The 72,089-nt window shown below is 41.7% G+C and overlaps 1 protein-coding gene and 1 pseudogene across 1 annotated transcript; one reads left to right on the top strand and one right to left on the bottom strand.

The window, feature by feature from the left end:
• Positions 1-29,046: 29,046 nt before the first annotated feature.
• Positions 29,047-30,590, bottom strand: LOC147900719 (uncharacterized). Its single transcript, XM_087375584.1, has 4 exons — positions 30,131-30,590; positions 29,861-29,921; positions 29,627-29,771; positions 29,047-29,504 (listed from the first exon to the last, which is right to left on the bottom strand). The coding sequence occupies exons 1-4, from the start codon at positions 30,411-30,413 to the stop codon at positions 29,253-29,255; spliced, it is 741 nt and encodes a 246-aa protein (XP_087231710.1). The 5' UTR covers positions 30,414-30,590; the 3' UTR covers positions 29,047-29,252.
• On the top strand, positions 30,484-67,396 carry LOC147900718 (uncharacterized; annotated as a pseudogene).
• The last annotated feature ends 4,693 nt before the right edge of the window (positions 67,397-72,089 follow it).

The following is a 72,089-nucleotide window of genomic DNA, read 5'->3' as shown; positions in this document are numbered from 1 at the left end:
GTGAGCCACACCACAAACTCACTTATGTTTTATTAGGATTAGGTTTACCCTATGACTGTCTTAAGACAGTCATAGGTATCCTATCTTTAATTCTTTTAATTAAGGGTAGGCAATGTGCCTTTACCCCAACACTGTCCTCCAGCCCAATCACTATCAGTGTATCAAGAAAGTGCAAAATATTGCTTCTCTTGTATTCAGTCCATGTATCAGTGTTCCCTTCACGTATCTAACAATCCTCTTAGAAGATATCTCCTTCCCCCCGGATAGAAGAAACTTCTATTAAGGGATGGTCTCCCAAACTCCGTCCTTTGAGAGAACTCAGGTCTCTGTCAAAGATGGAGGGACTGATTCCTGAGTGTCCGGGATTGTGACACATAGTCCATCTGTCCTGTAGGCCGGAGAGATCATCTCGATGGGGAAAGCATGATCAAACAGTACAAATAAGAAGTTTACCTGCACTCTTGCTGTGAAATACAATCTTCATCTGTCACCATTGAAGAACTGCACACTCTGCACAGGCCTGCTACAATGTCTTTCTGCAGGTCTTTCTCTATGTATTTGCAGGAAATCATGCAAGAGTGCCAGGAAACACCCTTCAGATCTGTTGTAGGTCTGTTCCTTGCTGTGGTTTTGATGTGTGCAGGAACTTCTTTAGAAGACCATGGAATTCCCTTAAAAGTTGCTCTGATGCAATCCCACTGGTGTTGTGTATTTGGTGATGCGGTGAGGTGATAGCCAAAAGTACTTGTCAACTCCAAGGAATATGCAAGCAAATGCTATGAAGCTATTTTTGTAAGTCTTTGCACTGTTGACTATAACTTTTGAAAGCTGTGAGGACTTTATGCTGATACATTGCGCAATTGACATTTTTGCTGCTATGATTGTTGAAGCTTCAATTATTGATAAATCCATTGGGATATGCCACTTGAAGAATCCTTTTATGATTTACGCAACTGCCAACCGTCGTTTAGGCTTTCCCCCTTGAATCGCAGGTCTGTGTGGGTATCTCATATGACACATTTGCAGATTGTTTGCAAATGTGTCCTGATATCTATTCAGATAATAATTCAAAGTTCTAGTTGTGTTGTGTTGGTTGCCATTTCATCAGCAGGTCATTGTAGTCAATGGATAGCAAATCTCCATGTGCTGCTGTCGTCGCAAAGACTTTAACTAAAAAACACCTTGCATTTTGCTATGTCAGTGCTTCTTTAATTGATATGCATCCTCTGGGATATTCACCGCTTTTATCCCCCACACCTTCATGCATTTAATACCTTCTTTTTGTCATCCTTTGTTTTCTTTTTGACACTCTTTGTTTTTTGTTGCCTCCATTCCGTAGGGGAGTCTGTTTGTATCTATCAGAGCTACTTTACTACAGCATGTCATGTATTAGCACAATGCTTCCCCTTCCAGAAGTATCATTCTTGTCTCCGCTAGCATGATGGGGTAGGGAGTTAGCACTATGATCCCCAACTCTCCTATTTAAATTCTTTTATTTATTGTTTCTATTCTTTTCTAGCAGCCAAAGAGAACCACCGTATGTACAAGCATTGTAAATAAAAACTTATCATTTCCCAATTTCATACATGTGATTCTTGCATTTGTTTTGGAAACTACATAAGGCTTTCTGTAACACCCTTCCCAGGTTAATTCCTAGACTCATGTAGTCACGGGCGTTGGCAACTCGTTTATCCACCCAGCCAAAACTCTCAAGATAGGATTCGTCTCATTACGTATATTTCTTCATGATTTTTTCTCATCCTTATCCTTGAGACCCCAATCTCCCTAGATAGTTCTTGGCCACATGTCACATTTTAGGCCCTTACTTAGATGCATCCTTTTTTTTCACCCCTCTCTTGGAGTTCCCTTTTAAAACAATTGCCCCTTGGCAATTTACACATTAGATGCACCTAGGCCCTAGCCCTATTAGAACTATCTAGTCAATACCATTACGCCCTCACCTAGGACCTTGGCAGTTACTTCTCTTGACCATTTAATTACGCACATTAATTATTACAAAAGTTGGTCATCTAAGAGAAAATGCCCACCGATCTATCCGAGGTCATGCTATCTCGGCTAGAGCATAACATTCCTTCCCTCTTCAAGCATCAGCGTCCTCAATGATGAAATCTGGGAATGCTCTCCGCAACTGGTACACGGATTCCCAGGTAGCTTCCGATAGAGGCTGACCATGCCATGCAACCAACACCGTGGGTATCTTCCGATTTCGTATTTGCATTGTTCCACGGTCCAGGATTCTGGTTGGTTTGCGCCTTGCAATATCCTCTATCTCCTGAAACAAAACCACACCTTCGATTAGTGAGTCACCTGTATGCAAAAATTTCTTTAAGCGCGAAACATGAAAAACCGGGTGCACCTTACACCCCTGTGGCAATTCTAATTTATAGGCTACACTGCCTATTCTCTTCAGAATTAACCACGGCCCACAGTATCGAGGTGATAACTTAGCACACTCTCCTGAAGTCAACGACTTCGAGTGCGAAGGAATTCTGAGAAAAACTTTTTCTCCTTCTTCAAATACTCTTATAGACCGATTTTCATCCGCATACACCTTGGCTCTATCCATAGCCTGGCGGATATTAGCTCTCGCAAGTGCTAGCATCTCCCGCATCTGAACTATAAAGTTCGCGGCACTAGGCACTTTCTGAGGTACTCCAACTATAGTCGGATTGGCTGGCCTATAACCATAGTTCAGTTCAAACGGACTGAACCCAGTAGATGAATGTTTCCTATCATTGTAGGCAAACTCCAACAATGGCAACCACTTGTCCCATGTATGTTGCCTCAATGACACATATGCCCTCAGCATATCCTCTAAAGTCTGGTTGACTCTCTCCGTCTGACCATCCGTCTCAGGATGATCCCCACTACTCATTCCCAACTCAGTCCTTAGTGTCTCAAATACCGCTGTCCAAAAATGACCGGTAAACCTGACATCTCTGTCTGACACTATGGATCTAGGCAATCCATGCAGACGAAATATATGTCTAATAAATAAATCCGCTACTTGCGGGGCACTAATAGACTCTCTAGTCGGAATGAAGTGAGCCATCTTGGTTAGACGATCAACCACCACAAGGATAGAATTATACCCTCCTTGTGTTGCAGGTAACCCTACAATGAAGTCCATGGAAATGCTCTCCCACTTACTTAGTGGTATTTCCAAGGGCTGTAAAAGTCCGGGTGGCTTCACCCGCTCGGCCTTACTTACTTGACACCAGAAACACCGTGTCACATATTCATGAATATGCTTTTTCATCTTTGGCCAAAAGAAATCTCGCTTCACGAGATCATAGGTCTTCTCGACTCCTGGATGTCCCGCACACGGGCTATCATGGCATTGTCGAATGACTCTCTGCCTGAGATCATTCTGACCAGGTACTACAACCTTGCCATTTCTAACTAGCATACCATCCCTTATGGTATATCTTGCATAAGTTTGGCCTTTTCTGGATGCCAGGTCATCCTTTTCATTTTCCCCGGGTTTTAACACATGAGCCTTAGGCCACAAGCTCTGGACAAACTCGTCCACCTTCTGAGTTTCTCTGATCTCGGTCATTAGAGCACTCTCTAATACCGTGAAACTCAGGTTGTGCATAATGCGAGACAACGCATCAGCAACCTTATTGTCTTTTCCTCTTCGGTACCGAATCGTTAGATTAAATTCCTGCATGAGCTCTGCCCACCTAGCTTGGCGGCCCCTCAAGTCAGGCTGTTTACAAAAATGTTTCAGAGTATCATGATCTACATCCACATAAAACTCTGAACCATACAGATAATGCCTCCATGTTTTCAAAGCATGGATAACAGCATACAACTCCAATTCATGAGTTGGCCAATTTCTTTGAGAGGGAGAAAGCTTCTTGCTTTCAAAGGCTACTGGCCTTCCCTCTTGAAGGAGGACTGCTCCTACCGCAATGCCACTCGCATCGGTTTCTAGGAACAACGGTTTCTGGGGATCAACTATTTTTAACACCGGTCCTGAGACCACAGCTTGTTTTATGGTGTTAAAACTTTCCTGTTGATTCTGTCCCCAAATAAAAGGTACTTTATCTGAGGTCAGATCAGTCAATGGCGATACTATTTCGGAATATCCTTTGATATGCCTTCTATAAAACTGGACAAATCCCAAAAATGATCGCAACGCGGTCAGACTCTGAGGGATTGGCCAAGTTAGTATCGCAGCCACTTTCTTCGGATCCATTTCTACCCCCTGTGGAGTAATTATGAACCCTAAATACTCAAGCCTAACCATACACAGTATAGTTTTCTTTTTATTCACGTAAAGACTGGCTTTCCTCAAAGTACTGAACACTATCCTTAAGTGTTCACAATGCTCAGTAACACTTTTACTGAATATCAAGATATCGTCAATAAAGTGTACTACGAACTTTCTGATATACGGACGTAGTAAATCATTCATAAGCATGACGAAGGTCGCTGGAGCATTGGTAAGTCCGAAGGGCATTACCAAGAACTCATAATGACCAAACCTGCTTCTAAAAGCGGTTTTATGCACATCCTCGGCTCTAATCCGGATCTGATGATAGCCGCACTTAAGATCTATCTTGCTGAAAATCACGGCTCCATGTAATGCATCTAGCAAATCATCAATAGAAGCCATCGGATACCTGTGCTTAACAGTGATATTATTCAATGCTCTGTAATCTATACAGAGGCGAAACGTATCATCCTTTTTCCTCTTTAATATCACTGGTGAAGCAAAAGGTGAGAAACTTGGTTGAATCTGCCCCAACTTGAGGTATTCTTCCAGTTGCCCACGCACCTCCGCTTCTTCAGCAAAACTCATCCTATAGGGAGGTCTATTTACAGGTTCTGCCCCCGGGATCAGTTCAATCTTATGCTGAACTTTCCGCTCTGGAGGTAACCCATAAGGTAGTTCATCCCTAAAGCATTCAGAGAACTCCTCTGTTATAAGATCAGCCAGCTTGGCCATCTCACCACTTTGCGTAACATCAGTGCTAGCCGAAGACTCATCCACCGGCTCTACCGATGCGGTGCAAAGGTACAAAAACTCTACTTGAGCCTTTCTGATTTCCATCACGGAAACCAACGGTCCCTGAGGTATATCTTTTTCACCTCGCAAGACATAAAGCACATCATTCATCTTGAATTGATATACGTGCTTTTTCCAATCAATGGCTGGATTCTTCCTAGAATGCCACGCCATTCCTAGGGCTATATCCGCATGAGCAAGCTTGGTCATTTCAAAATCAAGCTTCTCAGTATAGTCCTGAATCCGAAGCTCCAACTGGGTAACCCTTTGGTCCCATACTTCAGTTGAACTTCCGTCTGCCATCCTGACTGTGTACGCATAGTCAGATGGACTTGTCTTTAATTTCAGCCTCTTCACGAGCTTGGAGTTAATCACATTGTGAGTTGACGCTGAGTCAAACAACACAATGACATCATGATTGGCCACTTGCCCTTTCATTTTGATTAGCTCCGTATCATTGAAGGCTGCATACCCCGTTGCTGCGGGCTTAGATAGGATGTTATCAGGTGCACTCGTCACTAACTTAGCAACAGATACACATAACAAACAAGGTACTAACCTCTGAGAAGGTCCCGCCAGTTGCATCTGCATATGTTCCGCACTGGGACTCTCCTGCATTTCTACGTCGCATTCAGATATTATCATATTAGCCGTGCGACGATCTTTGTTCAGTGGACAATCCTTCCACTGATGTCGCTGAAGGCAGCCGAAGCACAATCCTTCTTTCCTAGCTTTCTCTTTTTGTTCAGGGGTCAATGAGGACTTTGACCAAGCCCGGGCTGCCATTGGAGTTATTTTCCTTTTCACCCCAACGGTGGTACTTGTTTTTACTGGTCCCTCAACCGGCTTCACCTGCTTGGTTTGGCCACTTGGCTGCGAGACACTTGTCTTTGAGACCCATTTCCTCTGAAATCCCCCTTTCCTCGGGTGCTCATACTGAGTCCCTGCCTGCACAAATCCACCAGATCTGCCTCTGGCATCCTCATAGTTCAGGGCTACTGCTATAGATTCATCTAGTGTAGTCACATATTTAGCCCGAACTTCCATTTTTATCTTGTCGTTCAGTCCATAAATATAGTCTTTTAACTGAACCGACATAGGGAGAGGGTCTGTTATTTTCATAACACATTCCCTGAATTTGTCAGTGTACTCTGCCACTGACAAGCTCCTCTGACGAAGATTTCTATAAGCATCCCAAGCTCGGGATTCTTCATCAGGTGGGAGAAAGTGTTTCTTGAATTCAGTTTTGAACCCTTCCCAGGTGGTTGGAGCAACTTGATCCTTCTGTTGCTTTATCCACCATCTATCCGCTGCCTCAATAAACAGGTGTGTGGCCTCGCGGATCTTCTTTAGATCGGATCTAATCTCACAAATGGCGAAGGCTTCTTCCCACTTGTGCAACCAAACCTCGATCACATCAGAGCTGCGCTCGGTCATCCGACCAGCGTACTTCTCCGGTCTATAATTAGCGATATTAGGCACTTTGACCCTTGCGCGCTCTAAGGAATGTACACTGGGCTCTGGCTCTGCTGGAGCTTTGCCCTTGTCAATCCTAGACGGTCTAGCCGACAAGGCTTGCACCATCTCCCTAATCTCATTTTGACCAGCATTCACCTGAAGCTGCTGGTTCATAATCTGCTGTAAAGCATCCTCTAATATTGAGATCCTATCAATCAATGTAGGTGCTGCGTGATGTGACATCTGTTGTGTAGATTGAGCTCTAGACTCACTAGGATTCACCCTTGAACTCTGCCCTTCTGCTTCCATTTTGTTGAAAGGAAAATTTTTTTTTTTTTTTAATTTTAAAGGAAAATATATACTGCCTCCTTTTTCTGGTTTTTTAAATTTTCACTCTGCGAAAAACAATAAACTGAAGCGAACGGAAAAGATGCTCCCTGGGCTTTTCGTCAAATGTAAACTGAAGCTGCGCCTGATTATTTCCCATCGCTCCAGCCTCAACGACTTCCTTTCCCGCACAGCCTTGGTCTAGATGAGGATGAGCCCGTCAGTTCTTTTCGTTGATCAATTTCTTGCTGCCCGTTTTTTCATCGATCAATTTCTTGCTGCCCGTCGACTCTCACTTACTGGCGTCAGTCACGGACCATCCTCGTCGAAGGTCTCCCCGTCCACAAATGGCTTCCCTCCGTAGTCCACGAGTAGCGCCAATCTCTACGTCGCAATCACGGCAGTGGCAACAACCATCCTACCGTCATATTTCGTAATCACCCCTATACTATTCGTCGAACACATCGCAGGTCAGCATAGATTCCGTCTGTCCGTCGAACCCTCTCTAAATTCCTGTGCTCTGATACCAAGTGTAACACCCTTCCCAGGTTAATTCCTAGACTCATGTAGTCACGGGCGTCGGCAACTCGTTTATCCACCCAGCCAAAACTCTCAAGATAGGATTCGTCTCATTACGTATATTTCTTCATGATTTTTTCTCATCCTTATCCTTGAGACCCCAATCTCCCTAGATAGTTCTTGTCTTTTGCATGATTTCTGTCATGCATTTATTTGTCTCTTACATTGAAAAAGTATGGCCCATTACATATTGGTAGTCGGAAACATCCACATAAGGTGAGCAATTGCTATCACATGTGTGATTTCTTGTCTCTTCTAACGACCCCTCTTCCATCCTTTCCTTTCCTCACTATCTTATTCCATTTCTTCCATCCACCAGGTCTGTCCCTTCCACCAATATGATTGTTTACCTTAATTCCATTCATGTGATAAAATCCCCGCTAGTATGAATGCATGTTCTTTAGAGTACATTCTTATGTCTTCTCCCACATGCATGAAGGGGTCATCTTTTCATACGTTATCGCTGTTTTGTGGACAGGGGATTGTGGGGTGCAAAGTAGCAGGCTGACATGTATATATTTTCTTCTTTGAAAGACCGAGGATCTATGAGACTGAAAAGACGAGATACGAGTTGAATGGGTAGAGCCTCTAAGTGGACATTTGCATCCAAGACAAATACAAACATAAACACTAGTACAAAGTGTCTATAGCCCATGGAGAGGATGGGAACTGCAGTTTGGCATCGCTGCAGTGGTCCACCAAGTGACTAAGAGGGTCTCGGCAGAGAGAGGCTTCGTGGTGGTCGGCACTGTGGGCGGCGGCATGAAAACCGTCATAGAGTGTTGATGTCGGTCAGTATGTGTGGTCCACTAAGGTCTCCTGGCTGCAACTCTGCACATCGGACGGAATCTAGCTGAGCATCCTGATCTATTCAAGTGTCCTGCCTCATGAATGAAGGTCGCCAAATGTCTCTGATCAGATTAAACCAAGAGGCTGGAGAGGGGTCCAAATCCATCTTTGAAAAGATGGTGGTGACAACCCTGGATCTCGTAGTACATAGGGTCATCTCAAAGCAAAGTGCTCCATTCACTCAATCCCGTCCACTCTCAATGCATAGTCAGTGTGAGAAAGCACAGAACTGCCCAATCGAAAATCTCAAAGAGTGGGGGCTTGTAGCCTAGTGGATCAGTGAAGCCCTTCTCTGATATTCGTAAGCATTGATCTCTGTACAATCTCTGTACAAGTTGACCTCCACAAGAAGCTCGCTAAGGGCTAACCAAGTCTTATATGTGTGTAGCTAATCTCGTGGCAACTGAGTGAAATAGAGACATGGTCCTGTGACAAGTCTAGTGCTTGAAGAGTGGGTATCGCCTTGCTACGCCCCGCCTTCCTCTCTGCTGCAGCATGCCCCCTCCATCCACCCCGCTCAACTGGCCATCTCTGCATTGCGGCCTTCCCCCTGCCTTTGCCCGCCTCTGCTCGTGCCATTTCCACCCCCCTTTCTGCTGTTTCTCCTTTGTTCCACCAGTTCGTGCTTCTTGGTGCCTCTGTTCTTGGCTGTTGTGGCGCTCTACAACAGTCTCTGTAGCTGCTTACTACTGGAACAGCTGCCTGTCGCTTGGCTCTGAGTAGCTTGGTTCAAAGGGCCCCTTTTCCCCTTGGCAAGAGCCTGGTTTCTGCATCTTTTCACTTCGGACTATGGGGGTTTCTTTCAGCTGCCGATCGACTTTCAGCTGGCCCTATTTGTGGACTTCAGCCTGCTTCAGCCCTCTCTTTCAGTGAGTTGCCTGGAAGGTTGGAGCTTCTCCTTCAAGTTTCCTGTCTTTTCCTTTTCCCCTCCCTTTGTCCCTCTTCCCTCCACTAGCCGCTCAGTGTTCTTCTTTCGTGATTTTGAAGATAGTTTTTATTGGTGGTGGCATTGGGTCTAGCAAGAAGAGCTCTCATGGCAGCTCTCTTGACTCCATCAGCTGTTAGGATCATACTTTCTCAGGAGGACAAACAACAGGTGCAGATTGTCACCCAGTCGCTTTGTTGGGTTTTTGGGCTCACGCCTACTAGGACTTAGAATCGGGATTGTAGTACAGGCAAGCCTGGTTCTCATGGTGACCACATTCGGGAGGTTACCATCTACGGGAGGGGAGTCGTTCCTCTCCTGTAGAGCTCCCCCGATACCACCCAGGCTCTAGTAGAGCAAAATCCCATCTTCCTCAGCCTGCACTTGGTGTACTTCATTCGTTGTTATCATGGATTCACGATCGACGACATGGAAACGACACACCACGTGCCTAGATTTCCAGTGACGCTCCACTTCCCAGGGCCCCCGCGAAGGAGTGATGGCCCATTTGGCCACCATTGGAGGATGTTTTGGCACACTGCTCAAGTCCCCGCCACTTACCACAGCAACCATGGTGTTGACAGATGATGGGATTCCCTACCCTAGGATGATCATTGAATCCCTTGAGACTTTGCCAGAAGAGGTCTTCCTCGAGAGACGAGATGAGGGAGGTCACTCTAGGAGAGGGTGGAGATTTGTTGCCTCCCGAATCAATGCATTCATTGTAGACAAAGGGGCCACTTGACACCAAGCAATGGCCAAGCTCCCTCCCAGCCTCACTACGGACAATAAAGAGAGTTTTGTGAGGACAAGGCTCAGCGTCTGACCAGGTAGCACAACAAGAGCCTCAGACCCCCTGTTAAGAGCCTTCTAAGGAACCTAGACTAGGCCCTGGGGTGGAAACTTGGCAAGAGGGCCACAAAGAACCGCAGGCGATTGGCTTAACTTCGCAGCACGCGATGTGCAAACCATGGAGTAGCTTCCCCATCCCAAAGCAAACATGTAGATTTCCCTCATATCAACCCCAAACACCTGAGGGAGAGATCTTTTGTGACTTCCCAACAGACCCTCCAGAGTCATAGATCTGGGGTTCTTAGGCATCGGCTTAGAGGCACGATGCAAGCAAGCCCGACTTGCCTACCCTCCCATCTGTACCCTCCGCCCCCCAGATCTCCCCCCCTCCTCGCCTCCCTCCACGTCGACCCCCTTGTCCGCTCTCCAGGCCACTATCATTCTCACCATCCACCTAGTCTCCTCTCCCTTCCCTCCCTGCCTTTCCCCCCCATTTCAAAGAGCCCCTCAACTTCCACTTCCTGACAACCCCCCCCAAAGTCCCAACCCCCCTTTGTGTCTAAGCCAATGGGCAAGGGCACAACTCCAGCCTCTTCCTCTCAGGCTGTGGCTTCTTCTTCTCAATCTCATCCTGGCTCTCTCCAGCTTAAGATGCAGCGCCCACTTAGCACATTGAGGTAGATGGCCTCTTTTCTCAGCTTCCAAGTCCGAGGCCTTGCCCAAGACAACCCCTTCCAAGTGAGGTTTGGAGGCTTGGAGATGATTACCTCGATGTCCTAGATGATTACCCCCTCACCATGTCTTGGGCAAGTCCGAGGCCTTGCCCAAGACAACCCCTTCCAAGTGAGGTTTGGAGGCTTGGAGATGATTACCTCGATGTCCTAGATGATTACCATGTGAGCTATCCCATGGTAATCAGTACTGCATGGGAGAGATGAATCTCTAGGTACCCTAATATTTGGATGAAGCCATCCTTGTTGAGGTGGAGAAAATGCCCTCTGTAGGTTTGGTCACATGTAGCTATAGTGGGGGAGGATACCATGTCTATGATGTATACCTACATAGGTCATCTCAAATAACTTCATGAATTTCATGTTGTTTTAGACGCAAGAAGGGAGCATCTAGTGAGTACTAATATGGTAGTTAATTTTGCGATCAGAAACATGTAAGACTAATGCATACCAACATTGCTTGCCTCCCTCAGCTACAAGCTTCATAGCTTGCCAATATGGTCTTACTAACCTATGGTGCTTTTGTAGGGTATTGGGGACTGGACGATGCACGGACGAGCCACAATATAGAGTGATGCAATGCGGGGCCATTAGCGCAATGTCCACTTTACACACTTGAGCCTATGTCTCTTTCCGGAATATGACCCAAGGTCCTAAGCTGCACATATACTACAAACAACAATGACATTGATATATCTGTAGATGACAAAAAGCCTTGGAACCATGCATAACTTGCACACCCCACACACCCTACCTATGACGTGGAGTAGTGGCAACAACAATGGCCAATATTAAACATAATATGAACAAAAAAGAGAGAAAAAGAAGAGTACATAACAATGCCATCATTGTTGTACTCCTAGATCAAGCGTGTGAGGACATGTTTCACTTACCAAAAAATGAAAGATGTGCTAAATACCTTTGTGAGGAAATCACGGAGCACAATTGTGTATTGCAAAGAGAATCAAGCAAGAAGGGTCCTCACAATGGCACGGTCTTTGTCGTGAGGGCCGTCAACGACATTACTTGGTCAGAGCCTCCATCAAGATGTACTTTGATCACAGCAAAACTTATGGTTCCCACAATAGTTGAGATGGTACCCCTCCAAAGAAAACATCTCCAATGCATGTAGCACAAACAAAGCGGTTGTCGTGTCAAGGATGAAATACGTGTTCCCCTCAGAAGGTTTGCTTTCAGGATGAGGGTGGTTGCGTCCACATGAAGCGAGAAGCTATGACAAGGTCAAGTGGCCTCTTTTGGAGGGCACCATAAGGAGGATGGCATCTAGGGAGCACTAGATTTAGGGAGTTGTGGACCTGTATGTAAGAAGGATGGCATTTAGGGAGCACTGGTGGATTTAGGGAGTTGTGGCCCTAATTGTAAGGAGTGCAAGTTAGATGCTTATTGGGGGCCACACAAGGGAGGCCATCAAGGCATGGGTGAGAGCCCTCTCTAAATTGAGGGGGACAAATATGAAGATGCTAGAGACAAACTCCACCATCCCTGAGTCTAAGAAGGATGGACTTCATAGACCTGCGGCTCCCCTGCGTTTGTATAGGCATTTCTGTAGGACAGTCCCTTGCGGATCCAATGTCTATATTGATCCCCTAAATCCTTTCGCTCTAGGATTGATAGAGGGGGAGCGGGATCCTTCAGCTAGTGTTATATGGAGAGCCAAAGATGGATGGGACCATAGACTTTCTTGAGTGGCGGAGGATCAAAGTAGTGAGCTGCTTGGGCAAGGATTGGACCATCAATCCAACCCCTGTCACTTTGCAACAAGATGGGTCCCGGTTGTGCCTCTGGCTGGAGGACGGGTCCTTATGTTAGGTACAATGGGATCTGAGTGAGTGGTTTTGGCTGTCTACAATAGGGCACTTGAGAGATGTGTGGTGTCGTCCTTCTTGTACACGACATGCACCGGTTGTAGCCTCCAGCTGGAGGCAGCCACTTGAACCCCTTCGAGAGGGCGACATTGGCTTAAGCAGCCCTAGGAGATCATCTCGACTTATTTGTTGTGCCCGTGGGCTAGCCACTAACCACAAAAGATTGCGCACTTCTTCTGGATTACATATCCTGTGAATATGGATTGTGCTTTTGAAAACATGTTCAATTACTCAGTTTTTTATTTCATCCACCCTAGACTTGTCCAGGTCTTATTACAACGTCCTGTAAGGCTGTTATTTCCATGATAATGCTTCTGTTGCCCTTGTTTCCCTTCCTCCTTTTGCCTCTAAAGGAAGTAGTCCGACTTGGATCGTTTTTGCTATCCACTCCGCAGTGTACTATCTTAAGGTCATCATGGCAATTTACCATACAAATAGGTTAGTTTAGGCCCAGAAAACATGTGGGTTTTCCTGGTGATATCCACAGGCTACTGCATGTAGAATCATATCAGAGCTCAAAACAACAGATGGAAGCTTTAAAATAACTTGTAAGAGCAATGTGTTTCCAGGGTGACTGTTGAATACCAGAAGGATGTTTTGGTAAAATTCATAGTAGAGTGGATTGAGTGGCTAGCAATGTGTGGTGGGACCAACCCACATTTTCATCCCAAAAAAAATGTGTGGTGTGACCTTGAGCCCTGACATGCTGATGTTTATGTGCAGTTCAATCTTTTCGAAACTTTGAAGTTCCTAGGAATCCTGTTAGAAGGTCCCTGCCCCACCTGTGATCCCCTGATTTGAGGGGACAAGGGGGCAGAAGACTATAGGGGGGTAGGGGAAGAAAAGGGCAGAGCACCTACCTGGCTGAACCCGCGCAGCAAGAGATGATGGCATGGCATTCTAGGCGTCTCTTGGAGCAGCAAAAGACAGGGCCTGCGGACTGCGTCAGCAGCCCATGTGCTGGGCACATGGGCCTTTATATAGGCCTGGCCCAAGCCGGCTAGAACAGGAGGCCGACCAGCCTGGTCAGTGCTGCAGCAGGGGGCCGACCCCCTGCTGGTCGGTTTTCACAGCCCAGCAATGGGCCTATTAAAGGGCCCCACTCCCCCCCCTCATTCCTTATCACTTGCATAGACAAGCCTTGCACAGGCAAGCGCACAGGGAGGGGAGTAGACTCAGGATTTGGGACAGCATCTGTTGGCTGTTTTGTACGCTCATCTCTTGAGCTGTTGTCAGCCCACTATTGTGGAAGAATATATCAGAGTTTGCTCTCTCTCTCTCTCTCTCTCTCTCCGTCCCGTGTTGTTTGAGCTGTGATTGAGAGTGTCAGGTGTGCAAGAACGAGGATGCAGAGAAAAAGAGGCAGATGAAGTGCTTCTACTATGAGAAGCTTGGTCATTCTACTAAGGAGTGCCACAAGAAGAAGGTGGACCTCAAGCGAAAGGAGTCGTCCAAGTCCAAGGAGAAGCCAAAGACCGAATCCGCAAACGTCACCACCGGCGCTCTCTTCATCATCACTGAGTACTGCTCCTCCGCTTACGCAGTCAGTGAAGGAAAGGAAGGTTGGTACGTGGACAGTGGAGCTTCAAAGCACATATCCAACAAGGAGTGGTTCAAATCCATGAAAGGTATGCATCCCAATTCCAAGGTCACTGTGGGGGATAACCGGACATGTCCTGTGAAGAGTGTTGGTAGTATTCCATTCATCACGATTGCAGGAAACGAGGAGCTGATTTCCGATGTACTGTATGTACCGAACTTGTGCAAGAACCTTTTGTCCGTCAGTCAGATGGACAAGCACAATATGTCGGTCTTATTTAACAACGATAAAGTCACTGTCACATCCAAGGCAACCAGAAAGGTGGTGGCTCAAGGAGTCGAGGAGCTTGGGCTATGTCAGCTCAACGTTCTGTTGGTGCACGAGGTATCACAAACTCACTCTGTTTGTCCTCTACTTCGATCACGGGAGTAGCACCATTTATTTCCTCCCAGCCATATCTCGCTAAGGCTAACTAGCGGATAGAGATCTACGTTACAAAATCCACATGAATCATTATCTTCTCTTCTCTCTCTAGCCTCAACAAGCCCCAATTCCCTAGATAGATCTAGATGCCACATGTCATCCATATAGGGCCTTCCTAATGCAACATTTCACCCCTCTCTTGGGATGCATTAAATTCCTTGCCCCTAGGCACAATCTTAGCACTAGGCCCTTGGTCTTAGATCTATCTAGTCTGGTGCTATCAGCCCTCACCTAGGACCTTGACATTAAATCCCTCCCGATCATTTACATGAAGCGCAAACACATATATTACAGAGATAGATCCTTCAAGGGAAATGTCGACTGATTCTTCCGAGGTCATGCTACCTCGGCTAGAGCGTAACATTCCTTCCCTCTTCAGACATCAGCGTCCTCGATGATAAAGTCTGGGAACACTCTCCGCAACTGATATACGGATTCCCAGGAAGCTTCGGATAGAAGCTGACCATGCCATGCAACCAACACCGTGGGTATCTTTCGATTTCGTATTTGCATTGTTCCTCGGTCCAGGATTCTTGTTGGTTTGCGCCTTGCAATATCCTCTATCTCCTGAAACAAAACCACACCTTCGATTAGTGAGTCACCTGTATGTAAAAATTTCTTTAAGCGCGAAACATGAAAAACCAGGTGCACCTTACACCCTTGTGGCAATTCTAATTTATAGGCTACACTGTCTATTCTCTTTAGAATTAACCACGGCCCACAGTATCGAGGTGATAACTTAGCACACTCTCCTGAAGTCAACGACTTCGAGTGCGAAGGAATTCTGAGAAAAACTTTTTCTCTTTCTTCAAATACTCTTGTAGACCGATTTTCATCCGCATACACCTTGGCTCTATCCATAGCCTGGCAGATATTAGCTCTCGCAAGTGCTAGCATCTCCCGCATCTGAACTACAAAGTTCGCAGCACTAGGCACTTTCTGAGGTACTCCAACTATAGTTGGATTGCCTGGTCTATAACCATAGTTCAGCTCAAACGGACTGAACCTAGTAGATGAATGCTTCCTATCATTGTAGGCAAACTCCAACAATGGCAACCACTTGTCCCATGTATGTTGCCTCAATGACACATATGCCCTCAACATATCTTCTAAAGTCTGGTTGACTCTCTCCGTCTGACCATCCGTCTCAGGATGATCCCCACTACTCATTCCCAACTCAGTCCTTAGTGTCTCAAATACCGCTGTCCAAAAATGACCGGTAAATCTAACATCTATGTCTGACACTATGGATCTAGGCAATCCATGCAGACGAAATATATGTCTAATGAACAAATCCGCCACTTGCGGGGCACTAACAGACTCTCTAGTCGAAATGAAGTGAGCCATCTTGGTTAGACGATCAACCACCACAATGATAGAATTATACCCTCCTTGTGTTGCAGGTAGCCCTACAATAAAATCCATGGAAATACTCTCCCACTTACTTAGTGGTATTTCCAAGGGCTGTAAAAGTCCGGGTGGCTTCACCCGCTCGGCCTTACTTACCTGACACGAGAAACACCGTGTCACATACTCATGAATATGCTTTTTCATCTTTGGCCAAAAGAAATCTCGCTTCACGAGATCATATGTCTTCTCGACACCTGGATGTCCCGCACACGGGCTATCATGGCATTATCGAATGACTCTCTGCCTGAGATCATTCTGACCGGGTACTACAACCTTGCCATTTCTAACTAGCATACCATCCCTTATGACATATCTTGCATAAGTTTGGCCTTTTCTGGATGCCAGGTCATCCTTTTCATTTTTCCCGGGTTTTAACACATGAGCCTTAGGCCATAAGCTCTGGACAAACTCGTCCACCTTTTGAGTTTCTCTGATCTCGGTCGTTAGAGCACTCTCTAATACCGTGAAACTCAGGTTGTGCATAATGCGAGACAACGCATCAGCTACCTTATTGTCTTTTCCTCTTCGGTACCGAATCGTCAAATTAAACTCCTGCATGAGCTCTGCCCACCTAGCTTGGCGGCCCCTCAAGTCAGGTTGTTTACAAAAATGTTTCAGAGTATCATGATCTACATCCACATAAAACTCTGAACCATACAGATAATGCCTCCATGTTTTCAAAGCATGGATAACAGCCTACAACTCCAATTCATGAGTTGGCCAATTCCTTTGAGAGGGAGAAAGCTTCTTGCTTTCAAAGGCTACTGGCCTTCCCTCTTGAAGGAGAACTGCTCCTACCGCAATGCCACTTGCATCGGTTTCTAGGAACAACGGTTTCTGGGGATCAACTATTTTTAACACCGGTCCTGAGACCATAGCTTGTTTTATGGTGTTAAAACTTTCCTGTTGATTCTGTCCCCAAACAAAAGGTACTTTATCTGAGGTCAGATCAGTCAATGGCGATACTATTCCGGAATATCCTTTGATATGCCTTCTATAAAACTGGACAAATCCCAAGAATGATCGCAACGCGGTCAGACTCTGAGGGATTGGCCAAGTTAGTATCGCAGCCACTTTCTTTGGATCCATTTCTACCCCCTGTGCAGTAATTATGAACCCTAAATACTCAAGCCTAACCATACACAGTATAGTTTTCTTTTTATTCACATAAAGACTGGCTTTCCTCAAAGCACTGAACACTATCCTTAAGTGTTCACGATGTTCAGTAACATTTTTACTGAATATCAGGATGTCGTCAATAAAATGTACTACGAACTTTCCGATATACGGACGTAGTAAATCGTTCATAAGCATGACGAAGGTCGCTGGAGCATTGGTAAGTCCGAAGGGCATTACCAAAAACTCATAATGACCAAATCTGCTTCTGAAAGCGGTTTTATGCACATCCTCGGCTCTAATCCGGATTTGATGGTAGCCGCACTTAAGATCTATCTTGCTGAAAATCACGGCTCCATGTAATGCATCTAGCAAATCATCAATCCGAGCCATCGGATACCTGTGCTTAACAGTGATATTATTCAATGCTCTGTAATCTATACAGAGGCGAAACGTATCATCCTTTTTCCTCTTTAATATCACTGGCGAAGCAAAAGGTAAAAAACTTGGCTGAAACTGTCCCAACTTGAGGTATTCTTCCAGTTGTCTACGCACCTCCGCCTCTTCAGCAAAACTCATTCTATAAGGAGGTCTATTTACAGGTTCTGCCCCCGGGATCAGTTCAATCTTATGTTGAACTTTCTGCTCTGGAGGTAACCCATAAGGTAGTTCATCCCTAAAACATTCAGAGAACTCCTCTGTTATAAGATTAGCCAGCTTGGCCATCTCACCACTTTGCGTAACATCAGTGCTAGTCGAAGAATCATCCACCGACTCTACCGATGCTGTGCAAAGGTACAAAACTCTACTTGAGCCTTTCTGATTTCCATCACGGAAACCAACGGTCCCTGAGGTATATCTTTTTCACCTCGCAAGACATAGAGCACATCATTCATCTTGAATTGATATACGTGCTTTTTCCAATCAATGGCTGGATTCTTCCTAGAATGCCACGCCATTCCCAGGGCTATATCCGCATGAGTAAGCTTGGTCATTTCAAAATCAAGCTTCTCAGCATAGTCCTGAATCCGAAGCTCCAACTGGGTAACCCTTTGGTCCCATACTTCAGTTGAACTTCCATCTGCCATCCTAACTGTATACGCATAGTCAGATGGACTTGTCTTTAATTTCAGCTTCTTCACGAGCTTGGAGTTAATCACATTGTGAGTTGACGTTGAGTCAAACAACACAATGACATCATGACTGGCCACTTGCCCTTTCATTTTAATTAACTCCGTATCATTGAAGGCTGTATACCCTGTTGCTGCGGGCTTAGATAGGATGTTATCAGGTGCACTCGTCACTAACTTAGCAGCAGACACACAGAACAAACAAGGTACTAACCTCTGAGAAGATCCCGCTAGCTGAATCTGCATCTCTTCCGCTCTGGGACTTCCCTGCATCTCCACGTCGCACTCTGAGATCACCATCTCAGCCATCCGACGATCTTTATTACGTGGACAATCCCTCCACTGATGAGGTTGAAGGCAACCAAAGCACAAGCCTTCTCTCCTCGCTTTTTCCCTCTGTTCTGGGTTCAAGGGAGATTTAGACCAAGCCCGGGCTGCCATTGGGGTTACTTTCCTCTTCACTCCAATGGTGGTACTTGGTTTAGGAGTTTCAGCCGGTCTCGCCTGTTTGGCTTGACCACTCGGCTGCGAACCACTCCCTCTACTAGCCCACTTCTTCTTAAACCCAGATTTCTTCGAATACCCATACTGGGTTCCGACCTGTGCAAACCCACTTGGCTTGCTACCCTTGGCATCCTCGTAGTTCAGGGCTATAGCTATTGCATCATCTAGCGTGTTCGCGTACTTAGCCCGAACTTCCATTTTTATTCGATCATTCAATCCAAATATGAAATCTTTCACTTGGATTGATTGAGGCAGGGGTTCGTCAACCTTCATTACACTCTCTCGAAACTTATCAGTGTATTCTGCCACTGATAAATTTCTCTGACGAAGGTTCCTATATTGATCCCAAGCTCGGGATGCTTCCTGAACTCTCTTTTAAACCCCTCCCAGGTAGTGGATGCTATGCCATCTTTTTGTTGTTTAATCCACCACCGATCCGCTGCCTCACTAAACATGTGGGTGGCCTCGCGGATCTTTTTGATGTCATTTCTGATCTCACAAATGGCGAACGCCTCGTCCCATTTGTGTAACCAGGTCTCAATGACATCGGAGCTACGGTCGTTCATCCGGCCAGAATACTTTTCCGGTCTGTAATTCGCAATATTTGGCACTTTAGCCTTCCTAGACTCGACCGTATGGACACTAGACTCCAGTTCCATTGGAGCCTTTCCCTTCTCTTCTCGAGAAGGTCTGGTAGACATACTCTGTAACGCTCTCCTAAGTTCAGATTGCCCTGCGTTGGCTTGTAATTGCTGCGCTAACAACTATTGCAAGGCATCCTCCAGCAATGCAATCCTGCCAGATAAAGTGTGAGCTCCTGGGCGCGACACCTGCTGGGTCGGCCGGACTCCTGACTCACCAGGGTCCCTTCTGGAAGCCCCTTCTTCTGCTTCCATTCAGTTCAATAGGTGTTTTGTTTTGGTTTTTTTTTTTTTTTTTTTTTTTAATAAACACCTCTAGAACACTGTATTTACAAGCTGACACAATTCAGTGTACTGACACTCTGACACAATTCCCTATACTAGGGAATACCTGCAATCCCACATGTACACTGACTAGGCATTTGACACATGCATAACCCAAATAGCACTTTTCCCTATACTAGGGAAATTCCTGCAAACTAACTCTGACTGAAGCACACAGGCATATGCACAGGCATAATCTGTCCCTGCTATAAACCACAAGTCTATATATGGACTAGCTATCCCTTTATGCACACTGCAACCCACAAACTGAATCTGTTTCTAACAAAACAGAAATGACAGAAACAAAAGGGAAAATGGGTAAAGTGCTCCCTGGTCTATAAATTCGACATTATGGAGTCCCTAAAGCCTGCTCTCTGATCGAAATCTGCTCTCCGACCGCTTCAGATCAGCCCGTCGCGTGGAGATCAGGTCAGCCCGTGTTTCGTCGGGTCAGCCCGTGTTTCATCAGGTTAGCCCGTCGCGTGGAGGTCAAGAGCCCAATTCTGTTCTCCGTTTGGCGTCACGCGAAGCTCTCTGATTACACGCCCACGCTGTTCGTCGTCCAATCCACGTATCTCAATGAAAGCCTCCCGTATGTTTGGAATCTCTACGTGAGCGCCAATCAATCTCTTCGTTAAACCCACGAACTATCACGCACCCCGTGCCTGCGCTCTGGTCTTTCGACGACCGTTCGTGGCTTTCGACCTCACAGCTCCACGCGTGCTATCCGCTATCAACGATCAGTGATGCTTTCTTCACTGATAGCAATTGTTTGGTGGTCATGCTCGTTCGTCGTTAGATCACGCTTCGTCCATCCCTTTGCCCTTCCTGAAGCTCTGATCTTCCGTCACAAAACTTGCGTGGCTTATCAACCATCGCACATCCCGCAAGACTGCCATCGACCCGCTAAGTGACGTTCATTGTTGCACTGCAAATTAAGGCCTCGACGACTTTCTCTAGTGCAAGCAGGTTCCTTGAGCACTAGCTATTTCATCGTCCTTGTGACTGGCACACAGAGAAGAGCGACGTTCAAACCCCTACGCTCCTGTGATAAGCTGTCAGCCTAGAGCGCAAAACCTGCCCGTCAATTTCCTCCGCAGGTCTTTCAATTCACGCTCACGTTGGACTTCTCGTCCAAACCCACAGATCCCTTCTAGATTTTTTTTTTCCCGTCAACCTTACAGCTCTGATACCAATTATCACAAACTCACTCTGTTTGTCCTCTACTTCGATCACGGGAGTAGCACCATTTATTTCCTCCCAGCCATATCTCGCTAAGGCTAACTAGCAGATAGAGATGTACGTTACAAAATCCACATGAATCATTATCTTCTCTTCTCTCTCTAGCCTCAACAAGCCCCAATTCCCTAGATAGATCTAGATGCCACATGTCATCCATATAGGGCCTTCCCAATGCAACATTTCACCCCTCTCTTGGGATGCATTAAATTCCTTGCCCCTAGGCACAATCTTAGCACTAGGCCCTTGGTCTTAGATCTATCTAGTCTGGTGCTATCAGCCCTCACCTAGGACCTTGACATTAAATCCCTCCCGATCATTTACATGAAGCGCAAACACATATATTACAGAGATAGATCCTTTAAGGGAAATGTCGACTGATTCTTCCGAGGTCATGCTACCTCGGCTAGAGCGTAACACGAGGACCATGGCAGATCCAAATTGTGGCATGAGCGGTTCGGTCACGCCAATTATGGCACTCTCGCTGAGATGCAAAAGTCAAAGATGGTGGATGGACTTCCACCGATTGTAGGCAATGATCGTGTTTTTAGGGCTTGCTTGGAGGGCAAGCAACACAGGGACAAGTTCCCACAGGAGGCCTCATTACGGGCCAAGAAGCCACTTGAGTTGGTTCATGCTGACATCTGCGGCCCAATGTCGACAAATTCATTCGCAGGTTCGTGGTATTCTCTTTTATTTGTGGATGATTTTAGTCGCATGACGTGGGTATTGTGCCTGGCCAAGAAGTCTCAGGCTTATGAGAAATTCAAAGACTGGAAGGCCTAGGTAGAGAAGGAAAGCGGGGAGGTAATCAAAGCCTTCCGCACCGATAGAGGGGGAGGGGGAGAGTTCACTTCTACGGAGTTCAATGGATTTTGCAAGAAGCATGGGATCAAGAGACAGCTCGCACATCTCAGTTGCTGAGAGGAAGCACAGGACCATCACAGAGATAGGTTTGACCATATTGCGAGGGAGGAATCTCTCGAAAGCTTACTGGGGTGAAGCCGTGAATACTTCCGTTCACATCCTCAACAGAACGAAGACCAAGGATGTTGATGACAAGACTCCATATGAAGCTTACTATGGTAAGAAGCCCACGATATCTCATTTATGGGTTTTCGGTTCTAATGCATTTGTTCATGTGCATAAAGATGAGCAAACGAAGCTTGATTCCCATAGCCGAAGATGTATCTTTGTGCGATACAGTGAAGAATCCAAGGCCTATCGCCTTTTTGACCTGGAAAAGAAGAAGATCCTTATCAAAAGGGACGTGATCTTTGAGGAGTTAGAGCCACAGCTTGCAAAAGAGGTTCCTGAACTTCTGTCATTACCCCCACCCAAGGTTACCATCCAAGAGGTGGAGCCGACTGAAGACCCGGAGGAAGAGGAGGAGCATGCTGTTCTAGAACCAGCTCCCAAGACAACTTCAGCAAAGGCACCTCCATCAAAGAAGAAGCTACCTCAATGGTATTTGAAGACTTTAGCAGACTCACAGGTCACGGACATTCCCGAGACCAGTTCCGAAGTGCGGCGGTCTCAACGCAACATGAAGACTCCCTCCATGAACTACGCTATGGTGGCTCAGCTTGAGGAGCCCCGTTCTAGGAAGCAAAGGATATTCCAGAATGGCAGGAAGAGATGGATGCCATTTTGAAAAATGACACCTAGGATTTAGTGCCCAAACCAACCAAGCAGAAGGTCATTGGGACTAAATGGGTATACAAGCTTAAGTTCAAGTCAGATGGGAGCTTGGACAAGTACAAAGCGAGATTGGTGGTGAAAGGCTATGCACAGTCAGAAGGACTTGACTTCGACGAGACCTTCGCCCCCACAGCTAGGATGGTGACCATTCGGACAGTCATTGCCCTGGCTGCTCATCACAATAAGCCTATTTTTCAGATGGATGTCAAGTTTGCATTTTTTAATGGAACCTTGGAGGAGGAGGTATATGTGGCACAGCCACCAGGATTTCAGATTCCAAGATCCCCATCAAAAGTCTGCAAACTGAAGAAGGCCTTATACGGGCTGAAATAGGCCCCCAGAGCTTGGTATCAGCGGATAGATGTTTTCTTTCAGAAGATTGGACTTCAGCGGAGTCCATTAGAGGCAAATCTTTACCTCGATACAGAGGGGGATTTGCGGCTGGTATTGATTCTATATGTGGATGACCTCATCATTACAGGGGATCATACGAAGAAGAATGCTCAAGTCAAGAGACTTCTCATGGAGGAGTTTGAGATGACTGCTCTGTCAGTTCTCCGCCACACCCAAGAAGGCCCATTGGGACGCAGGTATGAGGGTACTAAGGTACTTGAAGGGTACCTGCATCTACAGCATCACTTATACGAGAGGCATTGAGTTGGGAGGTTTCTGGGATAGTGATTGGGCAAGTGATATTGATTTGATACTCGGAGATCGACCTCTGGATATTGTTTCATACTCTCATTAGGAGCTGTGTCATGGCTGAGTAAGAAACAACCTATTGTCGCCCTTTCATCAACAGAGACAGAGAGTACAGGGCTGCTTGTACAGTGGCTTGCGAAGCATTGTGGCTCAGGTGGATCTTGGAGGACATGAATGTGGCCCAAGAAGATGCGCTGGTGGTTATGTGCAACAACCAGAGTTGCATAGCAATCGCCAACAACCCCGTGTTTCACGCACGGACGAAGCACATCGAGGTTCACTACCACTTTGTTCCTGAACTCATCGACGAAGAAGTCATAGAGCTGATGTACTGCCCGACCAATGACAACATCTCAAATGTCTTCACAAAGGCGCTTCCCAAGGAGCAGATGGAACACCTCATTCGATGCATGTGTGTCATTGAGAGGGGGTGTTAGAAAGTCACTACCCCACCCGATTTGAGGGGACAAGGGGGCAGAAGACTATGGGGTAGGGGAAGAAAAGGACAGAGCACCTACCTGGCTGGAACCCGCACAGCAAGAGATGATGGCGCGGCATTCTAGGCGTCTCTTGGAGCAGCAAAAGGCAGGGCCTGCGGACTGCACCAGCAGACCATGTGCTGGGCACATGGGCCTTTATATAGGCCTTGCCCAAGCCGGCTAGAACAGCCTACAAGAGACCGACCAGCCTAGTCGGTGCTGCAGCAGGGGGCCGACCCCCTGCTGGTCGGTTTTCACAGCCCAGCAATGGGCCTATAAAAGGCCCCCACTCCCCCCCCTCATTCCTTATCACTTGCACAGACAAGCCTTGCACAAGCAAGCGCATGGGGGGAGGAGTAGACTCAGGATTCGGGACAGCATCTGTTGGCTGTTTTGTACACTCATCTCTTGAGCTTTTATCAGCCCACTATTGTGGAAGAATATATCAGAGTTTTACTATCTCTCTCCGTCCCTTTGAGTGTTGTTTGAGCTGTGATCGGGAGTGTGAGGTGTGAGCAATTCTATCCTCTATTTCCAACAAATCCTTGCTCTTTTATTGGTTTTACCTGGCCATTACCTCGTCGCATTTGGGTGATTCTTCTTCATAGACAAATACGGCATGATTTCTAGGTATGTGACAACTCTAACTTCCGAACTGGAAAAGTTGGTGAAATTCTTCTCTGAAGTGTTGGATGAACTCGTTTTCCATAGTATTTGACAGAACTGAAATTAGGTTACAGCTCCCTTAATGAGAGGTAGCTTGATTGGATCTTCTCTTAAGGAAAGAACACGTTCTTGACTGGAGTACAGCACATATACAGGCTTTCATAACTTCGTTATGAAACACTAAACTGCTCAGGGTTCCTCGTCAATTGTGTTGAGAACAAATTTTTAGTCATGGAAAGTTTTTAAACAGGGAGCATAGAATAAGAGTTCCAACAGTATAAAAGTTATTTCTTGGCTTCAGGCATGCACTTCTTGTACCTGGATCTGCATTTAAGCCCATCTGCACGTTGAAAGAGCAGGGGTAAAGGTGAACTCACTCCACAGATTCTTTGACAGAAGGTTTACACAGTTTGTATGCCGCTTTGCTGACAATTCAGGTTCCGATGGTCATATCATACAGAGGTTGGTAACCAAAGAATGAATGTTTTATTTATAGAGCATTGTTGGAACAAGGATAGATCCCTCACATCTATGTGCTGCTGGGTAGACATTTTGCTTAATCTATGTGATGGTTGCAAAGGATCATGGAGCTAATGCCAGTTCAATGAATAATATACTCTTAAGCAGAAACAGTGAAATATAATCTCTATTCCTTGTGACCTCAGGTTATGGAATTCTTGAGAAATTTAAATCATTTTGTTTGCGTGGAAGCTTTTGCTTAAAAGCTTGAGTGAATTGTGGAAAGAAGCAATAAACAGATTCTTCAGAATATAGCCATTGATCTCCAACACTGGCCCTCAATGGATATTTATTCCAAGGAGTTAGAAGAAACTATCCTCTTGATAAATACTTGATACCTGATGTAGCATGCTTGATACTCGTTTACGAGTTTCCAAGGCACTTAATATGGGCAACTTTCCAATAGGTACGATTACATGTTTTCTGACTCTCTTAATTTGGTAAGAGTTCCAACTCTTAAGAAGATTCCACTGGATACTTTGATGCTTGAGTATATACATGACAATCAAAGTGAGGTGATAACAGCTTTTTAGTCCACCTATGGCATGTATTATGTAATTCACTGTATCAAAGTACTGCATGCTTTTACATGACGTTTGATTTGAGAGAGTAGCAATATTGCCCAAGAGCATGATTTTCACAAGAAGAAGTCTTTTTTTTTTCACGAGAAGAATACTTGAACAAAATAAATTTAGACAGTAATTTGTGGTTCCATCTTGGAGTAGGGCAAAAACTTCCAAGATGATTGTTCTCCAAGTTTCACAAGATGCACACTACTATTTCCTCTTGAATAAGGTTGGTGCCCAATTTCATCCGCCTCTTTTTAGCCTTTCATTTGGAGTTATTAATGGAAATCCATAAGTCATGTTATCTAGTTGTAACTAAGCTAAGTGTGCTCCAACCAAACCTTGCTGTATTGAGAGTCCGATTGGACGTAACTTAGCCTAACCAAACTAGCCCAACTCTAAACTAGTTAGGTTTTAGGAGTTTTATTATTATTTTTTGAAGTTGAATTTGTCCAAGATTGAACTAAGGTTTACTTGGGTTAAATTGACTTATCTTTGGTGGCAATTGCTTACATGGTAGCACCATGTCACATGATGATGCGGAAATTTTCCTTAGCCATGTAGATTTGTTAGTCAATGTATTTTGCAAGTGCAACTTTGGCAGGTATAGGCCTGTCGCACCTTTGCGAGGTGCACATGACTTCTTCGACTTTTGCAAGCTCCACAAGACTATGCAAACAAGGTGTCAAATCTTTTGTTAAATCATTAAATCTTGCAACCTAGCTCCCAGGCATTGGTAATGATTTTATGAAGCCAAGAATCCTTTTTTTTTGCAATTGTCTTATAGACTTTACAAGCACTTTTATGTCTTGTCACTTGTGAAGCTTAAATCTTGAAACCACTCAATCTCATGAGCACATGTTACCATTATTTTAATAATACTTGCAAAAGAACATGTAATTGCTGCTATCTAACAAATTCTAAGGCTTCCAAGGACTTGCAATAACAAACACATGTGACATCTATTCCTAGTCTAGTGCTGGAAGGCCTCCCATGCTCCAATCACAAATGATAGGTTGTCGTAATTTGAAGTTTGCCTCTTTTTGGTTGCCGTAATTTGAAGTTTGCCTCAAAAAGAATACATCCAGAGGGCTATTGTGACGTACTAAGCTAATTGATCAAATGGAGTGGCTATTAAGCTCCATGAGCACAAGTATGAAGCTTTTTGACTACTACACCATGGGCAACGGTCAGATTCTGCAAGTACAAAAGCCATTACTCATGGCCTTCTAATGTCTTCCAAAATAACTACTTGAGCCTTATCATGACTTATAGAGACCTCACTCTAGTGAACCCAAAGTCCATCAAAATTTGCTTGGAAACTTCTAAATCTACCAAAGCTCACATATGCTTGTTCAAAATCTCAAGCTCAACTAGGAGGATCTCTCTCCTAGTTCCAATTCACAATCAATCCAATTAAGAACATTGCCGCTAAGGAATTTGTTAGTCTAGGAAGTCAATCTTAGAAGGGAAAAATGGAAGGGTTGTGGGTAACCACTAAAACCTCCTTGTATATGATGCTTTCTCAATGAGGGATAAGAGTAGCTTAATTTGACCCAAGTTGGACTTCCTCTTCATGCTTGAAGGTCTTGCATTTTTCCTTCCCTCATATGTTGTGCTTGTATGTGTTTCCATGCTTAATGCTCATGATAGCTATAGGTTCTCTTCCTAACTCACATGTATTCTTGCTTGTCTTTTGCAAAACATGCATACTAAAGCTCACGTACAACTTTTTGAAAAATTAATGTTAGTCCAAATAGAAGACTACTTCACTATATATGCAAACGGCTTCGCTTATACTAAGCTCGCTTGCCAATTTTATCTTTAAGTTTCTTCATTCTTTCTCTACCTTCACATCCCCGAAACAGCCATTGAATGAACTTAGCATTCTCCCAGGGGAACACATTAGATCAAACGATCCCTAATTCCTTTGTATTTTTTAAGGTAAACTCAAGCTCTCCAAGAGAATTGAAAGATCAGTAAAAACATTATCCAGCCCCGCCAATGTTTTGGCTAAAGATGATGTGTTAAGAATCCTGAAAGAACAAAAATGAGAAAATGGAAAACAACAAGATCTAGGTCGAAATATGTTCAACCTAAGGGGTATACCCGTTACCATGTGAGTCGAAATATGATAATGGGTGATGTAATAGTGTCGGTAGTCCAAGCAATAATCAAAGGAATAGGGTAATTAAGCTAGCAATGTTGGCCAAGTTGGTTCCCAAATATTTTGTGGAATGTACATAAGGCTTTGTATTTCCAAGTTTGGAGAAAAACCTTCTATCAATTATTGCCCTTACTAAACAAAACAAGAAGGGATATTTTGATGAAGGGAAATGTCTCATTTGGAATAAGGCCCAAATCATATATCTAGATGAATCTAGAAACATGTCCAAATTCATCCTCTAAAAATACTACTACAGTTTCAATCCCATGATAGTCATGCATAGCGGGGACTAGCTACTATGACATCCCCACTAACGTCATCAACACCCAAGAATGTGTGTGGACCATAGTATAAACATATGCTCTCACATATACAAATCGATACGCCACACAAACTTGAGCATCCATTTATACAAAGGTCTTTGTACTGAGTTTCTATCAGCACTTCGGAGCCGAGGGTAGACTGATTTCCAAATCATAGCCAATGAATTGAGAAAGAAGGCCTTTATAAGCCAACATCATCTATACAAGCCTACATCTCTCAATAAATCAGAAAAGAAATCTTGTGGCATTAGGTATGGCCATTTGAACATGCGAAGCCTAGTCCTCATGAATAGAAAATCTTGCCTAATCTTCGTGAAGACCAGATGATTTTGCAAAGGTGTATCATAGGAAAGTGCCGCCATGAAAAGTTTTCAAACAGAACTTAAGGAAACAAGGTGAAGTAACTTCAATGGGCCTGCCAGAGATGGTGCGCACGAATTGGAAGCTAGGCAAGAGAAGAAGAAGAGGAGAGAGAGAGAAAGGGGGAGAAAAAGAAGGGGTGCAAATAGCAAGAAATAGAGAATGGAAGGAGAGGACAAATAGAGAGTACAAACTAATTTCTCTTCTCCATGCAGGGCCATCATTACTCAGGCTTCCACTTGTTAAGTGGCAGACCAAAAAGATATCCTTGAGCTCATGAATTCTATCATATGTGGTCAATAGGAGGTAAGGTTTACTTCTTGACATTCATAGACGATTATTCTAGTTACCACTATCTCATCATCCCTAAGCTGACCACTTCATGATCCACCACTCAGTTCACACCTTGGGGCTGCATCTCTCAATGATTTTCCAACCTAACTTCATTGCGAAAAACTCTGCATGTAAAACATTGTATCGGAGATGCTCTCACACATACACAAACATCCACATTCGCGCGCAAGAGTATGCAACAATACAGAGCTCTTTATACTAAGGTGTCAGGAGACTCGCAGCACTTGAAGAGGAGGCTGAAAAGATTAGTCTAGTCCCTTCATTTACGCTACAACTACAACGTTATTTGATTTCTCGCTCTCTAAGCTTAAAAATGCTTGTTTCTGTTTAGCTGCATATTGGGCTTAAGTCGACTGAGGCAGGTGCCATCATTCCAGTTCCTGCATCTCTCGTCACACACCTCATGGCCAAGATCATTCGAGCTGATGCATGTAGCTTGAGGTTTATTCGCTTCCCATGGCCATCAAGAACTCCCCTTCGCAGACCACGTCGTTACCAACATATGCTTTGCCTTCCATCTTTGCAATGCCAAAACGCTTTTGTAGCTTGACCAGAGTCATCCGCATGACCAACGTGTCTCCCGCAACAACAGGCTTTCTGAACCGTACTTTGTCGACTCCTGCAAAAAAGAAGTTTTCTTTCGAACCCCCTACTTCAGGCTGTAGCATCACGATGCCTCCAACCTGCGCCATTGCCTGCATCAGGTAAGGAATATTAGGATAACTATTCAGCGAGGAAAGTTTACTTAGCCTACTCCCTCCTCTAGACAACGGATTTAATTGTTGCTCCTAAATAAACAAGAGTTTTAGACGATTACCTCGACCATTAACACACCGGGCATAATTGGTCTGTCTGGAAAGTGACCGGGGAAGAAATTGTCATTGATAGTCACATTTTTTATTGCAACCGCAGAGACACCGGGAGTGTATTCTATGACTCTGTCTACAAGGAGAAACGGAAACCTGCATGCAAGGACCACTCTCATTCAACACCATAAGATGGTAGAAAAGACCCAAATCGAAAGAGAAACTTTCACGCAACAGTCTGTTACCTGTGAGGAAGGATATCTCGAATCTGATTGACGTCTAGAACCGTAGGAAAAGCTGGGAAGCCTGTAGAAAAACTGGACGTTCATTACCTTCGCAAAGCGGAAAGGATCTCTCTCTCTCTCTCTCTCTCTCTCTCTCTCTCTCTCCAATTTGAGCAGCTTCGCATTTCATAAGCATTTCCGATCCGTCTCTCCCACAATGCACAGACAGACGCAGCAGCTCTGCACCGCGATCTCAAAGCATGCATGTGAAACAAGGAAAAGAGGGCCCACGTTTCTCGATGGGAACGTCCTCCACAGGGGCAGGGGGCGAGATCTCCGCAGCAGCAGCAGCGGCGGCGGCGGCGGCGGCGGCAGCAGGAGACGCAGAGGCGACGCCATCGCCAGAGACGACAGAGCAACGGGGGCGAGGGCGGGAAGAGAGGGAAAGGCGGGGGGAAGAGGATAAGGAAAGGTCAACAAGCCAAGGTCGGGGAGCAGCAGCAGCAGGAGGGAGGAAGGGGGGGGTTTGAGAATGGAGGGGGGGGGATTGGACGGGGATGAATTGGGAAGCCATGAAAGGCGGAGCAAGGAATCTGCGGCTATGGCGGAGATGAAGCTTTGTGAATGCGTTGTTGATGTCAGCTATGGCAGATTTCAGCTTTGGCTATGGCGGATTTAAGCTTTTTGTTGTCACAGTTTTGCAGAACGGAGAAGACGGCTCTTCCTACATTGTCCGCCCCCTTGACGGTCACCCCTATGCACATTGCAGGCCTCTTGTTTGTGTTTTTGTGTGTGTGTGCGTGTGTGTGTGTGTGTGTGTGTGTGAGTTTTTTTTTTCCCGAGATTTTACGCCCCCCAAAAAAATGTTTTCGAGATGCCAGTCACCGGTTGGCTTCTCTTGGACTCTCTTGATAGAGAGAAATCATAGAGTTTTTCGAGATTAGACTCCTTCCACGATTCTCTACTTTTGATAGGCAATCTTTCTACGATTGTCTCTGTGTATGTTCGATTGATAGATTCAAATGTTTACTTGTCCCTTATGGAGATTTTCTAATGCTGTAATTGCAAGTGGATTCCACCCCCAAAAAAAAAGAGTGTGTGTGTGTGTTCACCCAAATAAGAAAAAAAGTCCATTCATGTGTGTGTGTGTGTGTGTGTGTACACGTGTGTGTGTGATTTCGCCAAAAAAGTGTCTCTATGCTCCTACAAACATGCTTTCCAAGAGTTCCCTTCGACAAGCTTTTTTGGCTCTTTGGAGACAACCCTACTATAGCCTTTTTATACTCGGGTTTGCTTTTGGGCACTTTGGACTCTATGGAGGACAAAAACCATACACTATTAGTGAGCCACCTCTTGCGAAGTATGCACTAGTGCTACATGCCTACGACTATGATTACCCTATATACTTGTCCTAGAGCGTTATCTCATGTGTATGCTCAAAACAAGGAGGGCTTAGGGTGAAGAAGGGTGACCTTCCATCCCTTTAAATTCCTTTACTTTGTAGTTCATTTTGAGTTGACATAGTAGCCAAAAGAGCACTTAAGCTTTCTTCAAACATATCAACATAAAAAGAACTTTAGCATTCTTCAAGCATATCAACATATACACAACTTAAGACGAATAGGAGGGGTAGCATAGGGTATCAACATTCCCACATGCACAACCCCCCTTTGCCTCGCTTGCTCCCCTAATTGGTCATCTTATGGCTACTATGCAAGTGTGCGCATGTGTGCGCACACACACATACACACAAATTCTTGGTAGGATTTGCTACCCACCCTTGCTCGAAATTGCACCCACCTACTCATAAATATGCACTTCTTGAATGTCTACTCATTGAAGTAGTACAAGAAAACCACCACCATAAGTGTACAACCAACTTCATATATATTGGAACATTCAGTACATGTAACCACTCGAGTCATATTATACCTCTTCAAGCACTCTAGTAACACAAATGGGCAAGAGAATGGATGGTTACATAAACCTCCCATTTCCAACAAAAACCTAATGGTACTTCATATGCCACTAGTCCTCAACTTCTCACCTACCTTCATGATTTTCTAGTCCCTATTGTATTGTAGTCTAGCTACAAAGTTGACTTGCCATAAAGAGTGTGGTAGTCTTGAGGATAGTGATAGAACAAGGTACACAAGTGTGGTAGCTCAACTTCTTCACTAGGAGGAATTCGTAATATTTGCTTGCTATGTAAATGTTTTAAGTCTTCTTGCCAACTTCCTCAATTAGTTGACCAATAACTCCTTTACAAAGTCATATGATATTCCATGTTCCTCCTATTTGAATACCTCTCCTTACTTCAGTAAAGGTGAAATCATTGTATCACCTTTAATATGAACATGAGAGCACCTTGAACAAAGTCATTTTGTTGAATGTCTCTCCAAGTACTAAATATATACATTTGCTAGTTTCATAACATGATGATATTTATCTATCTTCATTATACGACACACAAGAACAAGTATTATTTTGATGAGCGTTGATTGATTTTGACATTGCATGCTAAATTTTAACTTATTGGAAAACTAAAGCTAGCAATGACTTCATAATGGTCAAAACAAAAGATTACAACCATTGGCTTTTGAATTTTCTCACTAAATGCAAGGCAAAGCTAGATTTTAAGGAGAGTCACGGGCCCATGCAAGTGCAACAATTTGCATCTTATATCTTTCAAGTTATTGGAGCTTGAATCTTCATCTTTCAAGTGGCACCTATATGTGCTCTTAGATCTTTCAACCATCTTTCACATTAATGGATCTTGAATCTTCATCTTTCAAGTGGCACCAATTTTCATCTTACATGTTTTAGTATCTTTCAGAGTAATGGAGCTTGAATCTTCATCTTTCAATTGCATCAACTTGCATGACTATTTGTGCTCTTAAGGTTCAATGACCTATGACCTTTTGGATCCTCCCTATAAGATGCAAGACGAATGCTACTCTTTTGCAAATTAACGACTACAAATCTTGCACTAAATGTACATGTAAAGTGCATTTTTACTCCATGAGAAGAGGTACATGCCCACGCTTGGAGTTTCATAGTAATACTAGTAATTAAATTGCATATATATTTGCTAGTTGCTCTTGATGGTGCTTAAAGTGAGGGAGATGAATTTATCACACATTATTTAAAGGGTTCTTCATGATGTAATTGGATCAGACCCATGGATAAATATGCCATCAACATGATAATTTGCCTTTTCTTATTGAGCTATGAAGATGAAAAAAGGAGGAAGTTGGTTGGGAGAGCTTTGAAACAAGGGATCGAGACAGAGAGGAGATTGGGGAATAATCCATAGTTAGAAGTTCAATGGTTTGCCAAGAAAGCCTTCACATGCCTTTGAAGGTTTGCTAGCCTATGAAAAGACAGTTTTAATTTGAAGGTGAGTTTTAATTGATGGTGAAAGTATCATAAGGCTAACATTATTTACCTTTCTTTTAAATTTACCTTTGTTTACGTTGATTAGGCTAACTTTATTTACCTTTCCAAAATTTTACAAATAATAATTGGAATTTTGCAAAAGTAGCATCAACTCTCCACTAAAGCACTCCCTCTATCAAGGTAGTGTAACAAAGTGAAAGTAAGATCTCATTCTTTGTAGGCATGCTATCAAAGCACAAAATTTATTATAGATGGAATACAATTGTCTTAATTGACTTGAAAAATACCTTGATAAGGACCTACTTTATGATAATAATTGATGGACAAATGGGGCTGCTTCGTTAAAAGAAGCATGGCATAGCTGCCAGGGATTCAGGTGTCTGCCAATCATCACATTGAATTTGGCTCGACATTGGTGAGTTTCCTTTGCACTGTAAAACACGAGTAGCATGACCCATCTACCATGGGTTAGTAGAGACCTGCTCTAATGGGTCTCAAATTTGGGATCATAGTAAGAGTGTTTAGTTGGGAAAAAGTTTTTTCTACCTCTCTCTCTCTCTCTCTCACACACACACACACACACACACACACACACACCTTTTCCAACTATTTGCATCAGATTATAGATAGGAATTATAGATAGGAAGGAGAAGTTAAGCACAGTACCCTTGTTTCATATTGAGCTATTGAAACGATGAACTTGAGAGGAGGTTTGGAAATCTTAAAATAACCAATGTTTAGTTGCTCTTTCTCATGGTAGAGTCCTCTCAATCATGAGTGAAGTGCATTTCAATAGCTCCTAAGAAAGTATCACATTCGGACTTATGATGCCTTGTGCACTCTCTTGGCTTCATCACCTCGTTGCTCCTTTATAGAATCATCTTTGAGCTACTCCTTGCAAATTTTGTTATTGGTGGATAGCCCTCACTCTAGCCAACCCACCCATGCAATCAACAGAATGCCATCAGTAGAAAAGCTGATGAACAATCCTAATGATAAGACCATATACTCCTAATACAACATCAATGTACATTTAAAAATCATGCTAAGAAATAAAAACACCTGTGACATACAAACAAGATATTTGAATATGCAAAAGAGAAATTAAGCCGAAAGGTGATCATTGAATTGAAATTTCAACATAGTGCACATATATAATTCATATAAACTAGAATGTAGATAGAATATAGAATGAAGCACCATATTTTGAGTTTACATTATCTCAATTTGCATTAGTATAGTTAGATAAAACATTGTGGTACTACATTGTAGTTCTTGTATTGGCTACATACAATTGGTAGGATTAATTCTCCTTGATGAAAATAGCACTCCTTTGCATGCATTTGGAAACATATTTGACTAGCTTAACATTTTCTAGCCATTGACCATGCCGTGGTAATGCTTAAAATTGGCTACGTATTTCTCTAAATTGTAGCTAATCTTACAGAGATGTGATAGTATCCAAACTAAAGAGAAAGCATATGAATCAAACATCCAAGGTCTTTTTAGAATCATCTACTCCGGTGTTGCCGAAATAATCTAATGGTATCCTCTGCTTTCACATCCTTAGGATACAAAAATGCAAACAGTGTGCCATCTTATTGTGTGCATCCTAACAAGGCACTTCTGTGTAAACAATTGGTGCAAGGTACAGAAAATCGATGCATTGATGATATTTCAGACGTTCTCACCATTGTCAAAAGGAAACAAAATCTTTGCCATTATTTGCAATCATATAGCCTGGAATAATCATAGCAAGGCTTTTGAATCTTGGCATCAACAAAATCTTAACAAACTCTAAGCTTCCAAGCTTCTGCTTAGTAGGGAATACTAAAAACTTAAATGGAAGAGAAAGCTGTAGCAACATATCATGAAAGTTTCAATGAGCAAAAACGTTCCCACATGTTATATATACCTTCATGTTAGTCTCTCCGCCATCACTAGCATGGTCAATGGCTCTATATTACCTCCCTGTATAATAAATATAAATTTTAGATAAGAATGCACTAAGTAAAAATGACTAGATATTGCCTCCTTGTATAATAGATCCAAAATTTACTACAACAAAAATGATGGGTTTTTAAGGACATAGATAAGTATATAATATGAGAAATAATATTGGAGATTATCCAAGGTAAAAAGTGAGACTTTATGTTTATTATTTTACATAAACCATGAATTTCTAGAATTTTATAAAAGAAACTATTGTGTAGTATAGCAATCTTAATGCCTCACAAGGAGTTCTCAACTGCTTCTTAATTAAATATCCCCATGCTTGAATTCTTTTGTTCATAATGCTATGGATTGAAACGCTCTCAAGAATTCACCATAGCACAAAAGAACATTTAGCAAAACAAGGATCAATATACCCTATGAGGAGGGAGGAGGGATGGAGGTAGATTCTAGAGGGACTAAGCTCCCCTCCAACCTAGCCTTAGCCACCAAATCTAGCCAGACTTTGAATTCGTTGAACTTGATGTCGACTGATGGGACTACTCGTGCGCATGAATCTTCATGATGCAATCTTCAGTTCCATCAGCTTTGTACTTGAAACGTTGGCTGATGAAAGCAACTTTTGTTTCCCAAGCTTCACTTGGAACAAGGAACTCTTCTCCCATATGAAGTTCCCACCCCTCCCTGGACAAAAAGAGTTCGACAATGGTAAAGAGCAACTGTCGGAGTGCCAAAGAGATGGAGGAGAGCACGCTCCAATTAAGAGCACAAAAACTTGAGAAGAGGGAAGTGGATCCTCAGCTAAGAACACACGGCCCTTGTACTCGAGTGTGGTGCAAGAGTTCAAGGGGGGCCTTTTTACCCCACCTTTTGAACGCGGTCATACTAGCATTGCCAGTGGAAGCCAGAGGGTTGGAAGAGACACCACAGGTTGTCGAGGTTTCCACTTCCCATCTTACAGAGTAGAAAATTCCAAGGGGAACCTAAGAAACACCTTTCAGAGCAGTCAAGAGGAAGCGTTGACAAGAGAAGCACTGAAATGAGTGTTAAAACCCAAGCAAAGAAAGTGGAGCGAGACAAAGGCTCCCCTACCTCCAATTTTGGAAGAAGCCCCTCTGAAGAAGGAAGAATAACTAAGGGAAATGATGAGTAGACCTCCAAAGCATCAAAAGGACATAGAATAGATGATGCCACCAATAGAGCCAATGCGAGAGCATTGCTAGACTTTCCAGGTTGCCCTCAACCACCATCAGATTCACGAGCATTTTAACGAGCGAGTGAAGACTCTTCGAATGAAGAGAGCTCATTTTCTAAAGTTAAGGTAGTTGCCTTCTTGATGAGGATAGGTTAGATAAATCTCTTAAACTGGTTATCCACACATACACTCATAGGTTTTATACCGGGACCTAGGCCATCTGCTGCTTTTCTAGAGAATTGTCTCAGAACCAATTGGATTCAAAAAGGTCTACTAGTAACTAGTGTGAGGATTCTGAGGAAGGGATTTTGAGAAAGAAGAAATGGGTTTTAGTCCTTTACACCACAGCTTGTAGACCATTAGAAATCAACTGTTGTACCTTGAGTATTGGTCTTAGGACTTCAATCCTGACAAGTCTAGGTCCACCTTCATTCTAATTTGGGTTGAGCTCCTTAACCTTCCTTTCTCTTTGGTGCATCAAGCTCCCAATCTTTGTAGAAGTCTAGGTCAATTCATTGGGATAGAAAACAAACAGTTCATCAATCCTAGGGGACATCCCCAAGTGTGTGTGAAACTGGATGTAGGAGAAGAATTGCCTGACACCCTGGTCATTGTGACTAGGAAGGGTATTTTCAAAGAATAGCCTCTGGTCTATAAAAATTTACCATATTCTTGTGTGTCTTTCTTCTCATCCTATAAAAAATTGTCCTCTGAAGAGAAACAGGGGGAAACCTAATCAGGGGGAAACCTAATCAAGAAAAGTTGCAACAGCCGGCTAAACCCAAATGGTTGCCTAAGGAGGCCAAAAGCCTTAATAAGTAGGAACCTCCTGCCAGTGCATCAGAGCCAACCAAAGGAAAGGAAATCCAGAACTTGTAGGTGGCCAATGCTGGTCATTTGGTTACAAGTGTTTTTGCCCCTCTAAAAACTAGTAATGCCTATGAGTCACTGATTGATCAGGAGACAGATAGGTGGATTCATGAAAATGCTTTGGATGAGGATGAGGTCAAACCAGGATGGTCAAAAGAGTTTGAAAACGAGGTCAATAAATTGGATGCTAGTACAAGTGACTCTGATGTAGGGGAGTTAGAAGAGGAACTTCCAGAGCAATCTCAAAGAAAACAAAAAGATTTTATAGTTCAAGGCAAAGCCTAGGCCATTGTTCATGATAAGAGGAGAATTTATCGAGTTAAAGGCCAGGGTGCCCCTCCAAAAGGCCCTCCCCCCAAGGTTAAAAAGGGGAAAAGCAAGAATGGTAAGCAAACCTGGAGTCAGGAACTAAGCAGGTGGCTAAAGGAGAATTCCCTCTCCCCAACCTTCTTAGGTATTCAAGAGGTAAAGGTAATCAGCCCTAGGTTGGAGAACAAACTAAAGCTAATTGACAAAAGAAGAACGTGGTTCTACTCTGATCATGAGGAAGGCAGAGGTGGTATTGCCTCGGGTGTACTTTATTATCACTAAGCAAGTATATCCAACTTTAGACATGATGCCAATCAAAGATGGATTTCTATAGATTATAACAACAAAAATTTATCCTTCACAGTTGCACTTATTTATGGCTCCTACTGGGGCATAGTCCAAAAAGCTTACTTGGCATTCCCTCCAAGAGTTGGATAGTAACTGTGTGATACTAGGTGATCTTAACATGGTTGAAATGGGAGAAGACAGATTAGAAAAAGGCTCAATATTAGAAGGTTCATGATTTTCCTTTTGGGAGGAACTTAAAGAAAGTCTGCAACTAATTGACATTGGTGATCCTAGGGTATTCACTTGGTTAAATAGACAAATTGGAGCAGAAGGGAAGCCAGACTAGATAGAGTCTACATCTAACAAGCCATTCTTGATCTTGCTATTGGAAAAGAATTCGGGTCTTTTTCTTCCTTGACACTATCAGATCACAAACTTATATTCACAAGGCTTGACTTTGGGAAAGGGAATAGAGGGAGGTCATGGTTCAAAGCTGACCACTCTCTCTTCAGAATTCAATCTATTCAGCATGCAATAATTATTATTTGTAACTCTATATTCTACTCAATTGACTCCTTCTCACAAGGCTGGCATGATGCTGTCCTCACTACTTAGAGAGTATTCAAAACAACAAGGAAGCATAGGGCTACCATCAGAGCTCTTTGACTTGACAATCCAAGTAAAGACTTGGAGGAATTGGAGAAGAAGAGCAGTAGACACTCAGGCTCGTATCTACTAATTGTCAAGAGGAAGAGATTCGCCTTCAAGAACATATTCGGCTACTATAGATGCAAATCTATACTATAGATATTGGTGGGTTGGAAAAACTGATAAACCTTCAAGGAAATATTTTAGACTGATACAGAAAAAAAGAGCCCAAGAGGAGATTCCACTTCTGAGGAAGGACCAGACTTCTTTTGTATCATTAGAAGTAGAAAACATAGAATTTAAATATCATAATTTCTATTCAATGTTGAGTACCACAAACAGTATGGATGCAAAGATCTTCGAGGCACATCACTTATGCAGATGTACAAGAGCAAAAATGGTGTCTAGCCTTAATCAATCTTAGGTTGACCTAGACCTCTCTCTCCAAGAATTAAAAGAAGTTGTCTTTGCCATGGCTGCCATGGCTGAAGGTAAAACAATGGAGGAAGATGTTCTCCCTATTGAGTTTTACATATTCTTTTGGGACACTATTGGACCATCTTTGCTCAAGCTTTGGCAAGAATATATTGAATTAGGCAATCTACTAGGACACTTGAATGGAGGAGTGATAAAACTAATCCCAAAGGAAGGTAAAAAAATAGAAGTAAAGAATTGGAGGCCACTCTCTATGTTGAATTGCAGCTACAAGATATATGCAAAGGCATTACATCTGAGGCTCAAACACAAGATGGACAAATGGATTCTCCCAGAATAGAAGGGTTTTATAAAGGGTAGACACATCCTAGAGGCAGTTATAAATCTATGGGAAGGGTGCACACATGCTGAAGAAACAAGGCAAGATGTCTGTTTCATCAAATTGAGTTTGATAAAGTATATGATAGAATCAATTGGGACTTCCTAGTATAGGCTATATAAGACTTAGGCATTGGCCCAAATTTTACATCTTTTGGAAGCTACTTCTCACTAATGCATCTACAAAGCTGTGTATAAATGGGGATATGTCTCAACCTCTACCTCTAAAATGCTATATTAGACAAGGATGCCCCCTGGCATCACTGTTGTATGCTATTTTTACAGACTCTCTAGGTTGGTTGGTTAAGGATCAAGTTGACAAAAGGTATCTAAGAGGAATTGGATTACCTTTTGGCAATCAATTGATGACACAATAGTTTGCAGATGACACCAATCACACAATCTGCAATTCCCCACAATACATAGAGAATGCCTTAAAATGTGTAGACACTTTTTGCATTGCTTCTGGCTCAAAAGTCAATCATTTGAAAATGGACTATGCTTTCCTCTTTGGCAATGATCAAGAACAACTTAAAGCAAAAGGTTGCAAACAGATTCCTAAGGGCAAATATTTAGGCTACTGGGTATTCCTATGGATTTCAAGGTCAGTATGAAAGCAAGATGGGATTGGTTCCTTAAAAGATTCAAGAATAAACTTGACAAATGGAGGAGTTTTCAAGCTAACCGAAGAAGGGTGGTACTGAACCATTGTATTTATCCTATTTCCATTTTCTACCTCTCTTGGTGTCCTTGTCTCTTAGGTTTGGAGAAATTTACTAGACTTTGCAGATCTTTCCTGTAGGGGGGCAATGACACCAAGAGAAGAATCTCTAAAGTCAAATGGTCCTTTTGTACTAGACCCAAGAGTGAAGGGGGTTTAGGAGTGATTAATATTCAACAACCTTCCTATAAGTTGGCAGCTTCTTGGATTCTTAAAGTAATCTCCAATCCGGATAGAGATTGGGCAAACTTATTGCTCATAAACTTCAAGTTTGTCAGACCTATCAGAGCACACAAATGGAGGGATTACCCTTTTCTCTTTACCATCTTTAATCTAGAGCCTCACTCAACTAAAGGAAGTCAATTGTGGAGATCTCTATGCAATACCCTTGAGTAGATCAAAGCACATATTGTATTCACTAGAAAAGGTTCCTTTATGGGGATAGAATCTATATGGGTTTCTTCCCTCTTCAAAAACAACCCCTTAATCAATGATGAGCTATTAAAGGCTTGACACCTTTTCATGAAAGGGTAGGCTTTAAACTTGGGCAGACTTGAGCTTTGGGAGCGTAAAATTCTCTGGAAAGGGGGTAGAGTTTTAATCTTTGACAAAGAATTCAATTAGATAGGATCTTTACATCTCTTACCTATTCCTACCCTTGCAGATAACATAGAGGAGCTTTATCCTATCCTAATCCATAGGTGGAAGTTGTATGACACTCCTTTTAAATGGGGCAACAAATTTGGATTATTGTGGGATAAAAGGATCCTTGAAAAAATGTCCACTCTTTTATGGCTTATTATGCACAAAGGTGTGGGGACAAATTGCAAAGTTTCAAGATAGGCAAGGGAGATGGAACTTGCAAGAAGTGCCCAAACAAATAGGAGGATGTTTTTCATCTCTTCATTCCTTGCCCTAATGCAAGAAGGGTTTGGTAATTGTTCAGATGCAGCTAGGGGAGCCTATTAATTGGAAGGTTGTTCTTTTGTGGGACTCTCTGAAGACTCCTTATGCCACTTGGACATGTATTGGAGCACATGCGCTTTGGCACATTTGGATATGCATGAATGCTTACTAGTTTAATAACAAGCTCATTGCTGTAGATCTACTATTTTTTGATTGGTTTTACAGTCATGTTGTCTAATTGCTTTTCCTCTTGCATCAAGCTAACTATAATAAATAGGTCTGCCAACTCAACTTTGAAATTCAGGAACACCACCAGCCTTTTTCTCAATGTGAAGTCACTCACCAAGACCTGCAACAAGTGCCGTCTCCTCTTTTCCTTGTTAAAGAGGAACCTGTGGAGTAACCAATTCTATATTGGATTTTCTGTTGTACCTCCTTGGAGGAGCCATTTTTGTTATCACTGTCAACTAGTAAACCTCTTAGGAGGGATTTTGTTTCTAAATGATCGGTTAAGAATTGTATATATTTTCTGAAAGTTATTCACCCTATGAGCAAATTTTCATAAAAATAGTCCATGGTATAAAATGTGACTCATTTTGATTCCTTTGCAACCATCATAATTACAAAAATAAAATCCCATAAAATAAAACATCATTTGCCCTCAAGAAAAGAATACAAATACATAACTTTAATTTATATCCATGTGCTTGCATTCTTCCAATCAATATACTCTATGTGCAAACCTTTTTTGGATAACCTTTAGTGCAGCAAACATTGATTACCATATGAACAAATCCTATGGGAGATACTCTAAAGTACAAAGATCCAAATTTGTTTGAAATAATAATGATTCAAAAAAACATATTACTCTAAAGTACAAATACCAAGCTCTTTTAAAATAATAATAAATATGACATGCATTTTACTTAATTAATTCCTAATTAATAGTCCTATGATTTCTCTCACTCTCTCTCTCTCTCATGATTAATTAATTCTTATGGGAATATTAGTTCTTAATTATATAACATTAGTTCTTAATTATATATTCCTATAATCTCTCTCTCTCTCTCTAAAATGTGGCTTGTCTTGATTGAGAAAATTACTAGCTAAGAAAGCACATGTGTGGACAAGACACTAGCCGAGGTAAAGAAACATGGAGGAAAGATGAAAGAAGAATGGAGGAAAGAGAAGACGAAGAGGGAGGAATGGAAGAAAGAAAAAGCAGGGAGGGAACTAGAAAAAAAAAGCCTCTAATATAAGATACAAGCAATGGGGACTAAATTGCATCAATTTTGAGACATGAAGTGATTTCGGAGTGGACATCCAAAAAAATGAACTAAAAACTAAAAAAAGATATGGCAGCCATGCAGGCCCACCATGCAAGGGAAGCATGTTGAAATCATGCACCACTGCCAAGGGGAAGGTGTATATGCTCAAAAGAAAAGAGGTGGTTAAAAAGGGTACAACAGTCCCTAATAAGGAGTTCATATCTAATGCCTTGGAAGAAGACAAAGTTGACATAGAAAAACATGATTCCATGGCCTATCATCTACTTTGAGCTTGTGCCTTTAGTTATCTTGCACTTTCTCTTGCCCTGTCCTTCCTGCCTAGGTGCACCACATCCATCTTGTTCACCGCATAGAATGTGCGAGCTGCATTGTGTCCGCTCCACAATTGGAGAGCTCAAGATCATGATAGGAAATAATAATGATTCAAAAAAACATATTACTCTAAAGTACAAACACCAAGTTATTTTAAAATAATAATAAATATGATATGCATTTTACTTAATTAATTCCTAATTAATAGTCCTATGATTTCTCTCTCTCTCTCTCTCTCATGATTAATTAATTCTTATGGGAATATTAGTTCTTCTCGCTCTCTCTCTCTCTCTCTCTCTCTCTCTCTCTCTCTCTCTCACACACACACACACACACACATACACACACACACAATAAAATGTGCCTTATCTTGATTGAAATTACTAGCTGAGAAAGCACATGTGGACGAGACACTAGCCGAGGTAAAGAAACATGGAGGAAAGAGAAGATGAAGAGGGAGGAATGGGAAAGAAAAAGCAAGGTGGGGGAATCAGAAAAAAACAGCCTCTAATATAAGATACAAGCAATGGGGACTAAATTGCATCAATTTCGAGACACGAAGTGACTATGGAGTGGATCTAAAAAAATGGAGCTAAAGTCTGAGAATGAAAAAAATAAAAAAAGATATGGCAGGCATGTAGGCCCACCATGCAAGGGAAGCACATTGAAATCATGCACCACTCCCAAGGGGAAGGCATATATGCTCAAATGAAAAGAGGTGGTTAAAAAGGGTACAACAATCCCTAATAAGGAGTTCATATCTAATGCCTTGGAAGAAGACAAAGTTGGCATAGAAAAACATGATTCCATGGCCTATCGTCTCCTTTGAGCTTGTTCCTTTAGTTATGTTGCACTTCCCCTTGCCTTGTCCTTCCTGCCTAGGTGCACCACATCCGTCTTGTTCACCACATAGAATGTGCAAGCTGTATTGTGTCTGCTCCACAACTGGAGAGGTCAAGACCATGAGGGGTCACAGATTAAGCACTTTGCATGTGGATAGAAGGTCTTGGTCCTGATCTTAGCACAAATTTTCAATCATGCTATGTGTCACAGCTTCCCCCCCCTGCTTGGAGCACCACTACCATCATACACAAAGCAAGGGATCCCATGGACACATAGAACTACCATACTCTCATGATTTGTCACACATTGGATGAGATATATGGACCAGTACTAGAGAGAGAGAGAGATTAGCTCCTACATAGAGGCATAGGAATAGCAGGTTGGATTTTAAGGAAGCATCCCACCCTAGACCATGTCTTCACTCTATGGGTGGTCATCCAAGAGACAAGATCAAGATCCCATAAAGTCTATGCTTGCTTGTAGACTTTCAGAATTCCTTTGACAGTGTCCCATGATCACACATGATTAGGAAAGTTCAAATGTAGTAGTTCCTAGGATACATGATTTGGGGGTTATGAGTCTATATGAGTCAGTCAAAGGGATAGTACATACTCATATATCAATCTATATGAGTCAGAGGCCTATTAGATTTGGGGGTTATCAGTCTATATGAGTCAGTTAGAGGGATAATACATGCCCCTAGAGGCCTATTAGATTGGGTCAATCAGAGGGTTATGAGTCAGTTAGAGGGATAGTGCTTGCCCCTAGAAGCCTATTAGATTGAGTTGAGAGAATGATTGGAGTGAATCAGGGATCGCCCTTCTCATTGACACTATTTTAGCTCTTAGTGCTAATATCACAACTTTCATCGACTGCTTGGGAGATGAGGGATCATTGCTTGCCAATTTTGTGTTATAGATATTGTTATTATGCAGATGACATACTCCTCTTATCCTCCTTAGTAATAGGCTTATAGAGCCATCTAGAGGCCCTAGAGATGTTTTGTGGTGAGAGATACTTTTGACAATCAACCTTGGTGAGACCAAGGTTATTATTTTCAACATCTCTCGAGTAGCACTCCATCAACACAACTTCACTTACCAAGGGGAGCTAATGCAGATCATGCAACAATAAACCTCTCTAAGGGAAATCTTCATGGGGCCAGTTTTCTTGATGACCCATGTAGCTAAGGCACAACTTATACAAGGGTAGGGAGCACTAGCTCAATTGGAGAGACAGTGTTCCAAGCACACTTTCAGGGCCCCTAGACAAAGCGGTGGCTATTTGATACATTTGTTAGGCTGATGGCCATGTATGCAACACTCTTCTAGGGTAGTGACCTATCAGCAAACTAATTGGAGGTAATTTGAAAGGGTTACTGGTGATTATGGAGTCGAGAATGACTCAGAGTAATCCCTCAATCCCCCATCAGATTGCACAAGAAGAGTTTGCCATGACACCACTCTAAATTGATGACATATCTTCACCGCATTTGGGACTTCCCTTGTTGGAGACTACCAAGGTTGACACTAGAGTCATCTAGACGAGGGAGGGGTTAGCACAGCATGATATGAACAAATATCCAGAAGGTTTGCCAATCAGGGTATTCAAATGGACCTCCTCCCCCCCTTTCAATATAGCTTGGATGCACCTGGTCCTCTAATCCCACATGATGATATCAACTGTATCATATGATTGGATCTATCCAACTTTATACATCAAACTTAGGGGGTCGCGACCAAGGGTCTGCCACCAAGAGCCATTTTTGCACGACCACCTCTTGAGAGTATCAAAGGATGGAGTGCATACTCTAGTATTTAGAGGACTGGCAAGTCTCATATGCATTGAGGATTGCCATTGGATAGATATGCATCTTGTACCACCAACTAAGGATTGAGGCAAGGAGAGAGATAGGCCTGCCTGGAAATCAATGGATCTATGGGTTATGCATGCTAGAAAAGATGGAGATAGAGGAGCCCTTCCCATGTGCTTGCCCAGTTTACTAAGAGATCTAAGGATAGTATCAATGTCTCTTTTAGAAGGGCATAGTTTTGGGCCACTCTCTTGGCAGATTCACTTTCATGATGAGGTCTGCATTGATTTCTATCTAATGGAGATACAGTGACATAAAGAGGCCCTATTGCAGCAAATCAAATAGCAAGAGGTGACAAGGGTACAAGAGATAGAGATAGATTGAGCTCCATGAGATATCACAATTTTAATGCACTCGAGCTGCTCCAAGATGTGGTGGAGTAGAGGAGGAGGGGATAACTGGTATGAGGGCAGCATGGATTAGTTGGAGGAGACAATGAGGAACAATTGAACTAGAGACACAAAGACCAGACATGATGCAAAGGTTGACTAGAGGGTACTATGTAAGTCAAGGCATCCCAAATTTAATAAGAGGGTACTATGTAAGTCAAGGCATCATTCTTGATATGGCTCACCAAATACAGAGCTCACAAAGACCATACCCCTCATTAGTGAGAGACAACCCAACAAACACAATTCAAGATAATTGTGTAGCTCACGAGAGAGCTACCATTGCAACAAGCTATGTATTTTGAATTTGAGTTTGAGGATTAGTTTTGGTTTTGAGTTTAGCAAGGGCCATGCACAACCTTTGTCTCAACCCACATTGGCATGTATGTGTTACCATTGGATTGTACTTTGTCTCATAGGCCTACGAGGCCTTCCAAATATGGTAACATATCCTTTGTTCTTTTCTTCCTGCCCCCTTGTCTCTCTCTCTCCCTCTCTCATATACATCATAGCATATGTTATTGTCTTCTATACATCAAGTGTAAATAATCAATATGGCAAATCCTATTGAAGATACTCTAAGATATAAAGTGGGATTTCATTTCAATTCTTATAATCAATCATACCTAAAAACACTGAGAGAGAATAGCAAAATTTAATTTTTGCTTTAGCACATGGAATAATGTAGTACAATGGGTTTGAACTTAGTAATAATTCATCATAATTTCATGACCTACCAACTTATTAAGAAATTTGATAAGTTCAACTTTTTGAATAATTGAAAATATATGATTTCAAAGAAATTTTTTTAAGTTGATGAAATTTTACCAATCACGAAACTATTTTTAAGTGCAAACAAGTTTCTTGAGTTCAAAAGATCTCTCTTAACTTCCAGGTGGTCTCAATACTTTTTGATCTTGAGAATACTTTCTCTAAATTTAGAATTAGTTTTTTAAATTGAGAAGTCCTTTTCATCTTCAAAGAACTTTCTCAAACTTAAGAATACTTGTCCTAGTGTTATACCATTTCCATCTACAAACAAACATAAGGAATGTAGAGGTAGAACCTCATAAAATACCCATTCCAAAGTGGAGATAGATAAAACAATTGGCTAATTAAAGGGAAAGACAACACACTACAAGCCACAATTGACAAGGGACTGCATAAGGTTATGGGAAGAAAATTATAAAAGATTAGCTCATATAAAAGAGAAACACAATGCAACCAATTATGAAAATTTGGTTTGTAGAAGCTTAAATGGATAAACGTTCCTAACATATAATTTAGCTATCCATTAAGAAGATGGCAAAACCAATCAAAGAAGCCAAAAGAAGAAAGGCTAACCTTATGGCTAAACATCTGAGAGCATCATTAAGGCGCTCTTCTATGACAAGGTGTACCTAATTTGTATTGTATTATCCCTTTGCCTCTGTTGATCAAGTGTTCTTTTCTGACATCTTGTGAGGTGTTGTTCTCTAGCACTTGTTGCAATGCTTTGTTCCTGGTCTCAGTTTGATTTGGCCAGTTCATTGGCTTGGTTGTTTCCCTTGGGGCATTTCCTAGCCTTGGTAATGGCTTTGTATTCTTGGATCTCATAACTACCGAAGCCTGAATATTTCTTTGATTACGTTGATTGTTGTGGTTGTACTCCTGATTGATGGGTTCTGGTGGATAGACTATATGTACTCTTGGAGGAGGCTATTGCTGGTGATTTTGATTGTACCTTCTATTGTATTGAACAATGGGTATACCTCTTTCCTCCATGTGCTTGCACTAAAGCTCACATGGTGGACCTTGCTTATGGCCATCAATACCATAGTAGGTGCAAGCTTGGTCTTGCATTTGCCTCTGTAGCTGGTTCCCCCATGGTTGTTGATTACGCCTTCCTTGGGGCTGCATTTTGATACCTTTGTTGTGTTAATCTTGCCCTTGCTATATTTGATTAGCAAGTATTGCTGGTGCTTGATTCTATTGTTGTTGAATGTAAGGTGGTACTCTCCCTCTGTAATTGGGGTTGTACCAGCATCTCTCTTTGTCAAAATTGTCCTTTTTGCAGAATTCACATGAAACCTTTTGTGATTGTGGGGGTGGCTTTAAGCTTTGCAGCTGGTCTTTAATCATCTTCTCCAACTTGGAGATTTTGTCTGCTTTCTTTTTTGTTATGGAGTTTTCTTTCAGTTTTTGCTTTCTCTCTTTCTTCTTTTTCTTAGAGTGTTCCTCATTATCCTCATCATTTTCTGATGACTCATCTTCCTCATCTTCGATATCTTCTTCTGCTTCACTATTTGTGTCTGTCTCTGAGTCTATTTCTGAATCTGAATGTCTTTTCTTTTTTGACTTCTTGGATCTTGATGCTATACCAAGTCTTCTCTCTACCCTCTAGGCAGCTTCCACCATATTGTTAAAATCATTTGCTCCTCCAAGCTGGTCCCTGCCAACTACTGCAGTTCTTAGTTCCTTGTTTAATCCTTTGCAAAAATAGTCTCCTAGTTGCTCCTGGGTGGGTCTTTGGTTTGTTGTTAGCCTTCTATTGAGGTTTCTAAACATCTGTGAATAGTCCTCAACCATGAGGACTTTTTGTTTCATTTTTCTCAAATTTTTCAAGATGTCCTCTGGTGTTTTTTCTTTCCTAAAACAACTTAAGAAAGCAATCTTTAAATCATCATAAGTGGCAAAATGTGCAACACCATACTGCATAAACCAATTCATTGCTTTACCATTGAATGTTGCTGCAAATTGCTCCTTCTTGGTATCATCTGGCAGTTGTCCAAATCCACTAGATGTCCACCTTGTCACAAATTGCCCAACATGGCTGTTAGGCCTTTACCTTTCTTGCTAGTAAACTTTGTAGCTTTGAACCAATGAGTTCTGCATTTTTTGCTGAGCTGCTACTAGAGCTTGAACTTTGACACGCTTCTTCTTCTTTGGAGGTGGTGGGAGGGGATTGAAATTCAGTTGTTTCCTTGCAGTCACAAAAACATTGTCTACAATATTAGTGGCAAGTGTTCTATGTAGTAATTCCTGTGTTGGAGTGAGTAGCATTACCTTGCTAGCTTAGTTTTTACCTCTTGCACCTCTTGGCTATGTAGGGAATTATCAGAGGAACTTGTCCCACTAGGGATATAATTAGGGTTGTGAAAGATATTCTCTGGATCATATGTTTGGGAAGCAGCCTCTACCCGAGCTCTATTTCTTGTAAAATACGCAATACCAGTATGGTGAGGCGACGTTTCCTCTCCGAAGCTATCCAACATGAGCTAGTCATGCCATGAAAGAGAAGGAGAGAGGTGTGATTATAGTAGCTTACCAAGTGGTTCGGAATGTGCTGCTATCAGCTAAGCTTTGCGTGTTGCTTTCATAGTAAAATTGTGATGTCAGTGCTGTGATCTTCTTTGCTGACCATGATGTACTATGCTTGTTTCAGTGTCTTGTTGATGTTGCTATTGTACGTCACTATTCCAATAGGATTCTGACTGTCAGCTATCTTGGCTTGTTGTTGCTTTTGTCAAGGTCTTTCTTTATGAGTTGCAGCTTGAAGCTTTGAGCCTTTCTGGATTAAAATGATTGCTCCTGCAGTTGATTCTTAATGACAACTATATTGAGCCTCATCGAAGCTCGCTTTGGTAGAGTATTGCTTTATAATACGGATGTGCACGTATTGCTGAATTATTGCTATGAGCATGGTTGTTAAGACACTCGTGTCTTATGATAAGACACTTAAGACACGTGTCTTACCTTAAGACACCTTAAGACACTCGTGTTTTTTTTTTTTTTTTGGGTGGGTGGGGAGTAACAACACACATTGAGTTTGACTTAGCCATGCTATTATTGATGGTGACTTTGGATCTAGCGGTGGCAATGACCTGATAGATTCAGATTAGGATGAATCTTCACAGATTTGAGTCTTGAGAGTCGAAAGCTTCCTTTCAATTATATGTATCGAGATGCAGTTTTCATTCATGTCACATGTGACAAGATTCAATTATTAATCTAAACCTTTAAGTACTCAAAACTTGCGAGCTCTTCAGCCATGAGTCTTAACTTTAACTTTTAAGACTTGAGTGACAAGTCTTCACTCTTAACTACATTGTACAAGTGCATTGTTTCTTCTTGCATTATTTAAGTGTAGCTTATTGTACTTCTAGAATCTAGCAGCTAGCTATGCTAGCAAGTTGTACATTTGTATACTTATACATATATTAATTAAATATTTATTATTATAACCACAATGGCGTGTCTTATGTGTCTTATCTTTAAGACACTTTTGACACTCATGTCTGAAGCGTGTCTAATGTGTCGTGTCTTAACGTGTCTTACAACCATGGCTATGAGGTCTTCCTCTACTAGCGTATTCACTAGGATAGAGTTTCGGGTGACGTGCAAGTTGCTTAAAGATTTCCTTTCTAACATTTGAGCATTGCTCAAGTACTACTGCTTTTCGACACCAGCTACCATATGTGGTTTATAATGTCATTTGTAATCGTTGGTGTATTTGCCAGCTTTGTGCATGTAGGTGTGATCTTACGATGCTGTTGGAAGCTTTGATGTTTTCAGAGTTGCAGTTTGTATGTTTCTCTATTGTATCACGTCGTAATTGACAGTGTTGCTTGTTTTGTTGTGAGCAAAAATTGGCAATTCTGAGTAGGAACGCTGATAGGATTGCCAATAGTGTTCAGAGTGTCTTCAAACAAGTGAAAAACACAAACACATCTCCACTCTTGACAACAAGGTGCCACTAGTTGGAGTATAATTGAAAAGTAATCAGACTACAAAGCTATCACAAGAGGAAACCTTGCAAAGGTAGTATGTTTCTTGTATATTATGTTTTAGCAGAGAATACATCAAGTCAACACCTCTCTTCAACAGGAACTGATACAAGGTTTATATAACCATCTGAGATCAGTTCAACTATTGTAAGGCAACTGTAAGTTTCAAAATGTAATAGTCATAGTCCAAAACATTATGTGGTGGATCATGCCACTAAGGAGTGCTGTTAGGGACAGTTATAACTGTCCCTATAGTTACAAAATGATCCCACTACTTTCTTCTAGTAACTTCCTCTTACCAGAGGTGTATTTATCCTATCCCATGGTAAGTGTCCATGTGGGGTGGAGACTATGCCTTCAACACACCATATGGCTAAAGTTTTGACCGATTGAGAGAGAGAGGTAGAGAGAGAGAGAGAGAGAGAGAGAGAGAGAGAGAGAGAATTATACGAATATTTGGAGAATGGCACCAATTCCATTCATCAGGTGGAGAATGGAGAGTGGCACTATTGCCATTCTCCTCAATCCATGTGATTAATGGCACTACTGGAATTCTCAATATAATCATATGATGTTGTTGAAAATGCCACCAGTGCCATTCTCTAACCATCATCTAACCATCATCTGTGACAACATTAACATCTAGAGAATGGCACCAGAAGCATTGTGTGCAATCAATGAGATTAATCACGATATGGCTAAAGTTTTGACCATTTGGCCTAATATTATGACCATATGCATGAACTTTTCCCCATTTGCCAAATATTTGACCACATGGCTCAATCTTTTGACCATATGCAATTGATTTTTACCATATGCAAAAGATTTGGCCAGGTTGCTCTTCACTAGTAATCACCATATGGCTAAAGTTTTGATCATTTGCCAAGGATTTGACCTTATGGCTCAATATTTTGGCCATATGTCTATGATTTGACACTATGGCGCAATCTTTTGACAATCTACCTATGATTTTGACCACATGTGTCTTCTTTATGTACTCACGACGGTGTCTTTTTTATCTACTCATGAGGTGTCTTCTTTACCTACTCATGAGGCCTTCCTAGAATTTTTTGTTGGGATATTCTTCACGATATTAGTTGAAGTTGTGGATCACAACATTGTATGAATATTTTAAGAATGGCACCAATGCCATTCATCGCATGGAGAATGGAGAATGGCACTGGTGCCATTCTTAATATAATCGTATGGTGTTGTGGATAATGGCACCAGTGCCATTCTATATCCATTATCAATCGCACTATAACCATTCTATGCAATCCATGAGATTTATCACCATATGGCTAAGGTTTTGTCTATTTGGCTTGATATTTTGACCTTTTGATTGTTATAATTTAATCACATGGCCATAATATTTTGACCATCTGGCATGATCTTTTGACCATTTGTGAAAGATTTGACCCCATGGTTCAATCCTTTGACCACATGCAATTGATTTTTACCATTTGCAAAAGATTTGACCATGAAACTCTTCCCAAGTTATCACCATATGGCATGATCTTTTGACCCTTTGCCGAATATTTGACCCTATGCCTGAATCCTTTGACCATATGCAATTGATTTTTACCATATTCAAAAGTTTTGGCCATGAAACTCTTCACAAGTTATCACAATATGGCTAAATACTTTGGCCATTTGGCCTAATATTTTGACCATATGGCATGATCTTTTGACCATTTGCCAAAGATTTTACCCTATGGCTTAGTCTTTTGACAATATGCAAATGAGGTTGTATTCTTTACCTACTCATGAGGCCTTCCTCAACTTTTTTTGGGATATTCTTCATTATTGGAGAGTGGATAATGGCACTACTGCCATTCTCCTCAATCCATGTGATTAATGGCACTGGTACCATTATCAATATAATCATATGGAGTTGTGGACAATGGCACTAGTGCCATTCTCAATATAGTCATATGAAGTTGTGGACAATGGCACTAGTGCCATTCTCTAACCATCATCTATGAAAACATTGACATCTAGAGAACGGTACTAGAACCATTGTGTGCAATCCATGAGACTATCATGAGGGTGCATTCTTTACATACTCATGAGGCCTTCATAAAAAATTTTGGGGTATTCTTCACCAGATCAATTGAAGTTTTGGAGAATGGCAATGGTGCCATTCTCCACAACATTATATGAATATTTGGAGAATGGTACCAATGCCATTCATCACATGGAGAATGGAGAATGGCACTGGTTCCATTCTCCATAATCCATGTGAATAATGGGACTGGGGCTGTTCTCAATATAATCAAATGGTGTTGTGGACAATGGCACTAGTGCCATTCTCTAACCATCATCTGTGACATCCTTGACATCTAGAGAATGAGACCACAACAATTCTGTGGAATCCACAAGATTAATCACCATATGACTAAAGTTTTGATGATTTGGCCTATTATTTAATCATATGGCCATAATATTTTGACCATATGCATGATTTGACACTATGGCTCAATCTTTTGACATAATGATGCAATTGAGGGTGTCTTCTTTACTTTAGAAAGTGTCATGAGGGTGTCTTCTTTACCTACTCATGAGGCCTTCCTCAAATTTTTGTTGGGATATTCTTCACGAGATTAGTTAAAGTTTTGGAACACAACATAATATGAATTTTTGGAGAATGGCACCAATGCCATTCATCATGTGGAGGATGGAGAATGGCATTCGTGCCATTCTCCTCAATCCATGTGATTAATGGAATTGGTGCCATTTTCAATATAATCATATGGTGTTCAAGACAATGGTCTAGTTCCAATCTCTAACCATCATTTGTGACAATCTTGACATCTAGAGAATGGAAGCATAACCATTCTCGCTAAGGTTTTGTCTATCTAACTTGGTATTTTGATGTTATCACCATAATATTTTAACAATGTGGCCAATCCCATCAAAATGGCTCTAGTGCCAATCCCCTTGTGGTTTTTTGGAGAATCGCATTGGTGCCAATCTCCAGAATCCATGAATGGATCTCAACAAAATATTCATTAAAGCATGCATATTTCTCTAAGAATTTTCTATCTCCATTCTCCAGGTGATGAGTGGCACTGGTGCCATTCTCAAACTAACCACTTGATGTTGTGGAGAATGGAGAATGACATTGGTGCTATCCTTCATGTAATGAATGGCACTGGTCCTCTAAATTTTCTATGAGAAAACTCACATTTGATAATCTTCACATCAGGAGAATGGCATTGCTACCATTCTCTATAATCCATGTGATGAATGGAACTTGTGTCATTCTCCTTAACATAATGGAGGATGGCATCAGTGGCATAATCCTCAAACTCTCATGGAGGATGGCACTATTGCCATTCTCCACAAACTCACAATCCATTTGCTCAATGGCATTGGTGGCATTCTTCACAACATCATATAATTGTTGGGGAGAATGGCACCAATGTCATTATCCATTCTCCATGTGATGAGTTTCATTGGTCCCATTCTCCACATAATCATATGGTGGTGTAAAATGGCACCAGTGCCATTCTCTAACCACTCTAACCATTACCCATGACAACTGTGACATTTGGACAACGGCACCATAACCATTTTATCCAATGCATGTGATAAATGGGACTAGTTCCATTCTCCACAAACATCATGGATGAATGGAACCGGTTCCATTATCCACAACATCATGAAGGATGAATGGCACAATCCATGTGATGAATGGTCCACAATGCATGTGATGAATGGCATTGGTGCCATTCTCCACAACATCATAGATGATGGCACTAGTGCCATTCTCCACAAATCATCATGGAGGATGGCACTAGTGCCATTCTCTACAAATCACATTAGGATTGGCATCATTGACATTCTTCAAAAGGTCAGTTGAAGATTTGGAGTATGGCACTACTGCCATTCTCCAAAATCCATGTGATGACTACCACTAATGCCACTCTCCATGTAATCATATGGTGTCATGGACAGTGCCACCAGTGCCATTCTCTAACCATTATCTATGACAACCTTGACATTTGGAGAATGGCACTAGTGACATTCTGTGCAATCCATGTGGAGCCTAACACATGATGGTTGGAGAGTAACATAGGTACCATTATCCACAACACCATATGATTATTTAGAGAGTGGCACTGGTACCATTTTCCACAATACCATATGATTATTTAGAGAATGGAACAAGTGCCAGTTATCACATTGATAATGGAGATTGGAATTGGTGCCACTATCCAAAATCCTATGTAAAATGGCACCTGTGCCATTTTCTACAATCCATGTGATGAATGGCATTAGTGCCATTCTTCACAACAATGTGGAGGATGGTACTAGTGTAATTCTCCACAAATTCTCATGGAGGATGGTACCTGTGCCAGTCACATGAAGATTGGCACCATTGCCATTCTTCAATAGATTATTTATAGATCATTGGCATTATATTATTATTGGCAAATCACAAGATCATTGGCATTAGTTCCATGATCCACATAATCATATGATATTGTGGACAATGGCACCAGTGCCATTGACAACCTTGACATCTGGAGAGTAGCTCCAATGCCATATTGTGCAATCCATGTGATACATGGCACCAATGCTATTCTACACATACTCACATACTGATTGGCATCGGTGTTTTTCTCTAGAAGGTCAAATGACATTTTGGAGAATGGCACTGGTGTCGTTCATCACAACATCATATTATTATTTGGATAATGACACATTGAGAAGAGATATTGGCATTGGTTCCATCATCCACAATCCATGTAATGAATGATGTTGGTCCTCTAAATTTTCCATGAGAAAACTCTCATGTCATAACCTTCACATCAGGAGAATGGCACTGCTCCCATTCTTTGCAATCCATGTGATGGATGGTCTTTGTAATCCATGTGATGAATGGCACTTGTACCATTCTCCTCAAGATCATGGAGGATGGAACCAATGGCATTATTCTCAAACTCTCACAGAGGATGGCACTAGTGCCATTCTCCACAAACTCACAATCCATGTGTTCAATGATATTAGTGGCATTCTTCACAACATCATATAATTGTTGGAGAATGGCATGAATGCCATTCTCCATTATCCATGTGATGAATGGAATTGGTTCCATTCTCCACATAATCATATGATGTTGTGGAAAATGGTAAGAGTGCCATTCTCTAACCATGACCTGTTACAACCGTGACATCTGGTGAATGTCACCATATCCATTTTATGCAATGTATGTGATAAATGGCACCAATGCCATTCTCCACAAACATCATGGATGAATAGAACTAGTGCCATTCTCCACAAAATCATGGAGGATGAATGGCACAATCCGAATGGTCCACAATCTATGTGTGACGAATGGCACAGGTGCCATTCTCCACAACATCATGGAGGATGACACCAATGCCATTCTCCACATATCCTCATGGAGGATGGCACTAGTGCCATTCTCCACAAATCACATTAGGATTGGTGTCATTGAACTTCTTCAAAAGATCAGTTGAAGATTTGGAGTATCGTAGCAGTGCCATTCTACATTGATGCTATTCTCCAAAATCCATGGGATGATTGGAACTAGTGCCATTCTCCATGTAATCATATGTATTGTGGACAATGCCACTAGTGCCATTTTCTAACCATCATCTAGGATAACATTGACGTATGGATAATGGTACCAATGCCATTTTGTGCAATCCTTGTGGAGCCTAAAATAAGATGGTTGGAGAGTAGAACCAGTAACATTGTCCACAACACCATATGATTATTTAGAGAGTGGCACTGTTACCATTTTCCACAACACCATATGATTATTTAGAGAATGGCACAGAAGCCACTTATCACATTGAGAATAAATATTGGCATTGGTTCCACTATCCAAAATCCTTTGTAGAATGGCACTTGTGCCATTCTCTGCAATCCATGTGATGAACGGCACTAATGCCATTCTCCACAACAATGTGGAGAATGGAACCAATGAAATTCTCCATAAATTCTCTTGGGGGATGGTACCTATGCCATTTCTCCACAAGTCATATGAAAATCACAAATCACAAATCACAAGATAATTGGCATTGGTTCCATGATCCACATAATCATATGATATTGTGGACAATGGCACCAGTGCCATTCTCCAACTATGATCTGTGACAACCTTGACATCTAGAGAGTGGCTCTAGTGCCATATTGTGGAGTCCATGTGATACATGGCACCAATGCCATTCTACACATACTCACATATTGGTTAGTATCAGTGCCATTATCTAGAAGGTCAGATGACATTTTAGAGAATGGCACTGGTGCCATTCATCACAACATCATATTATTATTTGGATAATGACACATTGAGGAGAGAGAATGGCATTGGTGCCATCATCCACAATCCATGTAATGAATGACGCTGGTCCTCTAAAATTTCCATGAGAAGACTCTCATGTTATAACCTTCACATTAGGAGAATGTCAATGCTCCCATTCTCTGCAATCCATGTGATGAATGGCATTTGTGCCATTCTCATCAAGATCATGGAGGACGGCACCAGTGGCATTATCCTCAAACTCTCATAGAGGATGGCACTAGTGCCTTTCTCCACAAACTCACAATCCATGTGTGCAATGACATTGGTGGCACTCTTCACAACATCATAGAATCTTTTGGAGAATGGCATGAATGCCATTATCCATTCTCCATGTGATGAATGGCACTAGTTCCATTCCCCACATAATCATATGGTGTAGTGGAGAATGGCAAGAGTGCCATTCTCTAACAAGACTTGTGACAACTATGACATATCAAGAATGGCATCATATCCATTTTATGCAATGTGTGTGATAAATGGCAGCAATGCCATTCTCCACAAACACCATGGATGAATGGAATTGGTGCCATTCTCCACAACATCATGGAGGATGAATGGCACAATCCATGTTATGAATGGTCCACAATCCATGTGAGGAATGGCATTGGTGCCATTCTCCACAATATCATGGAGGATGGCACCATTGCCATTCTCCACAAATACTCATGGAGGATGGCACTAGTGCCACTCTCCACAAATCACATTAGGATTGGCATAATTGACATCCTTCAAAAGATCAGTTTTGTAGATTTGGAGTGTGGCACCAGTGCCATTCTCCAAAATCCATGTGGTGACTCGCACTAGTGCCATTCTCCATGTAATCGTATGGTGTCGTGGACAATGCCACTAGTGCCATTCTTTAACCATCATCTATGACAACCTTGAAATTTGGAGAATGGAACCAATGCTATTCTGTGCAATCCATGTGGAGCTTAGCCTAGGATGGTTGGAGAGTAGCACCGGTATCATTGTACACAACACCATATGATTATTTAGATAGTGGCACTGGTACCATTTTCCACAACACCATATGATTATTTAGAGAATGGCATGAGTGAGACTTATCACATTGAGAATGGAGATTCACATTGATGCCACTATCCAAAATCCTCTGTAGAATGGAACTTGTGCCATTCTCTGCAATCCATGCAATGAATGGCACTGGTGCCATTCTCCACAACAACGTGGAGGATGGCAACAATGCAATTCTCCACATATTCTCATGGAGGATGGTACCTGTGCCATTCTCCACAACTCACATGAAGATTGACATTATTTCCATTCTTCAATAGATTATTTAGAGATCATTGGCATCATATGATTATTGGCAAATAAAAAATCCCAAATCAAAAGATCATTGGCATTGGTTCCGTGATCCAACATAATCATGTGATATTGTGGACAATGGCACCAGTGCCATTCTTCCAACCATGATCCATGACAATCTTGACATTTGGAGAGTGGCACTAGTGACATATTGTGCAATCCATGTGATACATGGCACCAGTGCCATTCTACACATACTCACATACTAATTGGCATCAGTGCCATTCTCTAGGAGGTTAGATGACATTTTGGACCAGTGCCATTCACCACAACATCATATTATTATTTGGAGAATGACACATTGAGAATGGAGAATGGCATTGGTGCCATCACCCACAATCCATGTAATAAATAACACTAGTCCTCTAAATTTTCCATTAGAAAAATCTCATGTTATAACCTTCACATTAGGAGAATGGCACTGGTGCGATTCTCTGTAGTCCATGTGATGAATGGCACTTCTGCCATTCTCCTCAACATCATGGAGGATGGCACCAATGGCATTATCCTCAAGATGACTCTACAACAAAGACAACTACAATGTCTTTGATCACCCAAGACGCTCCACTCAGCCGGCTCTACAATAGCCTCCAGCAAGCTCCCGACTCCTCTGCCTTGCACCTTGTAACTCATGGCTCTCTATATCATAGCAGCCTGGCTAAGCCTTCGATGGGCATAGGAGGAGCAACCAACTGCCACCACTGCTATTCGTTGTGATAGACCGACCCCACAGTATCTATCTATGACCTCTTCCACTAGCCGCCTGCAAAAACTCGATTGGGCAAAGGGAATTGACGTTTGCACAAGTTCTACTGAAGGGTTTAGTCTGGCAGAGGAGCCACTGGCAAGTTGAGGCGACGAGGCCATAGACACCTCCCAGCAACGCTATGCAAGTCCTCTCCTATGAGAAGCTCTATCCAGTAATTCCTCCTGTCAAAGTTTCTCTTCTACATGGATGCTCAGTTGCTCCACTGATGCACTACTTGCTTCAACTGCCTCCAAAACATCGAAGAAGCTGTGCAATCCGATCGTGGAGCTCCCTGCAAAGCCTTTTCTACAAAGGTTAACAACCTTAGGACACATGGAATTTCCATGTCATCATCCATGTGGTAGATAAGACTCAATCTTGGTATGGTTAACTTAACCCACCATGGTTAGAGTTAGAGTCAGTTATGCCGCATTAGCATGCATAGTCAGTAGTGCCACCTAAGCACATTCCCTTTGTAAGCATAGTCCTACATGCAGCATATGAACCCCTGAACCACATCATCAATTGGACCCCTCTTCATAAAACTTTGACAAGCCATAACTTCTAATTCAGGAAGAATTTGCACGTGCTCCAAAAAGGAAAATGATCGTCTTTTTGAGCTCTACGTGCTTGTCAAGTCAATTTCATTGCATGCAATTAGACACTACTAGATTTGAAAGTTTCTCCAACTAGAAAGACCTTTGCAATGGCTATATGCACCCCAATTGTTGAGAAGTTCATCGGGAAGGATTTCACACCTGGTCTACACAAATGAGGTATCTCCTGTTGATGCATCAAAAGCTTTGGAAGACTATAAAAGAAGACATACCCACTACACAAAATGATGCCTGGAATTGTCCGTTGTCACAGGCATTTGTCTTTTTTCTATTGTGATGGAATGTAGTGCATCTTGCGGTTCTACAGAAAGGCTGAACAACCACCCAAGCAAAACCTAGTTCCATAGCCAAATAAGCCAAGTGAAGCATCAACAAGAAAGTACTAGCTCGAGTAAGCTAGTCTAATGACTCTATCCTAGAAATGACCCAAACATGGGAAACACTCCATAACAAGAAGGTAAGCCTCACAATGGTTGAAGCTATTACAAATTTCTCCTTATTTTTTAGAATTCCTCCTTGAGTAGCTCAATGTCAAGTAGAAGCCACCACCACTAGTATTGGGTCCCCTCGTCACCATTCTAGACATTAATATCCCAACCGTCGATGAGGTTGTCCTGGTTGTTACCATTAAAATCAAGAAGCAAAGCAACCAAGTGTCATTGTAGATGGTGGCTCATGATAAATATTATTTAAAAAACCATGGTTAAATGGTTTAAACTCAATAACGTGAAGCCTTCTCCATTCCAAGTATGTATGGTAGACTAGAGACCCATGGAATCCAAAGGCATGCTCTCAAATGGGGTTATCTTGATTGGAGGATTGCATTACATGGTGATTCTAATTGTCATTGCTATGGATATGAATGCGTATCCATTGTTATCGCATACACCAAAGTATTACATGATTGGGGTTCTAAGATTATGGAAATCAAGATTGGGGCTGCTAAGGTGCCAATCCCAACCAATCCGAGCAAGGTATTGAGTAGCTATCAATGCAAAGACTTGGAAGTGGATGGTTAGTTTCCATAGGATGTAGAGTCTCAGCTAATGGAATCGATTATGGGGGAAATAGATCTTTTCCAAGTAGATACCAAGATCAAATAGAAATAAAAGAAGAAAAGATGGAAGAGAAAAAACATCTATGCCTGACAGTTTCATTGAGGATGTGACCAAGGAACAACAACTAGCTGAGCCTTGAATAGCCATAACTTGGCTTGGTTTTGAGAACTTAGTTCTAGAACCAACCTAGGAGATGAATCTGAGATCAAATAAGGAAAACCATGCACAGTTGTAGTAAGCATAAATGTGGTGGGATGATCAGCTACTATGAAGATTCTTTTCCTAAAATATGAAGATGTATTTTCTTGGAGCTACACTAATTTATGGGGCATACCACTAAAGATATGCCAACATTAGATTCTGTTGATTTCGAATGCCAAGCCAATCCATCAGCAATGATATAGGATGAATTCAAATTATGCCAAGTAATTCACCGAGGTTCTTCAACTAATCCAAGTATGCTTTATTTATGCAATCAATGAGAGCGATTGGATATTTCCAATGGTGCTAGTGCCCAAGAAGGATGGGAAGCTTTGAGCATGTGTGGATTATAGGAACATCAATGCTAAAATAGCTTCATTTCCAATCCCTTTCATTGATTGTATAATAGATCAAGTTGCAAGACACGAGATGCACTCATGTATGGATGGTTATGTCAAGAAGGATGATGAAGGAGGAGAGAGCTAGAACCACAATGTGGGACAAGGAAGAAGAGAACAATGGGGAACCACAAGATTAGAGCCAAAGCACAAAGTTTATGCATTAGCTATTAGCCTCATAGACAAGGCTCCCTGTGATCCACACAAGATCCACAAGGTACCACCTATCATATAGGCATCCAAGCCTCCATCATCCAATCCAAGATCAACACCAACCAATCAAGATGATGGATATTTCTACCCCTCTAGACACCTTGATGTAATAATATCAACACTCCCCCTCAATACAAAGGTATGAGTATTGCACTAACATCAAATGATAAAAACTAGGAAAAGAAGTATTTACCAGTAAAGCTTTATTACAAGTCTTTAGATTATTACAGAGACATGGTAATAAGTACAAGAAATCTTGAGAATATTATCAGGTAAGGAAGAGGAGGTGAAATTCCCTTCTTCCTCCTAGTTTTATTGAACTACCACGTGTCTATATCTAAGTCATCCTTGAACCTTTAAAGGAAATTTGGAGAAAAGAATGATGAAAGGTAATCTACATAGTTATCTCTTTGTCATGGGATAAACATGGATGATTCTATGCTCGATTCTGAGCTCCAAAGCCTCTTGCCTTAGACCAAGAGCCTCAAAAAGCCAGCCACGGGTTTTTAAGAAGTCAACAAAAGCATTACAATGGTGAATAGAAACTCTCCTCAAGAATTGGCGATGCATAAACACAACCTCCTGAGAACACTATGGAAGAAAGGAAGGAAGAGAATCTTTTGGCAATTATGGGAAGGGAGAATAAGAAACTTGGCATAGTGCTTCCTATCGAGCAATGAAAAACTAGTAGCTTGGCAAATTATCAGTGACACCGGCTATTGGATGCAAGAAACTACCACGGAAGCAACCTTCAATCAAGGAATATCATTTTTAAAACCAACTTTTTGGGAACAAATGACGAATAGTTGCAAACAAGCCTCTTGATAATGAGTGTCAATGGAGCAACCTCTTTAAGAAGATAGTGATGAAAAGAAAAGAACTAGATTTGTGCTCAACAACCCAAGCACTTTTACGACGTTCTGAAGCCTTAAGAGTTCTCTTTTGATGAATGACATGGCCAATATGCTATTAGAAACCAGTGAACATCATGCTTTTGAAATATATGGAAACCTTCTTGGCCATAAACTTGTGATAGCAGCCATGCCTCATAGCAAATAGAAACAACACACAGTGGGGAATACACTACAAAGGAATCAGGGTGACTTAACAGCTAGTGACACCAAGAATGGACATCAATATGGTGTCCTTTGGTAACAATGGTCTCTCCAAAAAGAAGCCATCGTCAAATGAGCCGGCTAATGCAAACTGGTAATAAATCTCCTCAATCAGGGTTTTGACAGTTTGCAAGTGTTATTTTTGCGAGTTTTGCGAGTTTTAATCCTCAAAATATATGGGTAGTGGCTAGCTATGCACAACTAGTAATGTTAACCATATGATTAGTGTATGATGGAGGGGCATCTCAAAAGGACTTGTATGAGTTTAAGTTTTGCTCTACCTTGTCATAACTTGAAAAATGCCTCTAAAAAACACAGCATAGCTTGAAGCTCTTGATGTGCATGACACACAATGCCAAAACATTCAAGCAATGGATATGCCTCCATTGTACTGTGTATAAAACTATAAAATACCCCACTTTATAAGAACATGTATGAGTTGTATATTGTTTTAATCAGGTATATCCAATAAAGCGAAACATGACAATGTAACTTGAATGATGCAAAATGTGTAGCTTTGTAACTAGTGGCTATGCTCCCATCATACAAAACTTTGAAATCCCCTTTCCAAAAAAACATATTTGTGTTTAAGGTTTTTTCATAAGGGTCACACTATTTATGACATTATGCAATGATACTAGCTACAAAACATTAAAATGAAACAAGAATTTGACACAAGATATCACAACATTTGTTGAATAGAGAATATCTTACTTTGCTTCACTACTCAACTAGGGCCTCTTAAGAGCTCCAAGGTTAGCTAGCTTCAAGATAATGATAGTGGAAACATTCCGTAATCTCATTTTATGTGAGAGACTAAATGTGACATGTGTACTTTTAACCGGAAATGTAAACGAGACCAGAGGCTATAGACTAAGTATGGCGACGCTCAAAGGCCATAGAGAAGAGGAGAGCATGAGGGCGAAGGGATGACATAGGGGTGAAAAAGGAATAAGAAGGGGAGGGAAGGAAAAGGGAGACTATGACACAAGGGGAAAGGGAGAGGGGGAAGAGAAGCATGAACATGATAGGAGGAGGAATGTTGAGATGTAGACATCAAGGGAAGTGATCCATACTTTATTGGAAAGAAGGGATGAGAGGGAAATATCAAAATACTAGCTAGGTGGCTTTACAAGAATGAGCGTGTCTCATCAAGGAATAGCCCCTTCCTTTTATAGCCAAAAGAGGGGGTCTCTCCACATTAATGTCTCCTCCCACATGCATGGTGTGTGTGGAAAAGTCTCCCATGTGGGCTAGGTGGGTACGCACTCTCAATTGTGTGCGACAACCCTTTGCCTCAATTTTCCACATAAATCAAGCCCCATATCTCAAGTCTATGATACTCCCTTGGTCTCTTTCCAATTTTATAATAGGTTCAAACCTCTAGGAGGACAAGTGGAGGGTTGGCACAAGGAATCTTGCCACCTCATCCTACTTTCCCCATTATTTAACTAGCTCTCTTGGTATTCTATACCTCCCCCACATGGGCCTATCTCATATGGAGGGTATAACTTAATATAATATCCCTCTCCACCTATTTTATATTGCTTCTCTCATGGACTTTGAGCCATATCTCACTTAATGCATCCTAGGTGGAGGGGTGGCACATGGAGGAGCCATGCCACCTTGCATTTTATAATATTACTATCATGGATTATGTACAACACACCTTATGGGTCCTCTTACATGGAAGGGTGGCACATGGTCATGCCTTGCCACCTCAACCTTGGGCCCTATGCACACCATATTTGATTATACTATTGCCACATATACAAACACACATACATATTAATGCCTTTTTCCTTAGACAATTTTATCCATAACAGTACATTAAAAGGGTTTTGCACCAAGAGTAATGATGCAAAGTAATGACAACGACTTTTGGTTTAGTTTGGCAAAGAGCAATATATCCACATAAGTAGTTAAATTCTTTACATGTAACCAGTTGCTTTTAGTCTGTCATATAAAATTCTAGCAGGACATGTGTCATACAAAATATCACAACATATCTTGAGTGATGTCAGGTAATGACAAGAGCCTTGCATCTAGTTTTCAAAAAAGCAATATTGTCCACAGAAATAAGTCAATTCTTCTCGCCCACTGAAATAGTTTATTTCTTCTTGGTAGCAATATCACAAAAGAGAAGCACCACAACCCAAAATTTGGTCCAAAATAAAGTTGCAAGAAATTGAAGACATTAATAACAAAGGAAATTAAAGGCATCCAATGAAAAAATGTCCAATGGTTCTCTTATTGATGTCTTCAAAAGGTTTGATAGGACCAATAAAGTCTAGCGACCACTTTTGGAATGGTCCCAAAGGGAGAATGGGATGATGAGGCATTCTATGAGTATCAAGTGGTCTATCATTCCTCTGGCATGCTAAACATGCCTTTGCATAATTGTGAGCATCTTTTAACATAGTAGGCCACCATAAACCAGCTTGCAAGATTTTCTTACCTGTAATGTCTCCAAAGAAATGTCCTCCTGCTACTCCTCCATGAGCTTCTGCCAGGACAGCCTTTTGTTCATGATCTTGCACACATCTTCTAATGACTTGGTCAATTCCCCTTCTATATAAAACACCAGCAATAACAAAAAATGGCCTGCTTTGTAAAACAAGTTTTTTCCTTTGATCTCTACTTAATGTTTCAAGAATCAATCCATCAGTAAGAAAAAAGAGCATCTTATCATACTAGTTTAGGGGTTCCTCAATTCTTACCATGAAAATGCTCGCCTCAGGTATACTTGTTGGAGCTTCCCCTAATGTTAGCTTGCTCAAATAATCAGCAATGGCATGTTGCTTTCCAGGTTTATGTACAATGCTATAGTCAAATTCTTGCAACAAGAGCCTAGGGCTTCTCTCTTTGTGATTGCATAGTTTTTCTCATGTTTTGTTAGAATTCTGCTCGCATGATACATAGGTCTAAACCATTCAGTTGTTTTTTGCTGCATAAGGACTACACCCATAGCTGTATCTGAAGCATCAACAAAAACTTCAAATGGGAGAGTCCAATATGGAGGTTGGAGGATAGAAGAAAGCATTAACATCTTCTTCAATATGTTGAAGGCATACTCTTGTGGTTCACCTCAAATGTAGGGTTCCGTTTCTCTTGTCAATTTTGTAAGTGGATAACATATATCAGCTAAATATTTAAGAAATCTATAGTGCCACTTGATTTGACCATTAAATCTCTGAAGTTGCTTTATATTTTTGGGTGGCTTGGCTTTTTGGATAGAAGATCCCTTGTTGGGATCTATCTCCATACCTTGTTGAGAGATGATATGTCCAAGGAGAATGCCTCTGCTAACAGCAAATGCACATTTGGTAGAATTAAGGCTGAGTCCAGCCAACCTACATTTTGCAAAGCATAAGGCCAAATGATGCAAGTGCTCCATCCTTTTGCCAAAAATTGAAAAATCATCAAGAAAACTTCATAAAACTTGTAAGATAGTTAGCAAATACTTCTTGAATGTATTTCTAAAACGTTGGTGGAGCATTCTTGAGTCCAAAGGTCATCACATTGGAAGCAAATACTCCCCATTTTGTAACAAATGCAATTTTATCTTTATCCTCAGGTGCCATCTCAATTTGGTTGTAACCACTGAATCCATCAAGAAAACTATAATCTCATGACCTGACACAACATCTAACAAAGAATCACAAAATGGTAGAGGAAAAGGATAAGTAATGGTAGCAGCATTGAGCTTTCTATATTAATACAGATTTTGAGTTTTCCATTCTTCTTGGGGACAATTACAATGGGTGATAGCCATGTAACATGTGTAAGAGGATAGATGAATCCTACTCTCAGCAACTTGTCTATCTCTTCTTTCACTTGTTTTGCATAATCTGGATTCATTCTATATTTAAGAAGCTTGGTCACAACAAGGCAATCAATAGGCAAGGAAAGCTTGGTATGATAGGCACATTGTGCCCAATAACTTGAAGAAAGGAATGCTTGTCCTATTATATAACACCAAGCTAGGTCCTCTTAAGCCCAATCTCAAGCTCAAATGGAATTACCCTACATTATCATTGAAGTTCTAATAAGGGGATAGTGCAATTATCATATCTATAGGGACAATTCATCCCCAAGATCTTCAATGGAATTTGAATAAAGCCCTACCAAGCTAAGACACACCTCATTACAATAGCTAGACCTTGCCATCTACCCAAGGTCCACATCAAATGACTAGTCTAAATCAAGAAGTAATTAGTGATTATGGTAATGATGTGTAGTTTGCTAGTTCCAAAGAATTGTATCAGTTTTGGCACCGAAAATTCCAAGATGACCTATTGAGCCATGCATACCCAACGTTCCAAGACAACCCATTGAGCCATGCAAACCCACACTCAAAAGCCGTTACCAGAAAACTAGCAGATCCGACAAGGAGAAGAGCAACTCTGCCAAGAATTCCTCTCTCAAGCACTCCATTCCCCAAGTTTGGACTCCCACGCCCATCTTTGTGAAGTCCTGGGTGGATTGTGAAGATGATGACCTTTTTTTTTTTTTGGCAACTCCTGCTTTGCCCCTACCATTGTGGGGTTCGGATCAACTGGCAAAGGCTACCGACATCTCTCGAGAGGATATGAGTCAAGGAGAGGAGAGTGAAGGAGATGACGAGGCTGAGGAGGAAGTTGATGAAGAGACTGAAGAAGAACTAAGGACTGAAGCAATTGAATTGGATGATGATGTAAGGTCTGTACCTATCGTAGCAACTTCTGCACGAGAGCCAGATAGGCAACTGTCAAAGAAAGAGTTGAAGAAGAAAGAACTGTGGCTGAGCTTGAAGCCGTCTTGGCAGAACTTGGCCTCAACCCAAAAGATGAAGATGATTCAAGAGAGTCCACTGATAATAAGAATGAGGGGAATGCAAATGGTGAAGCCAATGGTCAAGAAGTGGTGGCTCAATTCTTACTAAAAGCAATAGCTCTGATACCATGTCAAAGTGCGGATCATACTAGCCTAATCTATCATTCAATGAGCATAAATATCATGGAGGATCAAACCAAGTATGGAAAAACATGAGGAGAGAGACACCAAGTGGGAAACACTCAATCTATAGTAGAATGTGTAATCAACAATACATGATAGGCTTCTTATATAGAGAGATCCCTTAGAATAGTCAACACCTGTGGGATCCTCTGATCCACATCTCTCCTAGTGGATGTCCTTGCTTCACATCTTCACATCATGTAGTCCACATCCTACGGTGGCTACTTTAATACATTCCCATACCATAACTTAGCCTCTAATTATGTGCACATGGCACCATATCTCAACAAATACTACCTCATAGATTTTGGATGAAATCCAATATGTTTGTGGCACATGTTTGAATAGATTGCCCATCCAAAGCCTTGAGGAAAGCCACAACCTTTGAGGCTTAGCATGATAGGAAACCCAAGATGGATTAGCTAAGAGTGTTTGGTCGCATGGCATATGCACATGTGCCTTAGCACGTGACTGAGAAGTGAGATATAAGCTAAAAATGACAAGGCTATGAAATGTATATTTGTTAGCTATAACACTTAAATAAAGGGATACCATCTGTACAGTCCTCATACTCAAAGGATTTTTGTCGTTATCGGATGTTATATTGCAGAAAACTCAAATTAGCTAATAAAGAATAGCTTTCTATAGGTTCATAGGAAGTCTTTGAAGGGTTGCTACTATGGTTGTTGATTGATAGTAGTTTATAAGATTTCTGTAGGTTTGCAGGAAGTGTTTGAAGGGTTGCTACTATGGTTGTTGACTGATAGCAATTTATAAGAGCTACTATCATCACCAATAATGGGCACTTTATAGCATGTTGAAGATAAACATTTATAGCCTCTATAGAAACCTTTGGATGCTCTAGAACATGGAGATGAACAACCCATAGCACACATGGAGGAAACAATCAAAGAAGAAAGGGTTGCTATGGAAGAAGCTATAACTGTCCTTTTGATGGCTAAAAAGATTGCAACTATTGGCTCCTCTTCTTAATAGGATGTGGGCTAGTTTAAGAAGTTATGAAGGAGCTCAATATGTTAACACAACATGCCTGAGTTTGCCGTGATGCATTTGAACCTGAGATCTTTGAGGATGCTCAAGAGAGTGAACGAGAGCCATGTGAGTTGAATTGAATTGAATCAATAAGAAGAACACATGGGATTTGGTGGATTTGCTCATAGACAAAATGGCTATTGGGACAAAATGGGTGGTTTATAAGGATGTGAAGTGAAAATCTAATGGTATGATTGACAGGTACAAGCTTAGGCAAGACTAGTTGCCAAAGTCTATTATCAAAAGAGGAGGATAGATTATGTGATGGGAGCATGATCAAGTGGTCCAATGGTGGTGTGTTAGATGGATCACTATTAATGACTACCATTACAAAAATTTAGGGTAGCTACAACATAAGTTGACACAAGTGAGTGTAATATTTAGAAAAACCATACTCTATTGGTCGATCATGAACATTTTCTTTTTACAAATTTATAATTGAAGGTCAACAATAGTGGTTATCTTTTAAGTGCTATTACTGTACAATACTAGTAAAAAAGGGTGTTCCACCTTAATGTACATCCACCCAATGATGAAACCTCTACCTCCATTTCTAAAATAACCACTATTAGGTGGGTTGTTTTAGTGGTTGCTCATTATGCTAGAAGGTACATTAGTTGGACATAAAAGTTTCCCTTTTGGTCCTGCAAGAGGAAGTCCATGTAAGTCAGCCCAATGGATTTGTGATGCTTGGGTAGGAAGGTAAAGTGTGTAAGATGCATAAGGCACTTTATGGGCTCCAACATGCTCCACATGATTTGCATGAGAAGATACAAGCTTCTTTGAGAGGATTACCAAAAAATGAGCTACAAAAGAGAGAGCCAAAAAAAGGAAGCTATATAAAACAATAATAGATTTATAAATCCTCTATTTGAGTAGAAAAAAAATATAATTTATTTAAAAGTCCATATGTTTCCTCAATGCCAGAAGGTTACCTATGCATATAACTTTAAAGCCATGAACACAAATTTCACATCACTTATAAGAGAGTTGGTATGTTTCATTGCCAAGTCGTCATGTATCAAATGCAAACCCTATTGCAATCAAGTTCTCTCTTTCCACCATAGTAGTTGAGATCATCAATGCAACCTTCCACACAAGTGGGGTGTTTTTGAGGACTCCTTTAATGGATTAGTCTAGATTCCATGCATATGTAAATGCTTAGATTTTTTATCCCTATTCACTCTTGGAAGAATTCTTTATTACTACAAAAATATCCCTCCCCAAATTTTCACTCTTACATCCCATCAATCCAACCAAAGCAATAAATTGACCGCAAATTCATACTTTGGTACATGAAATCTTACTAGATTGTGCAAAAAGGCATGATAATCATCTAAATCATGCCTTGCCATTTGATTTGACATGTAGCATGACCCTATTTGGACTTGTAAATTAAAACATACAAGGATGTGAAAATGTCATATTTTGGGTCCAAACGATGACATTTTCACATCCTTGTATCCTTGCAAGTTGTCAAAGTTTGGTTTTTTTGGCCCAACATCCCTGCATTTTTTTATGGTAAAAAATAAATGGCATAATGTGGATCTTGAAGGAATGCCGATGGAGCCTCCTACTCCTTGTGAAAATAATGCAAAGCATGTGCCAATGTATCTAAAGGACTTAGGATCATTCAAGGTTAACTCACATATATTTCACTCATCGAACTTTCTTCCTTAGCTTCCATGACATATAATGATACTCCATCAATTGTAGCTCACAGATATCCATGTATTTCTATTTACATTAATTTGACTTACATTGCCACATATATCAAATAAAGATAAGAAAGCTCAAAAAAATATATTATTGCAATTGAAAACCAAATACAGAAGTTTTGTGTCGTAGGCACAAAAGGCTATCCTACTAAATAACTTAAGATTGACCCCAGTATGCAAATAATGCAAATAACATAGAAGAACTTTGTGATCCTTTACAAAAAGCAATATAGAAGTCCCAAAACCATCTCAATTTTCATGAGTTGTAATGCGCTCCAACTTACGGCTCATCCTTGTCATCAAGGCTGTTAGCCTCTTCAAACCAATTTTGAATGTTGACACCTCAGTGCACAATAGATCAACTTGCTCTTTTAGCTTGTCAACTTGCAACCTACATCCTCTATCACATACTACTGAGCCTTCTTCACCCCCCCTAAAAGTTGTCGTACATACTGGTTCGTGTCATTTACATTATTCTCAATATGAGCAATCCTCTCAATGAGAGTTTCAGAGGATGCACCCCTACCCTCTGTTACCACTCCATCATTTTCAAGATGGACTTCTCTCCATAAGGATGTTAGATATCTTGTATTCATAGCATTCACATCACCATTATGCTCGCATACATTTTGAATGGACTTCAGAGAGACCATATTGCCTTGAAGATGACAGACACTTTCTTGCATACTTTGTTGCATGGGTGGAAGGTCCCTCCCCTTTAAGACGTTTCATTATAGCAAAAGTGTGATGTTCATAGATGGACTTAACAGTAACACCATTTGTTTGATGAAGCACTTAGCTGTCTGATTTGTCCCACCAGTGGAAGCCCTCGCTCTTGCCACTCATTTCATTGCATGAAGGCTTCGTCATTCACGAAAAGATAACACAACAATGTCAGAAATCATAGAACTCTCTACCCTTGCAACTTGTTGCATTGCACACACACTTCATCATTCACAAAAGGGCACCACAATGCCTCTTCAATGTGGGGAATAATGGCAAAAGTCATCCTTGCAAACTACAGCCGAAACAAAATAGAAAAACATTTTTAGGGATGTATATTGACTTAGTTGTCAAACTGCATTAGACTCAAGGCTTTAAAGATTGAGACAAATCCTATACATCTATCAAAGCCTCCTACATTGGATCCTTAATTGATGCTGAACTCCCTATTGAAGAAGGGCATCTCCTTTAAGCTATGATGCAAGCTACACCGTTTTTCAAACGCTTCTTCTACCTCCCATCCTCATCTACAGGGACATTCCCAAGGTCTACATGCCCCCCAACAACGTCCTTCTCCCTCTCACCCCTCCTGACATCCCATTTGGCAACCCAAAGCTGCTCTTTGAGCAACATCATGGCTTTCTCATCAATGGCCACAAACAAACTTTTCAACCCTACTACCTTCCCCATGAATCATCATGCACCAAGTCTAATTACCAACACTGCCTAAAATTTATGGAACGCCCACCACCATTAGCTTTGGATTTTCTATCTATTCCTAGACATCTATCAAAGTCTCCTATATTGGATGCTTAATTAATGCTGAACTCCCTGTTAATGAATCCTCATCTCTTTTAAGCTATATCGATTTACAAACGCTTCTTCTACCTCCCATACTCATCTATAGGGACATTCCCAAGGTCTATATGCCCCGAACAATGTCTTTCTCCCTCTTAATCCTACAACCCAAACCTGCTCTCTAAGCTACATCATGCCTTTCTCATCAACGGCCACAAACAAACTTTTCAACCCTACTACCTTCCCCACGAATCATCATACACCAAGTCTAATTACCAACACTGCCTAAAATTTATGGAACACCCACCACCCTTGGCTTTGGACACATCTCTATCTGAACTCCCTATCAAAGATAGAGAGGGAGACACAG

The sequence above is a fragment of the Dipteris shenzhenensis genome, chromosome 6 (genome assembly GCF_047967505.1).
Source record: "Dipteris shenzhenensis isolate YYH24624 ecotype China chromosome 6, Dip_SZ_1.0, whole genome shotgun sequence".
Taxonomy (NCBI): Eukaryota; Viridiplantae; Streptophyta; class Polypodiopsida; order Gleicheniales; family Dipteridaceae; genus Dipteris; species Dipteris shenzhenensis.
Note: the sequence above shows the minus strand (reverse complement) of the source record. Positions and strands in the feature narration are given on the sequence as shown.

What these genes read in the sequence shown, in the direction of transcription:
- LOC147900719 (XM_087375584.1), bottom strand. Translation starts at nt 30,413, where the DNA reads ATGGCTTCCCAATTCATCCCCGTCCAATCCCCCCCCCTCCATTCTCAA. An exon ending in GGACGTTCCCATCGAGAAAC is followed by an intron (nt 29,922 to 30,130) that starts GTGGGCCCTCTT and finishes GTTTTTCTACAG; the next exon opens with GCTTCCCAGCTTTTCCTACG. An exon ending in CGAGATATCCTTCCTCACAG is followed by an intron (nt 29,772 to 29,860) that starts GTAACAGACTGT and finishes CCTTGCATGCAG; the next exon opens with GTTTCCGTTTCTCCTTGTAG.